The following is a 55,975-nucleotide window of genomic DNA, read 5'->3' as shown; positions in this document are numbered from 1 at the left end:
ATTTATTTATTTTGCTTTGTTTAAACTAGAATGTAGTTGATAATGTAACATTTAGAATTTGCTTTGATTTTTGAATTTTTTTTTACTTGAATTGATTGTTTTCATTGATTGTGATGGAAAAATAATTAAACATAAATAAGCTTTTCTTTTCTTTTTTTTATGATTACAATGTTAATGAAATGATTATTCGTGATAAAAGTGATGAAAATGATGTTGGAAATAAAAAGGACCAATAAACTTGGTGACATTCGAGATAAACGTAACTATGTGTTCTTTGCAAATTTGATTGAGCCCCACTAACTCAATATATATGCGTCTGCCACTGGTCGGGCCTTAGGGCCTAAGACACAACTTGCACTAGGGCTTTAGTTACTTGAATTACAGTCAATAAGCAATTACAAGATCCTGAGGTGTTGAGGGCTCAACCTCTACTGGATTGACTAGTTAACCAAGCTCGATCTTGATTCTAGCTATACAAAGTTTGGAAGAAGCTCAAGCTTGCTCAACGAAAGCTTAAAAACCGAGTAATCAGGCTTGGCCCGCTCAAAGCCCTACTTAGTTTGTTTCACATATGATCATCATCTATTGGACTATTTAATAAGGGTACCACTTTTAAAAATAAAATTTTACTATATTTTAAATCATATATAAATTTACTTAAATAGAATAAGTAATAATGAGTAGTCTAGGTAATATAGGGGAGCAATCCTCCTACAAAACTTTTCGACAAGTGAATTTGAAAAATAATCTCAACTCTAAACATAAATCAATTTAAAGGTCTAGATTCATTTTCTTGAAATCTTCTAAAAATCAAAAATTGGCACCCCAATCTAAATCTGCCAAATGGGCCTCATTGTAGATTAGTTCCTCCTCCTTCGCCACCACTCCTCCTTGTCACTCTCGTCATATTCTAGTTGATCTCATGACTTATTTAATTAATTCATCTCTTCGAATCACTTGAACACCAACGAGAGCTCTTCCAATATTCATAATTTGTTGATCCATAATAGTAGTAGTAATACTAACGAAATATTATCAGGGATTGTAAGATCTAAATCGGATGGAGACTGTAATTGTTGCATGAGTTTGGAGTTTCTCATAATTAATTCGAGCAATTCATTGACATTCCAAGGAATGGGGAGTTTGACAAGGGTTTGGAGAGTAATAAGCCGAATACTAGTTGGGGTGTGTATGATTAAAAAAATATAGATAATGGGAAAGAGTTTTTGGCCTTGACACTGGTAAATTATTGCTCTAGATCTTGCAGGCCCCTGGCTTGCAGTTGGATTATTTGAGGTACTCTATAGTTCAACAATGCTTGTCATATTATAGATCCGCGAGATATTATTGGACATGAATCCAAAACACAGAAGAAAATGATTGTCAGCATGTCAGCCCTTCACTATGTTTCTTTTATTTATATTAATTTATAGACATTAACAACCCATGTTCGATCAAAAAACCCGAAAAAAGGGTATGTTAAAGCACGTGATTCTTTGGTTTGATCAAGAGATCGAAATCATATTGTTGCCGCTTAACTTCTTTAGTGCCTATTTCTAATATATGCGAATTGTGCATTTGTAAAGTTTAGATGATGGTAGGCTTCATTTATCACGAGAATTAATGGGTAAAAATTGTTTATATTTTGATATTGGCCACCTACAATAAATATATAAAATTCATGTGGATATATAGTATTTAAATGAATGAATTTAATAAGGGCAAGATTGAAAATAACGTGGATGTAAATAGTATTTTTTTTTAATTTTAAAATTTTATTACGGATGAACTTGGAGTAGGATGTGCTTATAAAAAGCTTGAATGAAAATAGCGGTACCCTTGAATAAATATCCATTCATCCACTTTGTAATTTGGATAGGTAAATTCAATTTTAAGGGGGGCGTTTGTTTCCTATTTTTTGTAAGAATGAGAATGAAAAATATAGCTGTTATGGGTCCCACACAATGATAGAAATTCAAAGTTGGTGACTTAATGTGATGAATAACGATCATTTTTTCATTTTAATGAGGAAAGAATGGGAAAAAAAACATGGGCTAAGTTCCAAACAAATATGTGACAAGTACTTTAGGAATTGATTGAGGCAAATAATATCATAATATTAACTTATATCCTCCACCTCAACTTTATGAGCAAATGCATTTTCCCTTCTATAAGAAAAATTACAAGGGCTTTCAAATCCTTGAAGTAGCTCCACTATGCTTTAATATACCTTGTTCACCTGTATACATGCTGATTTCAATGTAAATACTGGAAAGTTTAACACTTTTGGTATCCTCACAACTCATTTCATTACACATATAGCCCATATTCGACCCCAATTTTCTAAAACTCATTTTTCCTAAAATTCATTTTTAACTATACATTTTATGGGACTCATAGTTTTAATAACTTTTGAGCAACACATTTAATCAAACTCTACTAGAAATCTATTTTTTCATCCACACCAAATAAGGGCATATAATTATATGTTTCAATGTAACTGGTGTTCCGTTGAATATGATCTAGAAAAGGAATGGTGAATTAGGTGCTTAAAAAGATGTCTTAATTCTACTAACTAAGATTAGGAGTGGGCGCGGTCCGGTTTGATCCAGTTCCCTATGGAACCGGACCGGACCGAACCAAATACCAACGAGAATTTTAGAAATGGAACCATTGGTTCCATAGCTAACTGTGGAACCGAACCTGAACCGAACCAATCAGTTTCGATTCGGTCCGATCCGGTTCTTTACATTGAAAATGTCAAAATAAAATGTTCACTAATAAAAACTCTAAAAATGCTACCAACTTGATACTTTTAACAAAATATAGAAGAATCGAACATATCATTCAAAGATTTATTTAGATATAGATTTACAAAGTGAAAACAAAATAAAAATTTTGCATCCTATAAATCAAATTATATATTGTAAATAAATTTATTTAGGTATAGATTTACCCAATATTCTAATTTGGCTTGAAAATCAATTAATCAAAAAATTATAAGAAGGGATAAGGAAAGAATCAAAGAAAAGAAGGAAATTGCTGGAGTCTAAAATTAAGAAGGAAACCAATTATTTTTTATAAAAGTATTGGAGATTTAGTCATATATTTTACCCAAAAAAAAAATTCCAATGAGAACCATCCAGTTCCCATACTAGAATTGAGAACCGGACCGGAACCGGTCGGTTCTTAAAAATTTGTCCCAAAATCAAATTGTTTTTTAGAAGATCCGGAACCAAATCGCCTGGTTCTAAACGGTTTCGATCCGGTTCCACCGGTTCTGAGAAAAAGTGCCCACTCCTAACTAAGATGCATCATAATTTGTATGTCTTCTGTCCATTTTGCATTTTGTATTAAATTTCAAATTATTTGAGAATGAATATTCTATGATTTAGGCTCCACGAGTTGGCAAATTCGGTAAAAAATGTCTCTATACTATCCATGTTTGATCCCTATTCTTTAAAACCTATTTTCAATCTTACATGTTCTCAATAAAATAATTTTATAAATAAATCCAAAACATTTTCTTATTTTTAAGCACACATTCTTCAAAAAAACACTATTAAAAAGCTCTCTCTCTCTCTCTCTCTCTTTTTTCCCTCAGAAAATGGAGCTCAAACAATATAACAAACTATTTTTGGAAATTGGTTTCTTTTTTCATTCGACCCAGAATTTCACAAGTTTCTTTGGGGAATCTTCGATGATATTTTTGAAACTCTGCATTTTGCACCATTATTTCAACTTTACGCTATCATTTGAATCTCTTTGATGTAGAGTGCTGGAAATCTTGTTATTCCAACTGATAGATTTATCCACAAAGTAGCTTTTAAGCTCCGGAAGGCCCCAAAGTATGGAGCATGAAGTTAAATTACAATTATTTTATTTTATTTATTTATTTATTTATTTAAGTGATGATGATGAAAATTCATGCAATTGAATAAGATGGAGAAAACAAAAATCATTTCTGATCAAATGGATTTGGTTGTTTAACTTCTGATAATAAATGTAGCTGTTGGTTAAATAATTTACATTGAGCAATTGTGGTTTAACATTCAAGTTAATCTTGTGTAATCGATCGTGATTCTATTGAGAATAAGACATAATTTCTATTTCTGGTTGACATATGAGTTATTCTTTCCACTTTGCTTGTCTGTGCCATGGAAGGCTACTTCACATTTATTGATAGTTACCTTCTTTAAGTGAAATATTATTTAGGTCTTCTGTCCCTCTTTGTCTCCTATCCGGGTCGTCAATTCTTATTTGTCTTCTATTCTTTTAAAGTTTTTTTTCTACATACTCATTTTCAACCATGCATTCAAACAATAAAATATTTTACACGTAAATTCAAAATTTTTCCTTAAATTTAATTACACGTTCTCCAACATTTCACTGTTCAAAACAATATTCTTCAAAAAAATGACAAACAATCAACCTAATCACTTGAGTTCTCTTTCTTTTATCAATGTCTGTGTTCGCTTTAGTCAAATCAGGAACTGATAGAAGGAAAAGTTGACACGGATTTAACAATCTATTAATCTATTTAGTTTATTATTTTAGGCTTTGTTTGTCTATAATTTTTCACATTTTATCACATTATTTTTTCTGTAATACTCATTTTCAACCACACATTTTTTATTAAAATAATATTACATATAAATAAAAAACTTTTCTTTCTTTTTTAACCATACATTTTAATATCAATCATTATTCCATAATACATTATTCACAAATAATGGGACACAAAAAAAGCACTTAATTTATTCTTAAAGTTCTCATAGTGAGATTTTGCTAAAAAAAAATTTAAATAAAAAAGAATGATAAAAAAGAAAAGAAAAATTTAACTATAAATTTTTTGGGTAAAATTGTCCAAATAGAAGTTTTTTCATGGTATCGAACAAAAGGAGTTTGCTGCCTATAAGGCTTCTTCAATATATTGAACAGGAAGGTAGTACTGGGCTGTAGTCCAGTGCTACCCAAGTCCATATCTAAAATAATGTAATAAATGGTCCATTAAAAATAGAAATTTAGTCATTTAGCCCACTATCAACCCACCAGTAGCCCAATTGTACAGACAATCCCAGCCCAATGTCACTCTAATTTTGAGAAATTTAGGCCCATACGTCCAAAACTTTGACTTTTTGTTTATTGTGTATGATGCGTATCCATATTTAATTTAATTTTGCGTGTTAAATTTTTTGTTATAGTGTTTCATATATGAGAATGCATAATTAAAAGAATATTGTCAATTAATTATCTCATATATATATATATATATATCACGTAGAGCGACTGTTGTAATAAGCAATTATGAATTACTCTAATTAAACTTTTTGTTATACATTCATTTATTTCTATTTTGAACTTTTTGCTCTACACTGCCTAATATTTTTAGCTAGTACTTTTGTGACCCTTCAATTCATCATCTTGAACGCTATTGATGGGATTTTCTTATTTTAGTTACTTTTTGGAACAAAATGGATAATAAACTTTCTTGTCAATTGTATGAAAATTTACATCGAACGAGAATTCACTATGAATTTTGATGTTGATTTATAGTAGATGATTTTATGATAAAAAATTTCGTCAAGTACAACTCTAGATAACGTTGTATTATGACTTCTTTTTTTTTTAATAAAAAACTTTTATGCTAGCTGAACTTTATTTATTAAGCCCCCTGTTTAACATTTATTAACTCAATTTTTTTTTAAATTCTTTTTTAACTACATATTCATATAATAAAATATATTGCGCATAAATGCATATTTTCTTTTCTACTTTTTAACCACATATTTTCTAAAAAATTACTATTACAAAACTCATTATCACATTAAAAAAAAAAAAACTCATTTTAGTAAATGTCAGAAAGGGGGCTAAATTACGAAATTGTTAGTTGTTTACTCATAGTTCAGGGACAAACTTAATTGGGGCTTCGGCAACATAGTTATGTAGAAACAGAGAATTGGAATAAATTATTTTTCCGTTGATTTTTAAATATAATCCATGTTCGTCACCCTTTTCGCGATATCTTTTCTTGTATTCATTTTTAATCATATATTTAGCTCTTGTTTGGACCTTATTTTGGGAGGAAAATGGATTTTTAAATAGTGTATTGATGGAAAATGTGTGGTTAAAAAATAAGGAAAAATTTTGAATTTACTTGTAATATTATTTTATTGAATAATGTGTGGTTAAAATGATATCAAAACACTGTTTAAGAATACATTTTTTTCCAAAAAATGGAACTCAAACAAGGGCTTACACAATAATATATTTTAAATATAAATATAAAACTTTTCCTTATGTTCTAATCACAAATTCTCAAAAAATCACTATTCAAAATATTATTTTCCCTAAAAATTCTCATAAAAAGGAGACAAATGGGAACTTATTTAACATGGGTAATTAGCACAAAAATGTTTTTACTTTTCAATGTTATTATGTAACACGTCCTTTTTTTTTAATTTTGTGGCATTTTTACCTTTATTTTCACATTTCATTGTGAAAATCATTATTTTCATTTGTTTTTTCCATAAAAATAAGTAAAATAATAAATATACACTCCTATTTAGATGAAAGACAAAAAAAAAAAGGAAAATTAAAGAACAAACTACAATCACACCCCTAAACTTTTTTAAAAAGTGCAAATGAGTATAAATAAAATATTAAAAGGTAATTAACAAAACGTCCCTATATTTCAATATTATAGTACAAAACATTCATACCTTTTAATTTTTGATATTTTCGCAATTATTCTCACATTTCATTTAGAAAATCATTATTTTGATCCACTTTCTGAATTAAAAGTTGAAAAATGACGAATATACTCTACTATTTAAATGAAACAAAAATAAAGAACAAATCGCAACTTTACCCCCAAATTTTTTAAAAAGTACAAATAAATTTCAAATAATAATTTTAAAATAAAAATTAAAACATCAAAAATCACTTTATTTTTTTAATTATTTATTGAAAATTTTGGGAGTATATGTGTAATCGTTCTTCAATTTTCTTTTCTTTATTTTTTTTGTTTTATTTGAAAAAAGAGGGTTTATGCATCATTTTACTGCTTTCAACTGAGAAAATGAATGAAAAAGATAATTTTCATAATGAAATGTGAAAATAAGGATAAAAATGACAAAAAAATGAAAAAGTATGGACATTTTACACAATAATATTGTAAGATAAGGGCGCTTTATGTTAATTACCCTTCTAATAATTGATTTGGACTCCTTTGTATTTTTTGAAAATGTTTAAGAACATGATTGCAATTTGTTCTTTAATTTATTATTATTTTTTTAAATAGGCGAGTATATTTGTCATTATATATATATATATATTGAGAAGTTGAATTAAAATGATGATTTTCGTAATAAAAATTGAAAGTAATGACGAAAATATCAAAAAATAAAAGATAAGAATATTTTGTATAATAACATTAAATTGTAAAGATGTTTTTGTGCTAATTATCCAAAGTTGCCAATGTTTGCCCTCTCCTCTCAGTCAAAGTAGTTCTTACCAAATTAAAACTGGGGCCCAAGTGTGTTGAGAGGGACAGAGAGTTGGTTAGGTTTCAGGTTCATGCATGTTTCCCACCTTTGGCCTTTTCCGTCCCATAAAAAAATCTGTTTTTTTTTTTTTTTAAATCAATGAAATAACTCCCAATAATTCCATAAAGGCTTTCATAGTTGTTAACGATTCTCTATAACATAAGTGAAGTTTCTAGAGAATCATTCAAGAGCATTTCATCTATTACAGGTTCTTGTCTTTATATTACTTCTTGAATTTTTTTTTTTAATATTCTCGATTTTTGATCTATTAATGCATTTTTTAAACCTACAGTTATGTGTTTTTGTTTATTTTTGAAGATGGGTTAGCCGAATTATTTGCATATGTGGCTGTGAATTGTCAAAATCGCATTTTTTTTTATCTTTTTGTTAGCCTGGAATATATATTTTCTTATGGGGTTTGAGTATTTTTTATCAGTTCAATTTAGTTGTGCAAAGTATTCCAATGGGCTTCTTTAATTATTCTACTGTAATGTTCTATTTTGTATTTGTATACTAGTTTTTGAGGAATATTTGTCGTTTATTCAAATTTAACAATTGTAAATGTTTACTCATGGGATCACAATTATTTATTTCTGAATCAATATATATTTTGGAAGTAATCTGCAGTCAACTTATTCTTGAAAGCATGCTTCATCTAAGAAAATTTAGAACGCGTTCTAGAAATAAAATGTGGTGATGCTTAGCTAATCTTAGAAGTTTAGTAATAAGAAATATATTTTAAAATAATAATTTTCCTGGAATGTACATATTTTGATAGAAAAAGATTTGGTTTCAAGTAAGTAACTTTTTAACTTAAGTAAGACAAAAGTAAATTATCCTAACTTGCTTAGAGATTGTTCAAATTGAAGCTGAATACATAGTAAAACCTTATTGTTTGTAAGTTTAGTTTTACTAATGTTTTACTAGATAAAAGTGCCTGAAATTTAGTGGTTACATTGTCTTTTACTATCATTTAAACCTATGCTAAGCAACGGCAGTTTTGTTGGGGCGTTGTGGGGGATAGTCGTCAAAAAAAAAAAAAAAAAAAAAAAAAAAAAAAAATTTTTTTTTAAAAATTTTTTTTAATATTAGTCTTGTAGTAGAACGAAGAAGGTAATGAAGTTTGTTAATGTTTGTAGAAATACGATTGTTTGCTTCTTGGATTGTCGTATCCTAAGTATATAGTGACTCGTGAAGTAAAAGTATTGGTGGTGCTAGAGATGTCGGGATTGTAGTCAAATAAATGATGGATAATAATAATGTTCCGTTAGATATCATTATGTAATCAGATTTTTAAACCCCACCTCCATGTTCTTTGCACTTTTCCACATTGGTTAACTGATGCTACCTGCCGTGACCAAATTTTTCTGCTGCACAACCTCAGACATACTTTATGCAGCCCATTTCACTTTGTGTCCTTACTTGTACTCTGTATTTCCCCTTTTTTTACCCCTGTTTCGTTTTTTTTTGGACAAAAAAAAAAATGTTTAGATCTAATATTCCCTTGCAGATATATTCTTCCATAAGTTGCAAAAACATGGATGTGCAGTATTCGTCCTACATATAGTTAATTGCATTGGAGAATATAATTAAGACTGCAGGATCATATATTTCAATAGGCCTTCAGGAAAACCTTCTCTGATGCAGCTTAATCTTAGTTATGGAGTTGAAAAGAAACTCACTGCTGAAGAAATCGAGCATGAATTTTGGCCATTGGATGAAATAGATCCAAAGAAAGCAAAGTTTCCTTGTTGCATTGTTTGGACACCTCTACCAGTAGTATCATGGTTGGTACCTTTCATCGGACATGTTGGCATATGTCGGGAGGACGGCACTGTTATAGATTTTTCAGGATCCAACCTTGTTAATTGTGATAATTTTGCATATGGTTCTGTTGCCAGATACCTTCAACTGGACCGAAAGCAGGTACATCTCATCTGAAATGACTCCTCTTAGCCGACTTTGCTGTTCTACTCTCTCTATTTGTGAATGGATTAAAAACTCTATCGGTTGTGCACAACTTATAGCGACATTCACTTTGGTCACTGATCTTTTATTCCCTTTTTTCTCTATGTTTAGGTATCACGTTCTACTAAATTAACGGAAATGCTGGCGAGACTAATGAAAATGATGATGTGGCATGGACGATCCACTATTGATTTTAGCGTCCAACTTGTCAAAAATGTATATTGTTGGATAAATTGTGCTTCTACAAAGAAAGGGAAAAAGTAGAAGTACGACTTGTCCAGCGAGAAGCCTTTTTGTCTAGTTGGATGATAAAAGTAATATCCCAAAAAATATATCATGCCACATCATCGTTTCTGTTAATTCCCTAGGAGTGCCCAAATGAAACAAAAATGAAAAGTTTTGGTGCCTAATATGAAATGACGCATATGTGACTAACAGTGATGTTAACCCATTTGAAAACGTTTATGAGCGGACGGGGTTGGGACTGGGGGAGGGGTTGCCTATGTTTGCATGGATAAACAAGAGATATCCTCAAAATAATCGTCTGTTCTTGTTATCCACGTCGAATGAGCATAAGTGTGTCATATTTTCATCTTAATGTGGTCATGTTTTCTTGAAGTAGAACTGGATAAATTTCATATTTTTATCAGTCCTACTGACAACGCTAATATACTTGGTACAAACAGTGCTGCTTTCCTTCAAACCTTAGTGGACATACATGCAAGCATCGCTACAAGCATGCTGATTTCGGCTCTGCAATCACCTGGGATGATGCCATTCGATCAACTATACATCACTTTGAGCCCAAGTCTTTCAATCTTTTCACATGCAACTGCCACTCTTTCATTGCGAATTGTCTGAACCAGCTTTGCTATGGCGGATCAATGACTTGGAACATGATTGATGTTTCTTCTCTTATACTATCTAAGGGGACATGGGTTGATGGCTTGTCTGTCTTAAGATCATTTTTGCCTTTCATGGTGGTTCTATGCTTGGGTGTCTTTATGGTTGGATGGCCATTTCTAATTGGATTATTTTCCTTTTCTCTTCTGCTTATTGGATGGTATTTGTTGGGAACTTACTGTTTTAAAAACCTGTTAGACTGTTAGATCCTTTTGCTCTTGTATGTCAGAGCAATGAGACTGACTAGAAGAATGAAGTTCTTTTAGGAATACAGGATTAGATTTACATCTATGAAGTTTTCAAATAGATATGTGATATGTAAAGTTTTTTTCCCCATTTGCGTTCGAACTTTCTTTTTGGTTAATAAGGGAGTGTACGGTAGAAATATTCCTACCCGTGGTGGCCCTGCTGGATTGCCATAAGGTGCTCACCACCGAATGTGCAGTAGTAAAGGCATCATATATTGGCGTTGTTGACTAGTTGTATCGTACCTAATGTCCTATGTGTTGGGAATCTACTTATATATGTACAGCGGAATTTAAAATAATTTTCGATTCCCACCAAGAATCGTCTTTGTGTTTAGATAGAAATTGTGATAAGATTGTACCTTTTTCCAGATCTGCGAACTTCTTTGCTATTTTTTTCGTTCAAACAATCTTGATTCGCCATTCACAGCTTTCCAATTGTCTAGCCTCCAACGGTAATCCACACAGAGAACAAGATTGCAGCTACCAGGGTTTTCTCTCTTGTGCCAGCAAGAATAATGAAAACCATATGGACCTCAAACCCTAGCCATGTATTTATATAAACACAAACGGGCTCGGTCCGGTCCGGTCCAATATTTAATTAAGCCAAATAATTAAACCCGGTCCGTGAATTAATTAATCCAATTAATTAATTCGGGAATATAAATAACAAATCAAATTAATTAATTTATCCAACGATTGTTAAATTAACCAATTGGCAATTTGCAATCTTCCAATTCTCTTATGTGTGCGACCCATTAGGTTCCCGACCACGATACCTAACGACGTGAAATATTATTTTGATCTAATCAAAATTGATAAATTAAAACACCCTTTTAATTTATCGTCAATTCACACTCGCCGTCCCTGATTGACATATAGCAATGTGTCAGGGCAATACATGTGACGAAAAATGTCACGTGGTATGACAAAATCAAATTCGTTCGTTTATCGTGAAACTATAATCCCTTCGTCAATATGATCCGATTAATTACGAGATATGAAATTGCGTCAATCTCGATCATCGATCATATCTTTCACTCCACTATTAAATCAATATAAGTCGAAAACTCATTTTCGACTTATGAGTACACCTTGGCCAAGGATTTCATCATCGATTTAATTGAATGAAACACAGATCATAATCTCCTACTATCTAAGAGTGACGAATCCTTTATTAATCAATCACAACCTTCATACGATTCTTAACGTACCCGAACGATGTCCTATTAGCGGCCCCTTTTCAGAGCAACATCCAACACCGCCAAATTATGACTGTCCTCATATAAGGAACCATGACGACCTCAAGTCAAAGGACCAATTCCACTACCGAATGTTAGAGATTAACCACTGACACTCAGATAGTTATCCATGTGGAATCTCTCGACGGGTCTCCAATATTTTGTTCTATAACAAAACATTTACGTGTTCATTTAAGTGTCACCACACTTTAGCTTGTGAGATCAGCTACTTACTTCACAAGTAAGAAATGCCACACGTGATGGTCGATCCGTAATAACGATATTCGTATCTCGTTATTACTTACGACCACTGACGATTTAAGATTCAATCAGATGTAATTTGTATCTCACAATCACAACTCCTTGTGATTAACAAATTACGAAGATTTAATTGTCTATTAATTAAATAATAGATCTGTCATTTTATTGCATTAATTATATATATAAAAGTATTTATGTCCAAAGTTGATTGGACCTAGGGCATAATATACTATGTGGCTACATGGATGAAAGGCTAGCCTGGGAGGCCTGCGCTTGGGTGTGGGTTACCTCTGGGTGCCGCATAGACAATTCGCTAAATGAGTGTAAATAAATAAATAAATGTTGTTTGTAATTGATATACATATTTATTTATTTATTACTGGCAACTGTTATTGCACTTTTTTTAAGGGCATATTCGGTAGTGATTATAAGAATTGCTTTTTGACCATTAGGGAGACAAATGGGGGTCACTTGTAAGTGAAGAAGTAAAAAATAACGGTTGGAATAGTTAAAAACAGGTCAAAAATCAATTTTATGGGAGTAAAAAAGCACTCTCAAACGGGGGCTAAGTTATGTAAATATTTTAAAATTGGTGATACTAACCCGCAACGGATAGTTGTTGAAGGCATTGATATCGTCGACAACTTCCAAATGAAAAAGGTCAATTGCAATATTTTTGTAATGACACCATGTTTTCAAGGATATAGACCAATCACAACTTCAATTTGTCCAAAATCTGGTCGCACCCCCTAGTTACGCCAATCAACTGCTGTAGAAAGACCATCCTCTGTCCCTAAAAATATGCGTCGTACAACCTATTGTTTCTTTGAGTGCCGTCGTTCGCTGCTTTATCATTCGTAATTTTCAGTCCAGTTATAAGTATAAACTCAAATATAGAGAAACTAGCGAACTTGTCCTCGAGGTTGAAGTGGAGGGTATTCCTGTTAACTAACCTAAGTAACTGACATAATATGTATCAATGATATGCTTGGACTGTTCCACCAATCTCAACTGATACAAAGACCACAAGAAGGAGTGGTGTAGCATATCTATGCGCTAATTATCAAGCAACTCCATTACAGTATTAAAACTGTCAAAGATACTGTTCTAAGTACATTTTCCTACCATCTGTCTCAACTCAGCATCAAGACAGGACTTCATTCTACAAAATTCAAATGTTAGGACCTTCTACAAGAAATAATGGAATAAAGCAAAGTCTTAGAAAATTAAGCATATCAAATTGTAACTACAATACACAAGAAATAAAATCATTTTAAAACAAACTAAATTAATAAAAAATTAAAATTAAATAAAGAATATTAAAAAGCATTATAAATTGAAAGAAAATTAAATTAGGATAAATAAGAAATTTTAAAAATTAAAGAAAAAAGAAATTAAATTAAATGAAAATGAATATCAAAATAAAAGAATAAAAATACAAGGTAAAATTATTTTAAAAATATAAAAATTAACAAAAGAATATAAAAAAAACATTTTAAATTGAAAAAATTAGATTATGATAAATAGAAAAAAATTAAGAAATTTAAAAAACTAAGGAAAAAAATTAATAAATTAAATTAAATATTAAAAGAGAAAAATAAAAATAAATTAAAGAAAGATTATAAAAATCATTTTAAATTGAAAAAAATAAATAAATAATGATAAACAGAAAACAATTAAGAAATTTTAACAAATTAAGAAAAAAAATTATATTAAATATAAATTAAAGACCAAAATAAAAAAGGAAAGATGAATTAAAAAATTATAAAAATATTAAAATTAAAGCAACAATATTAAAAAGTATTTTAAATCGGAAAAAAATTAAGAAATTTAAAAAAGTTAAATTAAATAAAAATCAAATACCAAAATAAAAAATTAATTTAAATTAAAGCAAATTATAAAAATATAAAAAATTGAAGGAAGAATATTAAAAAGTATTTCAAATTGGAAAGAAATATAATAAGAAGAAAATAATTAAGAAATTTTAAAATTATTACCAAAATTAATAATAATAAATTAAACAAAAGAAAACTATGAGAATTAAATAAGGAATATAAATATTATTTAAAATAGAAAAATATAAATTATAATAAAGAGGAAAGAATTAATTAAACAATGAAAAAATTAAGAAAAAATCGGCCAAAAAAAATTGGGCCTATCGTCAACGGTGGGCCCAAAACAGTCTGTTGGGCCGATTGTTAAACAGTCAAGAGCAATGGCAACTGTTTATAATCGTCATTGACTTCTCTTTCACCATTCACTATAAAAAAAAAATGGCGTAGATTTTCAATGATCTCCACCCTAAAAATAGCCAATACTAATAAAACTAACCGTAAAGAATCGCAAAAATCCACATAAGAATACTGAACAATAAACTAAATAAATGTTAAATTTAATCTAAACCATATTTCATCAATATCATAGTCGTTGATGACTAGGTTGTGTGGTGGTCGACATTGGGTTGACTACGAGATTGGCGTGATCGATTGGATCCCGGCTGTGTGAGAGGTTTTCTTTTTCTTCTCCTTTGTTTACACAAGATGAAGGGTATTTTTGGCTTTTTGATCTTTAACTTCTATTTTTTATTTTTTAATGGTCAAAGGCCATGATACAAATATGTTTCCATGTATTTCCTTCTTAGTTTAGTCACCTCTACTGGACCGAAAGCAAGTACATTCGAAATTACTACTTTTAGTTGACTTCTATGTTGTTTTCTTAGAAATTGTTGTTTGTACAGTCCATGTAGGGCTGTACGTTTACAGCTCTCTCTCATTAGTGTGGTCCGCAATTATTTTAATTATGGACCCCACGTCTTACATGTGAGTGTGATGTGAACCATGCTGTAAATTATGTTGTACTCATAGCACATCTGTATTCTCTTTCTTCATTTGTAAATAGATTAAAAAAAATTTGTAATCATGCGCAATTGACAACATCATTCACTTTAGTACTACAACTTATATTCCCTTTTTTTTAAGTAGCTGTGCTTGCTGTACACTCTTGTGTACAGCAAGACACACAACCCCTTCACATGAGGGGACCCACAATCATTGTGGGCCCCCTTCATGTGAGGGGCTTGTAAGGTTTTACAGCCCTTAGGATTGTACAACCAGTTTTTTCCTTTTTTAAGTTTAGGTACTCCGTCTACTAAATTAATGGAAATGATGATGTGGAATGGAAGATCCACTATCAAATTATTTGTTGTGTCCAACTTGTCAACAATATACATTGTTGAATAAGTTGTGTGGACGCCGCGGCTTTGTTTTGGTGGCTCTGCAGCGCCACCTTTGGGGTGAAAAATTCTAATTGCACATTTTTCAGTATTCTTATCATAACTTTTTATTCTGGTGTCCGATTGAGGCGATTTAAGATACGTTAAAAAGCTAATTTAAAGGGCTACAATTTGCTTAAGACATCATTTTCAAATTTGATCATTTTCTATGTCAAAAATGAGTCTTAATTTAAGGCTGAAAACGGTGCATAACTTTTTTCGGTTGGAAATTGATTTGTAATCATTCTTTGATTATGTTTAATCTCTTTAACGTCTTTCTTTATCCAATTGACTCTAAACACTCTTGAATCTTCGCCGTGAGGTCCGACATAACTTTTTAGTATTTATATTTTGGTCCTCAAACTTTGGATCTTGTTTTTCTTCTGGGTTTATTTACCATCATTGAATTTTACCTATTTAATACCAAATGTAACATTTTAGACCATAATTCATCCAAGAAACAACTAAACATCATCATTGTAAGGCCTAAGAAAGAATATAAAGATATTGTGTTTACAATATTGTCTTACTTGTTCTAATTATAAAGAAGTGTCTACTATATATGGAAGCAATGTCAAAAACCCTAATACAAGCCCTAAAGACGGAAAGAATATCAAAAATTGCATGAAATAAAGAAAACGATCTTTAGCCAGACAAGCACAGCACTCGAGTGCCAGGCTCATGATAAGAGACAGCCGGGTGAGTCGCTCTAACGTCGGGCAAGCAGTAGGCGAGCAATAGCTCTTTGCTGAAAATTTTGTCCCCGTCACTCGAGTAGTAAGCCAGTGGCATTGTGACTTTTTTTCTTCTTTGATATATATTTTGACCTCTTTCAAACCCAATTCAACAAATTCACAAATACCCAACCAAATTTGGATCAAACTTTAACAAATCTCCACCTCAAATTAAATTTCATGCAATGAATCAATCTTTAATAAAATTATATACCTGGAAACAAATTCCATTACAAGGCAAAAACTGAACTCTTTAACAAGAACTTCAACCAATTCTCCTACGAACAAAATTCTCCACGTTTTCCACAAAATCGAACTACGACAAATGAATCCAAACACTGCTCAACAAGATTATCTCAAGTTCTCAAAATTTGCTCATATTATAAACACGATTAACAAAATCCCTGAATAAATTAACAATCACAAACTGGACAAAACTATGCCCTAAAATAGAATCAACACCACAAAATATTTCTTTGCTAGACTCAACATCTTCAACCACACTTAAAGCATACGCAACTAAATTAGGTTCCTTGTACTTATGTGGAGGCCTAATATTTCTTATAGGTCTGTCTTTAGCAATTGAATACGATGGCATCACTGGTGGTGGTGGCAAAACGCTATTACCCATAACCTCTAAACTCGACTGAGATGTATTCTTCAACATGATCCTAAACCAAAATCCAATTGTACTGTACCCAACCGAATATCTACCAAAGTACTAAACCTCTAGTAATTGATCTTCAAAGATTTTGCATAACCTTATAAGACATACGACCTTGCAAGACACACAACATGGGCACTTTTACAAGACATACAACCTTCGAAGATCAATGAACTTGTGCCCTTTTAAATCAAGAGTAGTCAAGGAGATAAGATTTCTCTTCAAATCTGGAACGTGTCTCACTCCATTAAGTGTTCTAACCGTCCCATCCAACTTCTAAAGTCTGACCCTTCCAATACCAACTACCTTAAAGGATGCATTATTACCCATTACGACAACACCATTCGAAACTGATTCATATGTTGTAAACGAATCCCAATTAGGACACATATGAAAAGTGTAAACTATATCAAGAATTAAATCCTCTTCAGATTTTGAGTCGTCGTCAAAAATAATAAAAAGTTCTCCATTACTTAAACAGATCTCTGTAACATTGGCTTCTCCTAAAATTTCTGATTGCCTTCCCTTCTGATTTGCTGCAAACTCCTCTTTATTTTACAACTAATAGCAATCCTTCTTAATATACCATTTCTTCTTGCAACAGTTACAAACTTAATTATTGAAGTTAAACTTCGATTTGCTCATTCCATAACTAGCGTCGACAATAAGGCCATCTCCATAAACATCAAATCCAATAAGATGTTTCATCTTCTCTTTTCAAAACAAATCATCATAAACTTTTTCAATGGTAAGAGTATCACGACTAATAATATCATATCTCTAAAAAACATATAGAAGTGAGCAACGAACACAACAAAATCAACTCCAAATCCTCTTCATCATACTTAATGGGGAACATAGCCTTAGCCTCTCTCTGTTTTTTTTTTTTTTTAGGTGCTTTGTTCCATTAAGTAAGTTGAAAGGTTGATTAGTTGTTATTTCATTGTATAATACGGAATATAGCTCCAGCCTCTTCTTTGTAGGTGCTTTGTTCACCAGAGTAGCAGAAGATACCGTATCTCATCAAGGAAGTCAAAAGGTTGAGTAGCTGTTATTTCATTGGATAGCGCTAACCTCTTTTTTGCAAGTACTTTGTTCATCAGAGTAGTAGAAGCCACCTTGTCCTGTCAAGGAAGTCAAAAGATTGAGTAGTTATTATTTTATTGTACAATAGGGAAGATAGCGTCAACCACTATTTTTGTAGGGACTTTGTTCATTAGAGTAACAGAAGCTACCTTGTCCCGTCAGGGAAGTCGAAAGGTTGAGTAGTTTTTCTTTCCAATATGAATCCGTATCTCATCAACACAAAAGCATAAATTAAGGAAGTACAAATCCAAATGGGAAAGGAAACTTTATCATATGTCCATTTGAGAAATTTCTAGGTGTACAGCTAATATAAGATGAGATTTATATTACTAAAAGGTCTCTACTTCTTCAAGCCTGTCCCATAGTTTTGACATAGTCATGAGAATTTGAATGTAATAGGATTTTAAAACAGTAAGTTCTCGACAAAAACCATCCAATAAGTAAAAGTGAAAAGGAAGCATAGCACCACTATGAATGCAAAAATGGTCTTAAGATAGAACAGCCTTCAAACCATGTACCCTTAAATAGTATAAGAGCTGCAATGTTGATCGTGTTCTAACTCATTGATCCGTCAAAGCAAAATCGGCTCAAGCAGTTCACAACTAACAAATGGCAGTTGCATGTGAAAACATTGTGTGGTTTGTGCTCGAAATGATGTATAGTCAACTGGACGGCATCGTTCCAGGTGATTGCATACCCATACTCAGCGTTGTAGCGATAATTGCATGTATGTCCAGCGAAGTTTGGGGGAAAGCAGCACGAGTATACCTAGATGAAGCAAATGGATGGAGTGAGTCGTCAGGATAATTTGCACAAAGAATGATTGACTTGAGGGCCCCAATGCCAAAAGTGAAATAATAGAGATAATTTAAGCATGAAGGGAAGAAACCCAAAAAAAAAAAAAGAAAAAAAGGACGTTTTGATCCTATTATCCAACATAAAACCTACGAACAATTTCTCTATCACCGCATTTAGGTCTGTGGAGAGTAGAAGATGTTAGAAGATTGACAACTTGTTAAATTAAACAAGAAATCAAAATCAAATAATAAAATTTTCAAATTCTATTTAGTTGAAGCACATTCATGTTTGGATGAGCAAGGGAACTTTTTTCCTTAATTTAGAAAATAGCGTGTTGCTACTGGCTAGCGTAAAAGTTTGACTTGATTTGTCGATGTTGAACGTGTATTGAGCACCACAACTTGCCCAGACTCAATTTCTACCAACTTCTAACACCACAAGCCGACAACAACGACTCAAGACAATAACCAAACTTCCACTCCCGATTGCCAATGAGATAGTTCACTTAGGAATCACAAAGATGCAAAAAGAGTAGAAGAGGAATCACGCAGAGACCGACCGAATAGAGAGGCAGAGAAGACATCTCTCACTTAGAGAGAAAAGAGAGATTTATCTTGTAATAATGGCCCAAATAAGGTAAGTATACGTAGGTTAACAAATGGGTCAAAGTAGAGGCCTAATAGATAGGTAAATGGGCTCACAAGTAATCCCTCTAAATTATGGCCATCCAAGGAAGCGGATTGGTCACGAGCAACACTAAAATATTTAGATTACTTCGAATGACCCAATTAACCTTTGAGTCATGTCGTCTTGATTGTGGTGTTAAATTCTCATTCAGTCATTTGGCTAAGTCGACTGAGAAATAAACCGAGTAACATTATAGCCCGAAATTTATTGGATACCAAAAACCCAACAGTCGACAAAGGACAAGATTGAAGGTTATCAATGCATCGAGAAAGTTTCTTTATGGGCAGCAAACTCCATTTTCATTTTTCGTTATCTTAGTTGAATGCCATTGTGCTTTCGTGGACGTTCGTCTCCATAAGAGCAAGTGACTAACATAAACGGGTCTTCAAACCTACAAATAGAGAGAGAAAAAAAATGTCTTTCTTTGTTTAATTAAAACATTGGCAATTCTTTCTAGAAATAGGTAGCTATTTCTAGAGAAAAAGCTTTCCCTAGCAATCTAGTCCCATATGCTAGGGTGTCAAATAGGAGAAAGTCTAGCTAACGAAAGAGAATAGATTAATGCAAAGACTCCGAGGACCAGAGAAAGTATTACTTTCAATACACAAGCGGGAAAGACAAAGGGCAACCCCTGACCTACATATAGCCAGTAACAAGAGTGACTTTTCACCTGAAAGCAATGGAAGACACTAATTAAAAACAGGATAGGGAAGAAAATGAAGCATTTCATGATTGATAATATTTTGAATATTGCTCGGGTGAATTGGATGAATTCTGCAAAAAGGAAGAGTGAGATATCGCACATCCAATTGAAACAAAATTAGGGAAAATCAGTTGTCAGGAACAGTTACCTTGTTATAGATATAAATAACATCGCTTCAGATAAATAATAAATTCCATGAGCTACTACTTCGGAGATCTTGAAGCTGTGAAAATGATTGGTTCTCCTTTTCAGAAGAGCCCAAGCTGACTAAAATCATCAATTTGCTAGCTTTCTCTAGTAGGTAATGACTTCGTTTACTCAAGGCTATTCTAGAGCAACGTTTCAATAAATTAAAAAATAAAAAGATTCAAATGAAGATATTTTGATTTGGACTTCCAAATTGTTGGAAATATATGATCCCACGTTGCTTCGTTGCTTTGAGTGAATCTGCGTCAGCAACCCTCTTTTGTTTAGCAATCAAAGACGTCGTAATCTGGTTTCAATTTTCTACGAGCTTATTCTTGTAGTATATTTACAGTTTTCACCAAATGTCTCTTCTAAACAAGCATAGAAATAGCTTAGACCAGAATCAACAAAGTTCATTAATCTTTAGGAAATTAAAACCAAAACTTAGATTTAACCTGCTTGAGGTATTAAAACAATTTACATCTTCATATGTGCAAAGCCACAAAGAATTATTTGACAAAACTAAATACCAGGGATATTACAAATATACACATATTACAAAGATCCCAAGAAATAATGCATGTTTGACACCAGTACTAAACAATACCATTCCTGCCTTAATTTTGTCCTATCCAACCGGCAAAATTACCATTTGACTGTATAGCATTGTAAAATAGACAATATTTTAACTTCGTTCAGCGCACCAAACATACCAAAACTATACAAAAGCGGATTGACTTGTCACACTGGTATTTTTTAAGTGCACATACTTCACTATATACAACATTTGAACATCAACCTGGTGATACTCAAGGTATACCAGGTTCCCCACAAAATGCATCAGGCTCAAAAGATCTTGCAGATTCATCATTGTAAACACCAGGTACAGACCTACCACCAGGTTCTTGAGATACTATGTAAGCATCCTTTTGGCTGCTCTCAGAATTGACAAGGAGAACAACACATATAATCAACGATGTTCCAAGGACCAAAAGGGTGTTCTTTAATCTAGTGAGCACTGGCTTTACCTGTATAAAAGCATAATAGTGAACACTAAACCAGAAAGGACCTTAATGACTGTTACTCTGTTGGAATGGAAGATTAAATGACGGTTTAAGAAAACACAACAAACTAAGCCTTGTTTGGCTGTTCCCAATAAATTTGTGTCAGTTTCGGTTTTAGCTCCCTGCTAGGTATAGGGTTATGATGAGCAAAATATTAATAAAATGACTGTTCGAAATCAAATGGATGAAAATGATGAGCAAAATATTAATGAAGAAATATTTTTTAAATGTAAATCTGCATTTTCTCGGTTAATTATAAATAATTCAAAAATCAAGAACAAAATATTCAATTTGTAAATATTTTGATTGTGTCTCCCTAACTAAGAATCTCTGCGTCCACCCCTGACTGTTAGAATGGAAAATTAAATGACGGTTTAAGAAAACACAACAAACTAAGCCTTGTTTGGCTATTCCCAATAAATTTGTGTCAGTTTCGGTTTTAGCTCCCTGCTAGGTACAGGGTTTATGATTCACTAGAAGATATTGTTATGAAAATGAGCTTCTTCTGGGCTATGCAAAACGTCTCAACTACCTTCGCCGTTCATCTCTTAACTTATCTTCATCCGGCGCACCTCTACTTGTTAAGGGTTCAAGAAAAAATACATAATATACGATGAGGTATTAGAATAATGAGAGAGAGAAAAATAATGAAGCCGTAGCTTTCTTCCAAGTTAAACGCTTGTATTGTTAGCTAGGGATGTCAAATGAGCCGAGCAGCCAATTGGGTCGACCGCTTGGCTCTTAAAACACTGGCTCGTGGGCGGCTTGCCCACAAGGGAGCTCATGAGCCTGGCTAGTGGGTGGACCAAAACGGTCACTTTTTTGGTCACTGTATATAAGTTCAGTGACCATTTGCGTACAGTTAGTCACTGAACATATAAAAGTGCCATTTTGGCCATTTTGTTTTTTATTATTTTTTCTTCTTTTTTTACTCTATAAATATCCCAATGGCCAGTTTATTTTTTATCTTTACTCTATAAATACCTCGACCCATTTTCAAATTTTTTCACGCACAAACAACAATTTTTACTCTCCTCTACATTCTACAATCTATTATATTCATTTCTACCTTCAATTTCAATTATTCAATATCACTTATCCCACTACAAATTTACAATTACAATCTTACACATAAACTTTCTTTGAATTCTTGATTTCTTTCCACACTCTTTCTTTACTTAATAGTTACTATACAATCTATACTATACAAATTACAATACACATTTTATACATTTCATCACAATTCACAAATGGATCCACATTCATTTATTGAAGGCTTGTTCAGTATTAGAAGCGAATTACCTATGAAGCCGCAAAGTCAATTTCAGAATGAATTTGTAGGTTTCAAGGAAGTATCCATTCCCAAAAATATTCCAGATTTAGATGCTCATGGAAGTAGTAATCCAATTTATTTGGATGAAGTTTGTTGACCCTAAAAAATGTACCTCCAACGTGGTCAACAGATCCCAAAACCTCTCATGTCCACGTAAGCAATATTCCTACAAACTAGGACAAACCGTTATCCACATGTGGCCTTCTCTGGTGAGGGTGGAGCCGGCCGCACGCACTTCAACAATCAAGTTAGTTTGGAAAGAAATATATGAGTGTGAGAGGGTTTTTAACACGAGCCTCCAATGTATAAAAGGGGGTCAGTATTGGGGGTAAAATAAAGAATGTAGAGAGCATAGTTATAGCATCAAAGTCTAAACTTACATTACCTTTGAATGGCATTAAGTGTGAGCTTTTATAGTGCGAGGTAATGAGTGTGGACCGTCGGATGATAAGACACGTGGCCTCATCCATGTGGGTATAAATTCCCATCATGGGCATCAATCAATCACAACGTATTAATGCTAAATATCAACTCTCCTTCCATAAGTTGTAGCTCGTGACAACAGATTTGACTAAATAGGCTGGCTGTGGCGGCGGTGGTTGGGAGTTGTCACATCCATCATTTCAATATATTTGATTTTGGAGAGTCCTCTGCCAAAGAACCTAGCCCCTCTTTCTTGAGGGGCTCGGTCTCATGAATTCGGCCACAGGCCCACAACATGGGTTTGGCTATAATATGGGCTCGTCCCGATGGTTCGACGATTGGTCCGCACATGTAGATTTTGTACATGTGGGATTCCTACGTGGGACCTGTCTATGGCCTCTGTTGGAGAAGGTATAACGTTGATATTCCCGAAGCAGAACAGAAGGAATTAGATATTTTCCATGCAAGAGGAAAGTGAAAGGGAAAAACGGACAAAATGTTGGGATTGTGGTTAATGGAGTCGAAGAGTCTAAAGCAATAAAATGTAAATACTATCAACAACAATTGGCATGGCAAAAGGGCATTGGTACCATCCACCTCAATCGTCACCATAAAGCATGTGCGGCTAAACATGAGCTTCTTGGTGCTTCTCAAATGCAGCTGCAATTTGATAGTGTAACCACCAATTCTGCTCCTACAACACTTTGCAAGTGGATGCATTCGGAGGAGAAAGCTTGAACAGGAAGGGCGAAGTTCGTTGCCGGTGCCGAGTTGCCTCTAACAATAGCAGACAACCAATATTTCGTCTTCTATGTGAAAGAATATCTTCAATCGAGATATGTTGGAATAAATAGAAACACTTTTCATTTTGATACAATAGAATATTTCCTTAATACAAAAAAATAATTGATTATTGATTTGAGAAAATTTGGGGGTGTTATATCTTTAGCTTCAGATTTATGAGAAGTGATGAATAAAGAGGTTATATAGCTACAACTGCACACTACATAAACCAACTTTGGTGTATGCATAAAAAATTATTGCTTTTAAATTTATTGAGTTCCCTCACAACGCTACCAATATATTTAACGCTATATGAGCATTATTAGAGAATACCATTGGGAGATAAAAATTCTTTCTTTTACATTTGACAACACTAGTATTAATAAGCTAGTTGTCGATAAATTGTGTAGGGTACTGCAGCCCGATTTTGGTGATTATTTATTTCATTTTTGTTGTGTGTCATTTTTAATTTAATTGTGTAGGATGGTTTGAAACATATTAAGATTGAAATTCAAAGAATTGGGATGCATTAATATATATCACGATTTCATCTAGTAGAAAACAAGCCTTTCATCAATTTTGTGCTGAATTTGGGATGACGAAGACAAAAATATTTGTTAGTAACGTAAGACATAGAGAGAACTCCACTTATTATTAAAATCAAGCAAATGATTTGAACATTTAATAACTGAATTTTATAGCAGTAGATATATTAGAAATGATGACGACACTATTTTGAATGAACCTAATAGGCTTGTAGCTTTTAAAATTAAAAAAGTTTTGACAAATTTTTATGACTTTACAAACATTTTATCTGGAATATACTATCCCACTAACTATATGATGCTTGAAAGGCTTTATATAGAGGGTGTTTGTGGGGATTAAAATTAAATTATTTTTAGTAGATTGTGATAGAAGTTTTTGAGATGTGTGGTTGAAAAGTTGTGGGAACCATGAAAGATGTGATTAATATTGATTGTTTGATTTTGACTCAGGTTAAAATCGAATTTTAATCCAAACCAAACATGCTGATAATTGCAAGGGCATTTTATAAATACAAAAATGATCCCGAATTTAGTGAAATTATATATTTTATGGAACTAAAGTTTAGAAAATATTACTTTAAAAAATATTGGGAAGACTTGTCTATATTATTTACTTTAGTATGCATTATGGATCTTGATACAATTTATCAAGTACTAAAGCCCCGTTTGGTAGCCATTTTTTTCAAAATGCATTTTTCTCTCTCTTCTTTTCAACCAGACATTTGTTATTAAAATAATATTATACGCAAATCAAAAACTTTTCCTTATTTTTCAACCACACATTACACATCAATTTACTATTCTAAAATGCATTTTTACATAAACATGACTATCAAACACCCCCTAAGTACGTAATCGATCAGATTTCAAAAGCTTTAACTTTTAATACACCTATCACTTGTAGAAATTTAGAATTTTATGTGAAATGTATGAATTTATATGCAGAATGAATGAGTGCAAATATTAGTCGAATGTCCTCTGCACCTAATAATCATGCTGATATCGAAGAAGACGACACTTAAATATTAAATTTATTTGAAGGTATTAATACGTATAAATATGATGCAATAGGTGCTTCTAGCAGTAGTGTATCTTCACATATAATCAAATTCGGACACAAGTCCAAATGCATTGCCTGCCGAATTACTTAATTACTTTAATCATAATATGCCTAAGAATAAATCAATTAAAAAAGTTCAAAAGAAATAATTGAATTCTGATAAAAGTACGAACAATGATAGCCAGTGATTTCTGCGATTGCAAAAGACCTACTAACACATCCAATTAGCACTGTAGTTTTGGAGTCTGCTTTTAATGCAAATAAGAGGATTCTATCCAAAATCAAGAGCTAACTGAAATAAAATATTTAGGAAGCAATAATGTGCATGAAGAATTGGTAAGACGCTCATTCTCAACTGCAAGATAAATATGACTAAATTACATGTCGTGTGCGATATTTAATTTAACCATATTAATACAATTTATTATTTTATAATACTTATTTTTTTTTTTTTAAAGTGTACACTTAACAAATTGTTTGTATACAATTTTTAACTTTGTCTACTCGAAATTTAAGTAGTTGGTCTCAAACCCAAATAAATGAAGACGGTTTTATCAATTAAAAAAATACAAACTCATGAGCCGAGCTTGGTCCTTGAGGCTCGGCCCTTAGGCAATAGCCGGCTCGGCCCATAGCCACCTCTATTGCTAGAAGAGTCAAATATTTTGTCGCCATTCAACACATGCAATAAACCATATATTCTTCAAGCTGAGGTTCATGATTTTTAATATGCGGTTTGTGTACATGTCTTCCCTCTTAATTATGTGCGCAAGACACAATTTCAAGTCCCCCTTCCTTCTTGTGGAATTCAAAAACCTACTTTGATTTCCGACTAAGAAACAAAGAAAATAATATGACGATGAAATTTCAATAATTTTGAAAGTATAATATAAAAGGGGACTGATCCTCCTACCAAGATATTTGACAAGCAATCACAACCTTTACATTAAGTCATTATCTAATCTAATGGTCTATGTCTATTTTATTAAAACCCTTTAAAATCTCAAAATGGACCAACCCAAACCCCATGCCACCCACCCCAACCTAAATAAATATACTGGTTAAGTTTTGTGGCTGAACTAACAATCTCATAATCAATCTTAAGCCAGTCATATTAGTAAGTCAAACCATTGCAAAACGGTGAATTCGAACAATTATTAGTAAAAAAATAAAATGAAAATTAAATAGAAGTTGGAGTTTGACTGAATAGGGGTTTGGATTTATCACCTGGCATTTTACCAAGTGGAGAAATTTCCTGGTAGCAAAGCGTGAATTTGAGCATTTCAATTCTCAGTTGTTTATGGTTCGATTGGTGTTAGGTGGGGCCCATTTTGAGATTTAAAAGGGTTTTACAAAAATAAATTCAGACCTTTAGATTAGTTTGAGTTAATGGTAGTGATTATTTGTCAAGTACCTTCGTAGGAGGAACGGTACCACTATAAAAAATGATTATTTTAAAATTCAAGGAGTTCATTATTTTGCTTCAGGCCCTTGTCCTGGAAGCTATTCAAGAGGATATTGGCTTGAGTAACCATACAGCATCAACAAATATTCAATGATCACAGACACAGGATTTGAAGCACAAACTATATTCATTCAAGATTAATCTTCAACTATGTATAGCCCGTAGGGTATTGAATTACTTACAGAAAATGAACCTAACAGCCGATCACGAGCCAAAACTTCTGCAGTCTTCACCCATATCTGTCGATAAAAGTTCGAGTCAAGCCTCAATAATTTATATCAGTCTTTGTGAAAATTGAAATGGCCATTTAACTGTCAATAGATAAAATTTTCATTCAGACTTGGTCTCATTTTTAAACAATTTCATGAAATTCAATAGTTCTACATAATTGATACTTGTATAACTCTCTTCACCAGGGATTTTCTTATAGCTACAGGATGCAAATGTAAAATTGGATCACAAGCATATACAGAGATATTAGAAATCAGCAAAACACAAAAATTTTGAGAAAACTTAAATCATCCAAATAATTTTTTTATTCTACAATGAATATTGGCCCTCACCACCGATTAGACTTCTTTGGGACATATACCACATGCTAGTGCATTGAAAATACACAGCTATTAAAAAATACTCAAGAATTTTTTTTCAATAACTAACATATAATAACTTCCATCTGCATATAAATCTTAGAACAGTATACTGTTCACATTTTTGAATTTTTAATATTGCTTATTTTAGCCTCATATGACTTTGTGATCAAGCATTTCTAATTTTCCAGTAATTAACAAGGTAATTCAGAACGTGTAACTTTTACAGAGCTTAATAAAAGATTTGTAAAATATGTATATAATAAATAACAACGTGCATTCAAACAAATGTATAGGCCAATTAACTTCCATTAATTTAATCAGGCACGTGCATGGCAAAAATCACACGAGTAGACATACTCTCGCAGGTTGTCATCCATTCACACAGCCATTCAAAATCCTTAGACGTAAACAACCACCGAGCATCAGCAACTTAGAGAAAAGCTTGCAATTTTCTATTTCCCATATAAAAGAAGTCTTCAACTCTCTAGTGCGAGGAACTCTAGCTAACAGCTAATGAGCTCAGCTCTAACTCCTAGCTCTTGGAGATTGTTTCCCCCCAGCCCCATCGGGAGGAACTCTTATCTATATGGAAATGTACGGCCCTCACACTATTCCTTAGAAAGGAATATTGGGCCTGGAACTCGTTTCTTCCTTTAGTCCAGTATCGTTCATTCAAGGATTTAGGAATTCTATTTTGTAGTACCAACTTTCTACAAAGTATAATAGGAGTTGTAGCTCTTAGCTGCTTGTCCCTCAGAACCTACATCCATAGGATAGGTTCCTTTGCTTTAGCTGAAGAGCTAACAGAGGGCCTTAAACAAACATTCATGTTTTGGACATGGTTTCCTGATTCCTAAGACACCCTCACAGGCTTCTGTAAAGTTAAACACATTCTTGATTTACATATTAAAGGTCAGTACCTCAAAAGTTAGCGGTTGAAGTTGGAGAGCCCAAAGCCTATATCAAACATGCAAAGGAAGTCCATACTTTTGATGTGGAATTCAAACCCCCCATAAGTTCCGCCAGAACCAAGACACATTCTTAGCAGGTTTTCACATATATCAATTCAGTTTAATTTTTTTTCCACTAACAGCATTAACATCTAAAACAGTTTATTTTTAAATAACATGGATCGCATATTCAGTGTCATTTTCACCTGTAAAACCAAAACAGTCATATTATAAATGATTTAACTGAAAGATTAATGCCCACTATGCAATGAAAATATGCTGGAAAACAGAAAATTGGAAAATACCTGGCCATCATACCAGCCTGTCTCTTCATCTGTCACCACGTCATAAAATACTCCATCAATCTCAAAAGTACAAAATAAAAAACAGAAACTTCTATAGCAAAACAACCCAAAAGATAGAAAATAATGCAAGATTACATTCAACAGTGGCACTGAGCAATCTATTTCCCACATAAGCCCAACCCAGATACATCCTCACAACAGCAAGAGTAACAACAAAAAACCCACTTGAAGCAGCTCCAAATACCAATCTCAGAGGCTCGGATTTGGGGCCAACTGACCCGAACCAAGAAACGGGTAGGCCCACTAAGAGTGCAAAAGATGCCCCAGTGACAAAAAGCCGTGCACAATACTCAACAAGACTACCAGATGCCCATGAGAAAGGGAATGAATTGGAAAGGGCCTGGTATTCATTGATGGGCTGCTGATCCAGTGGCACTGGGCACTCTGTTTCTGATGGGATACCATTGTTATTTCTGAATGATGAGAAGGATATTTGAGGGGGAAATCTGTGGTTATGAGCTTTGGGATCGGCGGATGAAGGCCGAATTGGGTGGTGGCGAGTCGTTGTGGAGGGAAAGGAAGGTGGTTTTAGTGAGAGAAAGAAAGCGGTGGCCATATTTTATTCATTTTTTTCCTTTCCTTTCATATTGGGATTGAAATATCTTATCATAACTGTTCAAAACTACAAAATGGATTTCGAAGTACAGGCTGATTTGATGAGTTTCTGATAGGTTAATTGTAGATTTATCGTATTTATATTAGAATATGAATTTTAATTTTTTGAAATGTTTTTAAAGTAATATTTAGAAATATTTTCATGATATAAAAAAATAATTGTAAATTATTTTTACAATTGCATAACAGTATTGTATCATTTAGAAAAAAATATACTTGTATATCCCATACTTAAATAAGAAATATATGAAGTTAAACAAACTACTTTGCATGTATGCTTTGACAGTGTTGATATGATTGAGTTGAGTGTGAAGATTATATTTCTAAATTTTATGTAATTCAATATTGAAAAATTGAAGATTGAGCACAAAGTTATAAATCGACTTTCATATTCATATGCGTTTATATTTTGTGTTTCATATATTTTAATATTTATTTTCTGCTTATGTTGAAAAAATAAAAATTTGGAATTTTTTTTTACATTCATTTTGGTAAGTGAATGTACGGTGTTCTGCATTCTCAGTATTTATACATCTGAGAAAAGTAGAGAAAGCGGAGAGGGAAAAAAGAAGAAGAAATTACCAATAAAAAAAGAATCATCTCTTCGCACATTGCGAAAAAAGTTGATCTCTCCGCAAGTAAAGATAATATTTCCACTTTGGGTGAACTAAAACTTTTTTTGGGAACAAGCTTTTTACCATGCCCTACTATCTATCGACTAAAAAAATTAACCTACTAATGCATATTATCTTTCACATTGAGAATTTATATGAATAAATTAGAATTTTGGTGCAGGATTGTTACATATATGAGATTACAATGAAATTAGATTTAGAGCTTGACGAGAGTTTTTGTATCCTGTATACATTATTTTCTCATTTAAATGTGAATATTATATTTCTAAATTTTGTATAATTCAATATTGAAAAATTGAAGACTGAGTACAAAGTTATAAATCGACTTGCATAAATACTGTAGGCAGTATATACGAAAAACTGTAAATACGGTAGGCAGCATATACGGATTTATAATTTGTTATAAATGTATAAAAATTATTTAATATTGAATTTCTTAAGTATGTTGTAATTCAATATTGTTTTCTTTTTATATAATTGTATTTCCGGAAATTTAAAAAAAAATGGTGGTTATGAAATTGCTAATTTTTTTTCAAGTGACTTTCCCATTTTAAAGCCATCCTAACAAATGAAAAGCATTGCTCACTAAATAAAGTAGATTAAATAAGGAAAATAGTAAACACGTTCATTATAATCTGTATTTTATACAAGCTAAAAATAGATAGATATCATATTAGAAACAATCTTTTAAGGTTTGAAGTAAAAGATGAAAAACTTATATACCTTTGTCAAAAATTCATGGTCAAAAATCATCGAGAAGAATATACATCTGAGAAAAGTAGGGAAAGTAGAGGGGGGAAAAAGAAAAAAACTACCGATAAAAAAAGGACCATCTCTCCGCATTTTGCAGAGAGTTGATCTCTCTGCAAATAGAGATGAAGTTTCCACTTGGGGTGAACTAAAACTTTTTTTGGGCCAATATTTTTACCATGCCCTATTATCTATCGACTAAAATAATTAATCTACAAATGCAAATTATCTATCATGTTCAGAATTTATGTGAATAAATTAGAATTTTGGTGGAGAATTGCTACATATATGAGATTACAATGAAATTAGATTTAGAGCTTGACGAGATTTTTTGTATCCTGTATATATTATTTTCTCGTTTAAAGACTTATTATATATTGCTCTCTCTTGAAAGAATCTTAGTCGGCTGGACAGTGAAGCGAAACTACTTTGTCGGGGGAGGAAGATTTTCCAACCGGTTCAATCAGAAAGGGAAGTTAGGTCAGAAGTAAGATCATTAGTGCTAGTAGTTTGGTCGAATTTATGATTATTTTTCATGTAACGCAAGATTGTTTAATAAGCAATAATGATTAACATTAATTAGTTAGTAGTAAAATGTGCCTATATTAACAATCAAACATTATCATAAGTCATATAAGGTAAAAACACAAAGTAACAAACTTTTAAGAAAAATGTGATCATTTGCTCCAAAGGTAAACATTACATTTTTGTGTTTGTGCAAAGAATTGGGAAATATAATGTTGGAGTATTAAAAAAATATATGTTTTGTTATTGTATGACATATGGAGCATGGTCTTGTATTTATGCTTTTCATAAGAAGGGGATCTGTTAGACAAATTTTTGTAAATCATTTTAGAAAACTTTCTATTCAATTTTGAGCAAATTATAAACATGGAATAATTTTACATAGTAAAGATTATGCTTTTCAGAAAAAAAAAATTATCTTTCCATTATCTCTTTTTCTTCTCTTTCTTTTTTAACATTTTCCTTTTTTGCTTCTTTTCTCCATTTTTAGAGTATGATATTGTATATAAATTTAGGTACATCACAAAATCGAGCAATCTTACAAATCCAAGAAATAGTTAATTTAACCAGAAGCAAGATATGAATGAGCTTAAGATACATTATTTTGATAACTTGCTAGTAGAGTTCACGAGAAATTGTAACAAGACCGTAGAACAAAGGTTAGTACTTAGAGTTTGAACAAGTAAATAAGTTTCATCAAAGCATCTAAAAGGATGATCGACTTGATTTCTCGATGAGTTTCAACACAATATTAAAGTTTGACTTGAACAATAAAAAGGTGTTTGAAAGATAAAATATGAATTGAACAAAAATTTTACAATTTGGTTGAGAGAGAGGAGTTTGAGAGAAAAAGAAATGGAGTTGTAGGAGAGAAGAAAGATAAATGGTGTAAAGAAGTAAGGAAAAATAGATATTGCGTAAAGAAATGGAAAAAAGTAGGGAAAGCAGAAAAGAATAAAAAAGAAAAAATTATTGATCTCTCTGCACGGTACGAAGAGTTTTTTTCTCTCCGCACAGTAAAGAAGTAAGGAAAAATAGATATTGCGTAAAGAAATGGAAAAAAGTAGGGAAAGTAGAGAAGAATAAAAAAGAAAAAATTATTGATCTCTCTGCACGGTGCGAAGAGTTTTTTTCTCTCCGCACTGTGCGGAGAGTTGGTTTGTCATCTCTTCGTATTGTGCGGAGAGATTCTTTTTTTTTGCTCCGCATTGTGTAAAGAGTTTGCCAACTCTTCGTACATGGTTCAACTCTCTTCGCACTGTGCGGAGAGGTTTTTTTCCTCTCCGCACTTTTTTTTTACTCCGCTCATGGTTCAACTCTCTCCGGACTGTGCGGAGAGTTTTTTTTTGTTTTTTTAATTTTTATATTCTTTGCACTATGCGAAAACTTTGCCAACTCTCTGCACATGGTTTACCATCTCTTTGCACTGTGCGAATTTTTTTTTTTTACTCCCCATATGATTCAACTCTCTTCGCACTGTGCGGAGAAGTTTTTTTCTCTCCGCACCATTTTTTACTCCACACATGGTTCAACTCTCTCCGCACTGTGCAGAGAGTTTTTTTCCTCTCCGCAATGTGCGGAATGCGGAGAGTTTTTTTTATTTTAATACTTTGCACTATGCGAAGAATTTATCAAGTCTCCATACATGGTTTGTCATCTCTCCGCACTGTGCGGGGGTTTTTTTTACTCATGGTTGTTTTATATATTAAAATTATTATTATTTTTTTAATACTAATGTCATGATGTGTAGAAGAACATTTGTCTGACCACAGAAAAAAATGACATCATGCACAGTAAAATTGGATTAATTTACTGTTGCATCAACAATAGTCCTTCGTTCCCTTTTTATAAGAAGTTTAAAAATGATATGTAAGCCACCTTAATTCTTTGGTGGTGGAAGTGTGTGTATATATAATATGTTCTGTACATAATTACAGCAGAAATTAATTCATAAAATGAATACAAATTAACTCAAATCATGGACATCTATAGGCTGTAATCAAGGGATTTTATCTTTTGCAGAAATCACTCCAGCAGATTCTTGATTTACTGTGAAATCCCCCCTCCCCCCGCAAGCCTAGCATTTGTGAATCTCGAATGCGGAGCTTGGAACGGAGAAATATGAATGTAGAACGACCAAGGCTTTTAGTAAACACATCAGTAAGCTGAAGATTTGTAGGAACATACTTGATCTGAAGTTCTCCCGAAGCCACTAATTCTCGCACAAAATGGTAATCAAGCTCGATATGATTCGAGCGTTTGTGAGAAATCGAATTTGCAGCAAGAAAGACGGAGCTTTGATTGTCACAAAGTAAAATCGGAGAAGAAGAAGATTTCACCTTAAGATCACGAAGAAGGTGACCAAGCCACTTGACTTCAGTAGCGGCATTAGCTAGTGCCCGATATTCTGATTCACAACTTGAACGAGATATGGTCGGTTGTTTCTTAGAACTCCAGGAGACAAGGTTATCACCAAGATAGATAGCATAGCCAGAGATAGATCGACGTGTATCAGGGCAGTAAGCCCAATCAGCATCTGAGTACGTAAGGATGTTACTGGAAGGGGACGGAGTGAAAGAGAGACCATACTGCAAAGTTCCCTTTATGTAGCGTACGATCCGTTTAACAGCTTGAAAGTGACAAAGTGAAGGCTTGTGCATATATTGATTCACAACAGAAACAGCATGAGCGATATCTGGTCGAGTGATAGTGAGGTATTGAAGAGCACCAACAAGAGATCTGTAGAGCGATGGATCATCAAAATCAGGACCAACAGTGGAAAGATGATTACCGATGACCATGGGTGTGCTTACAGGTTTGCTATCAACAAGTTTGGCACGCTGCAAAATTTCATGTGCAAACTTGGCTTGACTGAGAAAAAGGCCAGAGGTAGTCCGATGCGCCTCAAGACCCAAAAAATAGCTTAAGGAGCCCATATCCTTGGTTGAAAATTCCTTAATTAATCTCCCAATAAAGGCATCAAGAAGAGCGGAATTGTTGTTGGTTACTACTATATCATCTACATATAATAATAGATAGATTAAGTCAGCACCTTTGGAGAGGACAAATAGAGATGAGTCAGCTCGACTGCAAGAAAACCCAATAGTGAGAAGAAAGGAGCTAAAACGATGAAACCAGGCCCATGGAGCTTGTTTGAGCCCATATAAAGCTTTGCGAAGCCGACAAACATGAGAAGTATATCTAGAGTCAACATAACCTGGAGGTTGTTCTATATAGACTTCGTCTTGAAGAATATCATTTAAAAAGGCATTTTTCACTTCAAGTTGATGGAGTGGCCAGTGATTGGAAACTGCCAAAGAAAGAACAACTCGAACAGTAGAGGATTTGACAGCTGGGCTGAATGTGTCACTGAAATCAAGTCCAGGTTGTTGAGTGTATCCTTTAGCAACAAGACGGGCCTTGAGACGATCAATAGAACCATCAGAAAGATACTTGATGCGAAAGACCCACTTGGATCCCACAATAATTTTATTTGGCGGTCTAGGCACTAAATCCCAAGTATGATTGTGACTCGGGGCCCGAAGCTCCTCATCCATGGCAGCAATTGATTCAGGGTGCTTAGCAGCAGATTTGAACCCTTTGGGCTCACGTATAGTGAGTAAGGATTGAATAAGACTAGAATTGGAAGCATGGCAAGTATGTAGAGCCCGAGTGTTAGGCTTAAAAATTCCAGATTTGGCCCGTGTTTGCATCGAATGAGATCCAAGAAGATTGGTTCTGGATGGGGCCAGAGAGAGATTCGGAGTGGATCTTTCAGTTGCGATAGGAGAGCTTGGTCCATCATCAATGGGTACCTGCAAAATGGAAGGGGCCACAGAACTACAAGATGCGTCAGTTAAACAAGGGCCACATGGAACCTGTACAGGACCGGACTGAGAAGGTAAAGAGGTCCCTGGTGCTTATGTGTTTCGGGTTGAGGTTGCAAGGGGTTCTAAAAATGTAGAAATTGAGGCAGTGGATAAAGGCTCAGTACAAGCATTATTTTTGTAAGGGTACGCAAGTTCATTGAAGATAGCATGCCTAGAAATAAACACTTGATTAGTGAGACGATCAAGGCACCGAAAACCATGATGAGACATACTATAACCAAGAAACACAGATGAATGGCTACGGAGGGCTAATTTGTGTGGTGCATAATCACGTAAGTAAGGGAAAACAAGGCAGCCAAAAGGATGGAAAATTGAGGAGAGGAGCCTTACCAAATAGAACCTCAAAAGGAGATCGACCACCAAGAAGAGGTGTTGGCAAGCGACTAATAGTGAAAGCGGCAGTGCTAAATGCATCAACCCAAAATTTGAGAGGTACATGAGAGTGAAAAAGGATTGCAAGACCAGTTTCAGTTATGTGTCTATGTTTACGCTCGGCACGTCCATTTTGAGATGGCGTATATGGACAAGACATTTGATGACGAATTCTCGATAAAATAAGGTGATTCGAAATTGGTGACTGGTAAATTCTGTTCCTCTATCACTTTGAAAAACCTTGATTTTAGTAGAAAATTGATTTTTTGACAAATTTTTGAAATTGGAGATAAGTGCGAAAGAAATCAGATTTAAATTTTAAAGGATATAACCAAGTGAATCGGGAATGATCATAACAAATATAACATAATATCGAAAACCAAGATTTGAGGGGATAGGTGATGGTCCCCATAAGTCACAATGAATGAGATCTAAGACATGAGAGGCACGATTGTTATTCATTGAAAAAGGAAGTCGTTTACTTTTAGCAAGCTGGAAACTAGTACATATGGTAGGATTCGGAAGCAAAGAAGTAACACATAACTGTTTATTTTTATTCAAAAGAGAAATAATATTATGAGAAATATGGCCTAGACGGGCATGCCATAAATCAAAGGATGCCTGAGGACAATTATTGGGAAAAACAAAAAGTAAAGATTGATGACCACGTTCAACCACATAGAGCCCATTTTCACATCGACTGGTTGCCACCACCCTTCTTGTGTTCTGATCCTGAACAGTGAAACGATCATTAGTAAATGTGATGGAAAAGGGAAAATCAGAGGTAAGTTTACTAATGGAGACAAGATTTTTAGTAAGTCCAGGTACAACTAGAACGTCTTTTAAATGAAGTGAGGGGGTAGGAGAGAAGGTACCGGTGTGGGAAATTGGAAGAGAGGCACCATTACCAACTACAACACGGTCCTTACCAGAATATGCAGTAGTTTTGTCCAACTGAGCAACACCATGAGTCATGTGAGCGGTAGCCCCTGTATCCGTGTACCAATCAGAGTCCTGTCCATCATTGAGAGACCAAGAAGTGAATGCCTCAACTATGTTTGCAGCATTTGGAGGCCGAGTATATCGCTCTTGGCAAAATGAGGCATAGTGGCCTTCACCACGGCAAATTTGGCAACGGATAGGGAAATTTCGACCTCTGTTATTGCGACCACCACGACCACGTCCTCCATGAGAAGAGCGACCTTCTCCACGATATCCAGAATTTGAACCGAATTTGAAATTGTGAACAACAGTAAAAGCTGCAGTAGTAGAGCCTGAAGAAGCAGAGGAGTCCAGCGAGTGAACAAATATTTCATAACTTTCAACTTTGGGCACAACATTATTAAATGTGGGAAGAGGTGATAGTGATAACTGAATAGTTGAAAAAGTGGAAAATGAGGAACCAAGACCACGTAAATACCAGTGAATCTTATCAAGGTCATCAATTGGGCATCCCATTGCAGCAAGTTGATCACAAACATCTTTGAAACTCGTGAGAACTCAGGAACACTTCTGTCATTCTTCTTCATGGTCTGAAGATCGTCTTTGAGATGAAGTTCGCGAGACTTTGAGCAATGGCTGAAAGTATTTTCCAGTCGACACCAAACATCCCGAGAGGTGGTTGATCCAACAATAGCAGACATGGCTTCTTCTGTTAAAGAAGAGAGCAGCAAACTGAGCACAAGTTTGTCAGTTTGTCGCCACTCAGCCAACTTAGGATTGGCATAAGTAGAGGTGCTAGAAACAATGGTGGCAGGAGGCTCGACAATGGAGCCATCAACATATCCCAGAAGTTGCTGACATTCCAGCAGGGGTAATACTTGACTGCGCCAAAGGAGATAGTTTGAAGAAGATAATTTGATGGTGAGAAAGTGGACCATGGTGTTGAAGGGCAGAGTAGTGGGGTTGCTGGCAGCCATAGGATCAAGGAGTTTAATCCAAAAGATGCTGCTCTGATACCATAAAAATGATATGTAAGCCACCTTAATTCTTTGGTGGTGGAAGTGTGTGTATGTATAATATGTTCTGTACATAATTACAGCAGAAATTAATTCATAAAATGAATACAAATTAGCTCAAATCATGGACATCTATAGGCTGTAATCAAAGGATTTTATCTTTTGCAGAAATCACTCCAGCCTTGATTTTATCTTTTGCAAAAATCACTCCAGCAGATTCCTGATTTACAGTGATAAAGTTTGATATAATTATTCAACAATTTTTAGTCGGCATCACCTATTTGTCCTTCTAGCTTTCATTTACTGCGCAAAAAAGTAGGTGCTGACATTTTTAAAAATGCATTTTGGGAATATATATATATATATATATATATTGTTGAATAGTAATATTTTAGAGATATTGTGATTAAAAAACTAAAAAAATGTAATTTACATATAATATTATTTTATTGAAAAATGTATGCTCGAAAGTAAGAAAAAGAAAAATATATTTTTAGATAATGGAGTGCAAACAGGGCTTAATTGAAATTGAACTTTTAGATTAAGAGGTTTCAATTAAGTTCTTAAAAAAAAATAAAAAATTAAGAATCATAACAAGAATCAAGAATTGATTAGGTCTTTGATAGTCCTGGATTCTTTAATCAAAACTGTGGATACCCGATCCCAGAACCAAATTTATCTTTTTTATAATTTTTTTATTTTTTACAATTTATTTTTCATAACCCAGTGGTCCAACAAGCTGAATTTTACACTATAAAAGGTGATATTAGATTGGAAAATATATTTTGAAAACATAAGTTGAAGGATTATATTCTATACATTTCATACTATATTCCTAAAGTTTTGATTAGGGTTGGGCAAAACTTTTAAATCGAAACGATCGAACTCGACGGTTCTTCTCAAGTTATATACCCGAATGGATATCTGAATCGAGAACCGACGAGTATGATTTGGTTCTCGGTTCTATAGGAGAATTTGGTTTAATTTTTTCTGAATTATGTCTTGTCAATTGGATCTATCATAACGCCAAGTTCAATTTGTGTGCCGTCGATCTCTTTTCCAATTGGCTAACGAGGTCTCCTTCCATCAAATCGTAATTATTCTCCCCTTTTATCAGGAAATCATGACCTACTTCAGGATAAGTAGTTGTGGGGGGTTAATTAGTGGTTTTGGATGATGCTGACATAACTTCTTCTAAGTGTGTCTGACTAATTGGATGGTTTGACAAGGTATAAGAAACCTGCAATCATTATGTCTATTCAAAATTACGACAGCCAGGAGGCCGATTTGAGCTCAAAAACTCGACCTTGTATGCAGACGAGATAAGCGCTAAATATAGTTTAAGTGAGATCGAAAATCCGTGGTCAACACAAATGTTATTTGGTGATATATTTGCAGTAAAATATATTTTATTTTCTATTTCTAATAGATATTGGGAAGATAACTTGCATTGTCAAATTAAGATTTTTGAAAAATTGTTACAAATAGAACCAAATCGAATCGGAACCAACAATTCAGGTTCGATTCCAATAATTACACAAACCTAATAATTTTTTTACGAAATACACAAATTATAATGAGTAATTCCGAATATTGAAATACATGAACTGATGGACCTGGCGCTCATGACTAACAAAAAGAATGTAGAATACTTTGCTGTCTTCGCATAAGCCATCAATATTTATTTCAATTCTTAATACGTTCTTTTAGTATAAAACTACAAACATGTCAATACCATATTTCTTCGACGATCTCATTTCTTATCAACGATATTGCTTATAAATAGATGATTAATACGTTCTTTTAGTATAAAACTACAAACATGTCAATACCATAATTCTTCGACGATCTCATTTCTTATCAACGAAATTGCTTATAAATAGATGATACTATATTGGCTGCATATCAAACACAACAAATAAATGATCAGCAATTGTATGGGGCCATGCCTTAAAAGCAGAAATCAGAAGAAGTAGCAATTACAATGCGAAAGTTGCAATCTGCAACAATCGTTATAAATTATCATCAACCTGGTAAGAAGATGAAATCATAGATAAATAAAATACATCAAAATGAAACTATCATATACTCCAAAGATGATGAATTTGCATCACTTTTGTGAAGGGACCCTCGAAAATGAAGAGCAGTGCTTTAACCAGTGGCTGCAGCCGATTCATCGGCCAGCTGTGAGACCGGAAGTTGGGTGCACGTGAGGTTACGGTCACCATAGACATTGTCCACACGTCCTATTGTAACAGCAACAAAGTTGTAATTCTTACGTATGAACATAATCGCTAAAAGAAAAAACAAAAAAGAACCAAAATAGAGTTATTCTCGTTGAATCCCTTATCTCCATTCTGCTCTATTCATTACTAGATCTAATAAGAGATCTAAAGTAACTACAAGGCCATATTAGTTTTTGTCTATCCATCTCTTCTTCTAATTTGCTCTAATAATCGTGTCACTCTTACGAACAAGAAAATATTCCAAGGGTAAATAAAAAAGTTGAAGCAACAAACACTAATTTAAAGGCAAGTATATTTTATAACAATGCTTCTACATACATGCAAAGATTTAGAATGAGATGGAATGTATCTAAACACTTTTTTTTTTTTTTTTTTTTTAAAATAGGGAACCTAAGTATAAGAAACTTCTACCTAAATTTGTAGTATCCTCATTGATCATTTGGTCATATGAAAAGACTTTAGTAAATGGTTAGACTTCATATCCAAGGTGGGAGAGTAAAAACTGTAAAGGCAGGGACGGATCCAGGATTGGATTCAAGACCAGGCTACAAAATTTCAAACCGAACTACTACGCGGAAAAAAAAAATTTACACATAAAAAAACTGGTTTTTTACCCAAAAAAAAAAAAAAAAAACCTTAAAAAAAATTTTGTTGGGCGGGGACGACTAATAATTCTATCATTTAACGTATATTACTAAATTAACAACATAAATTCTACACCTTTTAAAACTTCGAAATAATCTCAAACATTAAACAAGTTTTCACATGAAAAAAATTGGAATGTGCATAATAATTTTATCATAGAGTTTATTAAACACACCTATAGATGGCCAGGACTTAGCAATTTTGAGCCAGGAAGCCGGGAAGGCAGCATATTCTCTAGAATTTGGTTTTGTCCATGCATCTGCCATAAGGAGTGATGGTGGATGAGGAAGCCCCTGGGAAAACATTGCAAGAATTACTTTCTCCAAGTATAATTTTAAACAGAAAATCTTAATAAACGTGTTCATATCATATGAATGTCCACAAACCTAGAAGCAACAGAGTGACCAGAGGAACGTATATTTGCCTTGGGAACATTGTTGCGAATATCAGTGTTTCCTTTCTCGATTTGTGCAATCTCTTGTCTAATCAAAATAATAGCATCACAAAACCTGTCGAACTCTGCCTGCAAAAATGAAATGTGCTTAAAATCACGAGGGAGAAATTCGCACTCGACGTACGGTGTATGTTCTTGCAAGTGAAACTATATAATTTTTTTACCTCACTTTCAGTTGGTTCAATCATGAGCGTACCAAGAACTGGCCATGACATTGTTGGTCCATGAAATCCATAGTCGATGAGACGTTTAGCAACGTCTTCAGGCTTAATTCCAGCAATATTCTAGAGCATTCGTAAGTTGCAGTAAGAAATGGCCAATTGCATGGAAATTGGAAAGAATCCATGCATGAATCATGTCCAACCAAAATTACCTTAAGCCCCTCAAATCAACAATGAGCTCATGGGCAACTGTCCCATTTATACCACGGAAAAGAATGGGGTAGTGCTCCTGTTAACCAAAGCATAAATATCAAGATTAGTCATTCTTTGACCTCAAATTTCAATAGAAGGAAGCAAAAGGAATATTTTGGGTTGAAGTCGAAAAAAAAATGGTAAATGATTCCATAATGGAGGAGGCATGTCTTCCAAAACAGAAGTACTCTCTCACAATGACTAAGATTATATTTAGCTAAGCTTTTAATTTGTTAAAGATTTCTTCGTTTTTTTGCCAAACATGTTTAAGCTTTCAGAAGTTAATCTTTTTAGTGAAAGATACTTTAAAGATAGTACCTACAGCCTTTTTTAGCTTAGCTAAACATGCTTTAAGGTTCATAACAGTACATACACCTAGGATATACCATGAGGATACAAAATGCAAAAAGTAGTATATGGAACAAGCGAAGCAAAGAAATGGAGACCTTCAAATGCTTTGCCATGTAGTTGGCATTCAAGATGGCTATTTTTGACGCATCTGTCAATCATTTTGAACCCATCATGCAAATCTAGGTGCATGATATTGGCAAAATGAGTGCAGATTCCCAAGGAGCCACAAAAATAGTGCCAAGGGGTTGAGATTTGTCTGGGGCCGGTATTCCTCCTATGGGAACCTGCAAAATCACAATGAAATCAAGATATGTATCACAGATAAGTTGACTGTTGCTCTCACTCTCTCTCCCTCTCTCTCTCTCTTAGTTTTTTGTTTAATAATTTGAAAATTGAGAGATATAAAATATTTACATCCACAAATACGGACTTATATTCCTTCAACATACCACTAGATGAGATGGTAGAAATGGTGCTAGGTGTTTCTTTACGCCAATCGGCCCCATCCTAAGTCCACCCCCACCATGAGGAATACAGAATGTTTTGTGTAGATTAAGATGGCAAACATCCGCACCAATAAAACCCGGGCTTGTAAGCCCAACCTGTTAAAGAAGAAGATTAATTGATGTAAAGAAATTGGATTGAGAGATTAGCTTCGGAGGAAAGGTAGTGAAAAAGAAAAAGAAAATCACAAAATTGGTTCCACAAATTAAAAGGATAAGAAAAACATGAACAAACTAGGTCTTTTTACAAATAAATGCTTCACGAATCATTTTTCCCCACTTCATTTGTTCAATAGCTATTGATGCAATCAAAAAAGTTGCAACCATGGAAGATCGTGTTACTTTTGGACTACCTCTCTGTTTTACTCACCACGTCCTTCTTTAAGTCCACAAACGACATGCTCCAACTACTCGAATCACTGCTTCCTCAATTATCCTCAATTGGTGCCACTTTCATAACTAGAGGAAAGATGAGAAGTCTCTCACATTTCAATCAACAAGTAAAGATGCAGAGGCAGCTGAAAGCTAGAGGGAAAAACAACTGCAGAAATGGGATCACCAATATGAAAACAATAATAGAGAAAAGAGTCCAAACTAGTTCCAAATAAAAGAAAGAATTTAATCTAAGTCAAAGTCAACCATGTGTCTCACAACTTTTCAATTGTACATTTCTTCAATTTTTATCAGAATATACTAAAAATCTTATTTTAATCCCTATCAAACGAGGTATAAAAAACAAAATAGAAATATAGTACTTAAGAGTCCCAACTAGTTCCGATTAAAATCAAGAATTTAATCTAAGTCAAAGTCAACCAAGTGTCCCACAACTTTTCAATTGTACATTTCTTCAACTTTATCAAAATATACTAAAAATCTTACTTTAATCCCCACCAAATAGAGGTATAAAAAACAAAATAGGAATATAGTACTTAAGAGTCCAAACTAGTTCCGATTAAAATCAAGAATTTAATCTAAGTCAAAGTCAACCATGTGTCCCACAACTTTTCAACTGTACATTTCTTCAATTTTTATCAAAATATACTAAAAATCTTATTTTAATCCCCACCAAACAGAGGTATAAAAAACAAAATAAGAATATAGTACTTAAGATTATCTCCAAGCGACTCAATTTTTATAAAGAGCATCTTATGTATAATGAAGAAAATGTTTAAATTTAGAAAGTACATTTTTTTTTATATATAATTAAACATGGCACTCTATTTTGCTTCTTCATTTTACTTTTTTTCCAAGGAACATTTATTGACTTCTCCTCATCTTTTATTTAAAATATTTTTTTTTATATATCAATGGACTATCAATTTAAATATAATTTGAATAATTTAAGAAGTAATGTGTTAAAATCTGTAGCTTATTAATGCAATCATTAAAAAAAAAAAAAAAAAAAAAAAAAGGACTATGTTTGGCTCTTCAAACTCATTCCCTATTAAAAAAGTTAAAATAGAGTGTTTATTGGAGTTTACTTTTAAGCATTTTTCTTTTATTTAGATAATCTCTTGGAGATGCTCTAAGCTCCAAAGCAATTATCCTACGCTCTACCAAGGTGAAGACATGGACCATGACAATTGACGACAAGAAAATGGTCCAACCTAATGCATCATCTCAGTGCCATAATAACTAAACAAAGGTTGTTATAAGAAGAATGTTCACTAACTTTTCTCAACAATGAAAAACAGCAATCGAATGATTTGTTTTCACGCAACAGGAGAGAAATGTTCATGAATATCAGATATCTTGGAACAAGAAAATCTGACAGCCCACCGGCCAACCTCAAATATCTGAGAAAAGTTTTCTGAAATTTGTAATACCTTTCTCAGTAGTCTCGGCTGAGAACTTCCCCACAAAAATAAAAAATAAGAAAATAAAAAAATTAAATACCCTTCTAGACATGATTATAATGAAACAGAATTGTTTTGACAACAAGAATGAAAGAAAACTACAGCAGAAAAACATACAATACCTGGGCATTCATATTGGCGCCATCCATGTAAACTTGACCACAATTGTCATGAATTATCTTGCACATCTCATCAATTCCTTCCTCGTAAACTCCATGAGTTGAAGGACTGATTTCAGCCCAAGTTTTAGGAAAACTAGATTTATACAGTCGGTACCACATCTCATAGAACTTCAATGTTAGCTATATATTATACCTCTGTAGTACAGACAATTCACCACAAACATTTATTTTTCTTATTCAAAATATTATATATTTTTAACTCAAAGTTATTAGTAAATAATAAATAGGTACTTATATTTAAAATATTTCAATAAAAAAAATTAATAACAAGTATAACTAAATTTATACTATATAAATGAAGAATCTTAAATAATTTAATCAACGTGTCATGTCCGTTCTTTTATGAAAAATCGCATGTCGACTTATCTAACACTTATCAAGTTGGACACATACGTCCGTGTCAGTTATACCATAGAGCATCTAGGTTCTCCTTATTTGCTTCAGCAGCATTCCGTAACTCTTCAATGTTAATGTTTCCCTTGGCATCCGTTCCAACAGCAACAATTTTCTTCCCGCACATGGCGGCATTTGCAGGATTTATTCCGTATGCTGAGATTGGTATGAAGAAAAGATTACGATGGTGATCTCCTCTTGACTACATCAGAAGTTGAACATGAATCAGTGCTGATTACAGAAAATTTCGGGGAAAAAAAATGTAAAAATGACCCTGGTCTTAGGAAGTTGTCCCCAAAGGCAAAAATGAAGATTTCCAAAATTCAATGAAATGGTAACTCTCTTATGTATATAACATTATTTTATCATTCAATGACTCGAATGATAGCTCGCACACTTGATTATATTAAGAAAAAAAGTTAGAAATCTGCTGATTAAATATCCTCTGATGCCATCAGTATTATAAAAAATCTAATGTAACTTTCTATGTTGAAATTACAACACCAGATGATATGCACGAATGACCATCAACCCAACAGACTCTCTAGCAGCACCATCATTGGGTTGCCGGGAGAAGAAATCAAAGCCAGTAATTGTACTTAACATTTCACCCAAATCATTGAACATTTCCTGGAAAAGGACATCATATTTCAATAAAATACGATGAGATACGCAGCTGGAATAAAATTAAGAGTTTAGAGTATGTTTGGTATTCAGTACTAGACAATACAATAAACAAAATTTTCACTTTTTTTTCTTCCTTAATAATGTCATGTACTGTCCTAGGTGAATAAACACGCCTTTATAGGATTAAATTCAGCCAAGATGTAAAACCTGGTAACCCTCAGACTGTTCACTAAGGGCAAAAGGATGTAACTTTTCAGACGGGGTGCTCTTGGCCCAGTGAATATTGCTTATTCTGGTGTTTATCAATGGTAGTATACAATCGGCTTACGCACTAATGAAGATCTTTATATTGGAGCTCTTTTTCTATTATTTCTTTCTGCCATATCCTTAATAGCAAGTTGGTTACACCTACAACCGAACTGGAAACTGAGCGTTTCGTGGTTAACTCTTCGACATAAGTTCCTTGGCTTGGACAGTGCATTTAGTACATGTTGCTATTCCTGGATCCAGAGGGGAGTATGTTCGATGGAATAATTTCTTAGAGGTATTACCGCATCCCCAAGGGTTAGGCCCACTTTTTACAGGTCAGTGGAATCTTTATGCTCAAAACCTTGATTCAAGTGGTCATTTATTTGGCAGTTCCTAACAGAATAGGTAACAAAACCACTTTGCCACCTACTGCTACTAAATCACCACCCCCAAGTTAAATTGGTGCTTGCCGTTGCACCAGGTGCTAAAGCATGGGTGTTTTGTATCCATTGAGCAAAAACGGGTCGTAATTGTATAGTGATATCTGAAAACATATCTTGAGGATGCCCTAAAGCACTCATGGTATCATTATGAATATATAAACCAAAACTGTGAAAGCCTAGAAAAATACATACCCAGTTGAGATGTGATATGATTGCATTACGATGTCCAAGGACACGATCTAATAGATCACTGTATCAAGTAGTTGGATCATAGTCTCTTACCATAAAAGTGGCTACATGCGCTGCAGCACCTAAACAATGTCAATTGGATCCCATAGTCAGTAGCTAGATATGGATAAGGGGGCATGGAATACATATGTGAGCTACAACAATGGTTAAAAAGCCTAACATAGCTAGGCTAAGAGACAATTGAGCATGCCATGACGTTGTTAGGATCTCATATAGGCCTTTATGACATTGACCTGTAAATGGACCTTTATGAGCTTCTAAAGTATCTTTTAGGCCATGGTCAATGCCTCAGTTAGTCCTATACATGTGACCCTCTATCAGGAATAGAATTGCAATAGTTAAATGATGGTGTGCAATATCGGTCAGCCATAGACCCCCAATTACTGGATCTAATCCTCCACGAAAAGTAAGAAATTTCGCATATTTTGACCAATTCAAGGTGAAAAATGAGGTTGCTCCCTTGGCAAAACTTGGATAAAGTTGAGCCAAAAGTTCTCAATTCAAGATAAATTCATGAGGAAGCGGTATCTCTTTAGAATCTACTCCAGCATTTAAAAATCGGTTAATCGGTAAAGATACATGTACTTGATGCCCCGCCCAAGAGAGAGACCCAAGTCCTAGTAGCCCCGCTAAATGGAAATTCAACATAGATTCTACATCTTGAAACCAAGCCAATTTTGGGGCCGCTTTATGATAATGAAACCAACCAGCAAAAAGCATTAACGCTGCAAAGACCAATGCACCGATTGCGGTACAATAGAGTTGTAATTCACTAGATATTCAGATGCTCGCCAAATCTGAAAAAAACCAGAGGTTATTTGTATTCCTCGGAAACCCCCGCCCACATCACCATTCAATATTTCTTGGCCCACTATTGGCAAAACCACCTGGGCACTAGGCCCAATGTGAGTTGGATCACTTAGCCACGCTTCATAATTGGAAAAACGAGCACTGTGGAAATACATACCGCTTAGCCAAAGAAAGATGATGGAGAGTTGACCGAATGGGTACTAAATACTTTTCGAGAGATCTCTTCCAAATCACTGGTTTGGCTATCGAAATCGTGAGCATCAGCATGTAGGTTCCAGATCTAAGTGGTAGTATCAGGTCCTTTAACTATTGTTCTTGAGAAATGGCCCGGTCTGGCCCATTCCTCAAAAGAAGTTTTTACTGGATCCCTATCCACCAAAATTTTGACTTCTGGTTCCGACGAACAAATAATTATTGAGTCCTCCTTTTTCTAGACAACACATACAAAGAGACCCTCCAATAGTCAAATAATTAGTAAACCTTTGAGAGATATTTCTATAATTAGTTTGTTTCTCTTCTATCTCCCATTTATCTATTTTCTTTAGTTATTCACTAGAGCAATTAAGATCTGGAAGTCGATCCGGGACAAGTGTTCGGATCTATTATGACATAACCATGAGGCACTCAACGGACATTTTTTATCTTATAAAAACTTTTTGTAGCTTTGGATTGATGCAAAAACTACTTTTTTGTACAACGTGTAGATTCATATCTCAATTAGAAGGTGTTAGATAGAGCTGCTTTATCTTTTCTATAGATGATATGAATTATTCTATTCCAAATCACGCGAGCAACCATTACTAAGAGACATCCCGATATATATTTTATTTATTTGTTAATTTAGATTTAAATTTAGGTTTTTTAAAAAAGAATTTATTTTCATATTAATAATAAATTTTTTAATAATAATAAAAAAAAATAAAGAAGTATATTTTTTACTCTATCCCTTTTTTATCCCTACGAAATATCAGATGAAATAGAACGCTTAAAAGGGATATAATGAAATTCTTTGATTGACTCTTCCCAAAGCAAAGGAATGATCCATTTTTTTATTTGACTGATGGGGCCAACAAAAAAAAAATTCTAACAAATATATATAAATAATAGAATAGAATTAATAAACTTAATAAACGACGTCTTCTTTTATTCGAAACGCCCCGTGATCTTCAACCAATTATGTGCTTCAATATAATTACCAGGAGTAAGCGTGATAGCCTGTTTCCAATACTCAACTGCTTGATCAAACCTAGCCTCCGCAATTTCAGAATCTCCCTGGTGAATGGCCTGTTCTCCCCCGGTCGGAATAGGTAGGTTAATTCCTTCCCTTAGAACTGTACTTGAGAGTTTCCTAACTCATACGACTCAGCAATCATTTGGTGTCCTCCTCTAATCTACCATATCTAACAAACGAGATTTCTGCTGGATCTATCCCATTTGGGGGTTAACCAAAGAGATTCATTACCTGAGTTTTAAACTGAAATTTGGATTCAATTTGGATTAATAATCCGTTTTATTTCATTTTATCTTTTTTCCCACCTTCAAAAGAATAAATTCCTCCTATCGTTAGAATTTTCTAAAAGGTAACTATCTCGATTTCATATATAAATCTCTATAGAATCTTTGAAAAAGACTTTACTTCTTAAGAAAGAAAAGACTTACTATCTTTGGGATCTGATCCTACACCACTGCTCAAGACTTTAGTGGATCGACTCTATTACATAAGTTGATTCCTAATTTTTATCTCACATCATGAGTTGCTTATAGCTTTGTCCCTGTGAATATGTTGCTCCTGTGTTTGCATCGCCATACAAAGAGCGGGTTTTCCTGTAGAGTCAACACCGACTCTAATAATTCTTCCGAGCATCATCCTCTTGTATTCTTAGGACGTAGCTAAGAAAGCAGCATAGGGACCTCCATACCCCATTGGTACACCGAATCTCTGAGCAGAACCAACCACTATATCTACCCCCAATTCACCCGGACCTTCACATTATTGGCGTGCGGATTCTTAATAAACTCTCCATTATTCAATACTTCACCCTCGGTTCCCGGATATTGAACAAGAACCCCACAAACATCCCCTGATTTATAATCAATTTCATTAACATCAGAGACAACTACCTTAAGTCCAAATCTATCATCTCTTGTCTTACAAATATCAATAGTCTGAGGGTAACAATTACTAGCAATAACAAAAGTTTTCTTTTTGCCCTTCTGAATATTGTTACACATAGCCATTGCCTCAGCCGTGGCACTCCCTTTATCGAGCAAATAAGCATTCGACATAGGCAATCCAATAAGATCCGTAATCATAGTTTGAAAATTCAGTAGGGATTCAAGACGCCCCTGTGCTATCTCAGCCTGATACGGAGCATACTGCGTATACCAGCCCTGATTCTCCATTATATTCCTCAATATAACAGGAGGTACATAAGTATTATAATAGCCCATCCCAATAATCGACTTGAAAACTTTATTTTTAGACACTAATATCTTCATGAGCTCAATCATTTGTGCCTCAGTCAAACCCTCATCAAATTTAGGCAATTTCATACTATCGATACGAATAGATTTAGGCACAATAGCATCAATGAGTGCATCAAGGCTATTAAACCCGCCATACTCCGCCATTTTGGTTTGCTCTTTCACCGTGGGGAGGTGTCGCTTGGTCTCAGAGCCTCTACCGAAATGGATCGAGTCCCAACATACTTTACCAAACTCGAGGAAGAAAAAACATGGGATTTTACATAAATTTTCACCTCGTACTACATTCGTAGTTAATGAGGAAACATACCTCGATGGCCTGTATAATTCATTCCGACGGGATTGCCTGGAATCCGAAACCAAGTGTTTTAGAACTGTTCGGTTGGCCAATTTTCGGGCACGCTCCATTCTTGGTTGTATAAGACAAGTAAAATGATGGGTAAAAGATTGTGTTGACCTCCAAAAATGGCTCCAACAGGCACCCTAGCTTTGTTCCCTCGAAACCTGTGCATGTAACACCCGTCAAAAGGCAAGGCGGCTGGACGAGAAAAAGGTCCAGCGACCGTTTGCACTCCGACGGTCAAGTCAACGGCCGGACGGAGATAGATATATAGAGCGCAATAGTAGAGAGATAGGGGATTTGGCTAGAGTATTTAGAACATACCTTGATTGTGTGAGTTGAATCCATATATATAGAGAAATGGATGTGAAGCGGGCCAAACGGGTTAGTGGGCTTAAGTCTGAGCCCAACACGAGATGAGCAAAATAATAGGCGGCTCGACAGGCGCTTCGGCTAGACTTCTTAGGGCCTCGACTGCGCCTCGGTTGGCCTTGTCAGAGCCTCGGCTTTGGGGCCCAACACTAATGGGCTTGGCTCGGGTCCAATAAGATGACCCAATATGGAGTGATAATTTATAGGCATAACAGTAGCCCCCAAGTTCGAGTCGTATTATTTATATGCGGGTCGGACTTGAAATATAAACTCAGAAGTAGGCGAGGTCTTACAGATTGCCTCAGAAAGATAGGTAGCTCCAATAAGTAAGGGCTTACGAACTGCCTCGAGAATATACATCGATCTCGAATAGGCGAGGACTTACGAATTGCCTCGAGAAATATGAGTTGCTCCAATAAGTGAGGACTTACGAACCACCTCAAGAAATGTGTGTCAGAATAAGTGAGGGCTTACGAATTGCCTCGAAAGATATACTGCATATATTTTTAATATTTGAAAATTTCGACAGCATCTCCCATGTAATATGGACTAAATCAATCCTGTAATACAATACAATATATCCACAGCACATATACCAAATCAATTTGGGGTCCATTTGCAAATGCTCATAAGGTGTAACATATCACATTTCTCCAAGATATGTGCAGAGGGTCTATCATGCATTATAGTAAATCATGTGCTCGCACAGCTTAGTGTATCGGTAGTGCTATAGTGAAACAAGTAACATGATGTCGACAATAAAATGAAAATAATGATGATACGACATACGTACTGGCTATGATGAAAATAATGTATGACATGGTAGCAGTGATATGTCATTCATACTTGGAAGCAGTAATGTGATGCGTATGCTAGTAGTAATATGCCCCTCCAAGTCTGAGGCGAATGTTTATATACAGGTCGGACTTGAAGTACCATTGTGATAAAGTTGATGTAGAGGCGATGCTTTGAATGTAAGTAACATAGGCGACAGGGCGATGCGTTGGATGCAGCAGTAATGCTCTGATTGTAGTAGCAGAGGTGATGCTTAGGACATAGTAGCAAAGGCGATACTCTGAATGTAGTAGCAGAGGCGATACTCTGATAGCAGAGGCGGTGCTCTGAATGTAGTAGCAAAGGTGATGCTCTGGACTGAATATAAGTAGCTGTACTGATATTGAAGCATATTGATGTATACCAGCCGTTGACTTTTTAAGATCAGCTGAGTGTATGGTTGCTGCTGCGGTTGTAGGTTCAACTATCTCTACCGAAGCGTTGACTCAGGACGACGCATGGGAGATGCTAAACCTTGTGAAGCTAAAGGTCAGGACACATCTTCAATTGAGGCACTGAAGCTTCAATGCTACTTGAGGAAGGAGCTCATCTGCCACCGGTGCGTTGACCCACAGGGGACGAAACGTTAGGAGACGGCTAAAGCTTTGTAAAGCTTAGGAGAGAACGCAGCCACCGAGGCGATGAGCCACAAGGGACTCTGCGTCAGGTGCGTCTAAGTTTTGTAAAGCTGAATGAGGAGCTCATTTGCCACCAATACGATGATCCACAGAGAACGATGCGTTGGGAGATGGCTAAAACTTTGTAAAACTCAGGGAGAACGCAACGATCGAGGTGATGACCCACAAGGGACTCCGTCTCATGTTCGTCTAAGCTTTGTAAAACTGAGTAGGGAGCTCATCTGCGACCAATGCGGGAGATGGCTAAAGGTCGGTAAAGCTTTCGCAACGCTACAGCCGAGGCGATGACCCACAGGGGACTTCACGTCGGGAGGGTTGAAACTTTGTCAAGCTGTGGACAGCATTTGGTGAGGCAGAAGATAGACGTCCCGCGAATAAGTCTCGAACTATCAGAGGCTTAGTGACTTGCCTCGGAATGATGAGGACTTAGAGTTAGGCTCGACAATAGTGGGAAGTGAGGAAGACATCTTGCGGAGCCTTAAATAAACATCTGACGATATGTCGAACTGTCGGTGTCTTATAAGCCAACCTCAAATAGACGAGGACTTAGAGCTAAGCTCGGCGATAAAAAGGCGAGGAAAAGACATCCCACGAAGCTAGGGAGCATACGTCTGGCGGAGTCTTATAAGCTGGCCTCGGATAGGCGAGGGCTTAAAGCTAAGCTTGACGATAGTGAGGCGCAAAGAAAAGACATCTCGCGAAGCCAGAGATGAACACCTGACGAATTGTCGAACTAATGGAGTCTTATAAGCTGGCCTCGGATAGACGAGAGCTTAAAGCTAAGCTCGACGATAGTGAGATGGGGAATAAGCATCCCGCGAAGCCAGGGATAAACATCTGGCGAAGTGTCGAACGATCGAAGTCTTATAAGCTGACCTCGGATAGGCGAGGGCTTAAAGCTAAGCTCGACGATAGTGAGAGGCGAGGAAAAGACATATCACAAAGCCAGGAATAAACATCTGACGAACTGTCGAACTATCGAAGTCTTATAAGCTTGCCTCGGATAGACGAGGATTTAGAGCTAAGCTCGATGATAGTGAGAGGCGAGGAAAAGACATATCGCAAAGCCAGGAATAAACATCTGGCGAACTGTCGAACTATCGAAATCTTATAAGCTTGCCTCGGATAGACGAGGATTTAGAGCTAAGCTCGACGATAGTGAGAGGCGAGGAAAAGACATCTCGCAAAGCCAGGAATAAACATCTGACGAACTGTCAAACTATCGAAGTCTTATAAGCTTGCCTCAGATAGGCGAGGGCTTAAAGCTAAGCTCGATGATAGTGAGACGGGGAATAAGCATCCCACGAAGCCAGGGATAAACATCTGGCGAAGTGTCGAACGATCGAAGTCTTATAAGCTTGCCTCGAATAGATGAGGACTTAGAGCTAAACTCGACGATAGTGAGAGGCAAGGAAAAGACATCTCGCAAAGCCAGGAATAAACATCTGACGAACTGTCGAACTATCGAAGTCTTATAAGCTTGCCTCAGATAGACGAGGACTTAGAGCTAAGCTCGACGATAGTGAAAGGCGAGGAAAAGACATCTCGCAAAGCCAGGAATAAACATCTGACGAACTGTCAAACTATCGAAGTCTTATAAACTTGCCTCGTATAGACGAGGACTTAAGTTAAGCCTGACGATAGTGAGAGGCGACGAAAAGACATCTCACAAATGAGATCACGAAAAGCTCCTTTTGCAAGGGCACACGCGTCTGACGATTAGCCTAATCCTTTATTCAAGGAATGAGGACTTCAAAATTTCACCTCTTTGGAGTATGGCCTCTCTCCGTTCGAGGACTTCGGGATATAGCCTCTCCTTTGTTAGAGGATTGAGGACTTTATATGAGGCTGTCCCAATGATAAATTTATGACTAAGGGTTCACCTTAAATAAATGAGAGAGTTACCAGCCGACCTTCATGAGTGAGGACTTGTGCATTTGAGGGTGCAAGGAACTCATTCCATTGAAAATGATATTCTCCCCAAGCCTCCAATACAAACGAGATTTGATTAAATTTGAAGCCGAGGAGGATGGTAGGCTCTCATTCAAATGAGGCAATAATCGTGTCCAAAGAAATATGTTGATTTGCAGTTGATTAAGAAGAAGTCGAAGTATCCCAGGAGGCAAAATGGAGAAGCCGAAGTCCGAAAGAGCCGGAGTTTGGAAGATCCGAAGTGCTCGCCAAGCCCAAATGCTTTAATATGGTTGGGAAAATTGTGGGCCGAGAGAAAATAAATACTTGAGCCCAATATTTTCATGATAGATGGCAGCTCACATAGGAGGAAGAGAATTCTAAAGATGTGTCGGACTTGAAGAATCAATTTCCCGAATATGACCCCATGTGAAGAAGACCAAATTTGGGCCTAATCAAAGCCCATTACTGGATCTCAATAAGAGTTCTTTAGGCCCTTTTAGCTTTAGTCAACAACTGGGCCAAATTTTGGGAATTAATTTCCAGTCATTTAATTGGACAAACCGGCCCAACAAAGAGATAATAGGTAGCACGTGACACAGCCGAAATTTGAAGATAATGTGCCTGTAAAAGTCTAATCCTCTGTGCGTTCAAATCAGCCCTCAACAGATAGAATTGGGCTGCCCAAGAAATTGTCAACTCACTCCATCAGGAAAATTAATGCTCACAGTGGACAAAAAAAAATGGACCAACGTTGCACAATAAACCGATGGTGGCCGGCGTGCCTCATGTGTTTTTCATTCACCAAGATGATTACTTGGGATAGTTGCTCACAAGGTCGGCTGCTATTGCCGCTGTCTCAACAATCGTAATTGGAGACTACAGGTGGCCTCGCCGGTAGCACCTTGAAGCTACAACTCGGTTTAGGAATTTCATCCACCATATTGTATATTCAAACTCTTAACGAAATGGGTCTTCATGTCGGAATAAGAAAACTCGCAATTGACTTTTGGCAATTTGATGGTTGAGTTTGTGGAATAATTTGTACAGCAACAAAGTGGTGTTTTTTAGAGTATTTGGTTATTTGTAATTGTATGTGGTGTGAAGGAGATTTTGTAGTGGAGGTTCCATTATCCTTTGTTGTTCTTGGTCACCACAGTACGCTTTTTCCTTCCTTATTCCCTTCTTTTTCGTTGTGGCTATTTGTACATTTATTTGTTGCTGGGTTTGCTCCAAATAATGGACGGATAGGGCAAGCAAAAAGAGGAAAAAGGTAGAATCTTTTCTGGGAGTAGGACTTTTTGTAGGTTTTTGTTGGATAATGGATATATCCCCATTTCCTTGACCATTTTGATGATGAATTTTTGCAACCAGTAATAGGTAGTAGTTGTTCTTCACGAAATTTTTTAACCCGTGTTCACCGGAAATCTCCTTTTTCAAGGAATTTTTTTTTTTCAAATGGTTTGGCGGCCATTTTTCCTCATCTCTGGTTGCTAATTTCTTCCATTTTGAAAGAAGTAAATTTTTTTGGAAAATCCTCTCGAGCTGCTGTCGTTTTCTCTTTTGGTAGAACACTGCTACCAGGAAATATTTCAATTTCTGACGACCTTTAGGTATGTGGTATAACATGGTTAACGTAGCGTTTTCCACGGACGACGCCAATCTGTTGACCTCCAAAAATGGCTCCAACAGGCACCCTAGCTTCGTCCCCTCGAAACTTGCGCACGTAACACCCGTCAAGAGGCAAAGGCGGCTGGACGAGAAAAAGGTCCAGCCACTGTTTGCACTCCGACGGTCAAGTCAACGGTAGGACGGAGATAGATATATAGAGTGCAATAGTAGAGAGATAGGGGATTTGGCTAGAGTATTTAGAACATACCTTGATTATGTAAGTTGAATCCATATATATAGAGAAATGGATGTGAAGCGGGCCAAACGGGTTAGTGGGCCTAAGTCTGAGCCCAACACGAGATGAGCAAAATAATAGGCGCCTTGGCAGGCGCTTCGCCTAGACTTCTTAGGGCCTCGGCTACGCCTCGGTTGGCCTTGTCAGAGCCTCGGCTTTGGGGCCCAACACTAACGGGCCTGGCTTGGGTCCAATAAAATGACCCAATATGAAGTGATAATTTATAGGTATAACAGATTGAAGGCACACGAAAAGGGATAAGGAGAAAAGAGAGGAGAAAATGCACAAAGCTTTTGCTTTTTGTATTATATTAATATAAAAACTATTGTTCCATGATATGGAAAAAGTGGGTTGTGCTAATGGGTTGGTGACGATACACAGTTACAGGTTACAGTGTAGTTAAAATCATATGTTACATAAATTACAACAGTGCTAGACAAATCCGTGCT

General features: G+C 34.9%; 2 protein-coding genes and 1 pseudogene across 2 annotated transcripts; 1 reads left to right on the top strand and 2 right to left on the bottom strand.

The window, feature by feature from the left end:
- Positions 1-7,606: 7,606 nt before the first annotated feature.
- On the top strand, positions 7,607-10,805 carry LOC111375210 (protein REVERSION-TO-ETHYLENE SENSITIVITY1-like). Its single transcript, XM_022998010.1, has 3 exons — positions 7,607-7,755; positions 9,058-9,473; positions 10,202-10,805. Exons 2-3 carry the CDS (start codon positions 9,189-9,191, stop codon positions 10,622-10,624), a joined length of 708 nt encoding a protein of 235 aa, XP_022853778.1. The 5' UTR covers positions 7,607-7,755; positions 9,058-9,188; the 3' UTR covers positions 10,625-10,805.
- Positions 10,806-20,778: 9,973 nt separating this feature from the next.
- On the bottom strand, positions 20,779-29,477 carry LOC111375209 (uncharacterized protein ycf36). The gene is made up of 4 exons (XM_022998009.1): positions 28,951-29,477; positions 28,816-28,844; positions 27,150-27,206; positions 20,779-21,322 (listed from the first exon to the last, which is right to left on the bottom strand). The coding sequence occupies exons 1-4, from the start codon at positions 29,429-29,431 to the stop codon at positions 21,104-21,106; spliced, it is 786 nt and encodes a 261-aa protein (XP_022853777.1). The 5' UTR covers positions 29,432-29,477; the 3' UTR covers positions 20,779-21,103.
- Positions 29,478-39,489: 10,012 nt separating this feature from the next.
- On the bottom strand, positions 39,490-49,969 carry LOC111375205 (annotated as a pseudogene).
- Between the last annotated feature and the right edge of the window lie 6,006 nt (positions 49,970-55,975).

This window comes from Olea europaea, unplaced genomic scaffold, assembly GCF_002742605.1.
Source record: "Olea europaea var. sylvestris unplaced genomic scaffold, O_europaea_v1 scaffold1349, whole genome shotgun sequence".
In the NCBI taxonomy this organism is placed as follows: domain Eukaryota; kingdom Viridiplantae; phylum Streptophyta; class Magnoliopsida; order Lamiales; family Oleaceae; genus Olea; species Olea europaea.
Note: the sequence above shows the minus strand (reverse complement) of the source record. Positions and strands in the feature narration are given on the sequence as shown.

What these genes read in the sequence shown, in the direction of transcription:
- LOC111375210 (XM_022998010.1), top strand. Translation starts at nt 9,189, where the DNA reads ATGCAGCTTAATCTTAGTTATGGAGTTGAAAAGAAACTCACTGCTGAA. An exon ending in TTCAACTGGACCGAAAGCAG is followed by an intron (nt 9,474 to 10,201) that starts GTACATCTCATC and finishes TGGTACAAACAG; the next exon opens with TGCTGCTTTCCTTCAAACCT.
- LOC111375209 (XM_022998009.1), bottom strand. Translation starts at nt 29,431, where the DNA reads ATGGCCACCGCTTTCTTTCTCTCACTAAAACCACCTTCCTTTCCCTCC. An exon ending in CAGGCTGGTATGATGGCCAG is followed by an intron (nt 27,207 to 28,815) that starts GTATTTTCCAAT and finishes TTTTATCGACAG; the next exon opens with ATATGGGTGAAGACTGCAGA. An exon ending in GGCTGTTAGGTTCATTTTCT is followed by an intron (nt 21,323 to 27,149) that starts GTAAGTAATTCA and finishes GCTTTTATACAG; the next exon opens with GTAAAGCCAGTGCTCACTAG.